At 39.7% G+C, this 72,089-nt stretch overlaps 1 protein-coding gene across 1 annotated transcript; it reads right to left on the bottom strand.

Annotated features, from left to right (window-relative positions):
- Window positions 1-34,269: 34,269 nt before the first annotated feature.
- On the bottom strand, window positions 34,270-69,666 carry LOC135475723 (cationic amino acid transporter 2-like). Its single transcript, XM_064755656.1, has 7 exons — window positions 69,549-69,666; window positions 51,814-51,933; window positions 49,457-49,652; window positions 43,447-43,583; window positions 41,048-41,169; window positions 37,295-38,612; window positions 34,270-34,581 (listed from the first exon to the last, which is right to left on the bottom strand). Exons 1-7 carry the CDS (start codon window positions 69,664-69,666, stop codon window positions 34,460-34,462), a joined length of 2,133 nt encoding a protein of 710 aa, XP_064611726.1. The 3' UTR covers window positions 34,270-34,459.
- Window positions 69,667-72,089: the final 2,423 nt, after the last annotated feature.

The raw sequence follows: 72,089 nt of genomic DNA, 5'->3' as shown, positions 1-72,089 counted from the left end.
GAAATTCATCTGTTTCATTCTTCTGTCCAGACTATTTGATCGGATCTATGGTTTTTTTAGTGACAGCGGTTGAAAAGCAGCATTCACTTTGGGTTGTGCATATCATCACCTCGCAAGGTATGTGCAAAATAATGTCTCAGTCTGTGTCAACGTAAGGACAGCCATATAATCTGATGTCTTTTTGATGTCTTTTTTACTAGATGTTTGAAAAAGTATTATTTGCATGACGTTTATGTGGTAACAAGTTGTACATGTTAATGGATGGATTTTTGTTCATGATCTCAGTGTAAGACTACGTCTGTTATTCTGTAGAATATCTGATGTATCGTTTCAGACGAAGTCTAAAATGATTTTTCTAACCTTTGTGACGATGGCTGCTTATGCTTTTTATAGCATAAAACCCGTCAAGGAAAAGACTAACTGTAAGTTTGGCTGGATTATGAAATAGCCTACTGTTTATTACATAACAACATACTTGAGTGGCCTGGGTTAAAACATATCTAATAAGTGTCTGTTTTCAAAACAATAAAGTGAAACATTACAATACCAGTTACATAAAGACAAACTGCATTTGCCTGAACTACCAGCACCTCACGTTTCACCGACAAACGCTTATTTCTTTGTCCGCTGTAACATTATCAGGATTACCTTCTTTGAGGGGAATCAGGCGCACTTCAAACATCTGCATTTAGTTTTATTAATTAGAAAAAAACAACAACCCAAAACAACAACAGCAGAAATTGGTGAAAGAATAACTAAATTGTTTACGAATGTGTTTGCTGTTCAGATTTTTTCATCATCTGAAAATAAAAGACTGGGTGGACTCTGAACGTTTAGGAACAGGTGAAATAAGATCAAATAGTATTGATGTCGACGGTGGGCATTGTAAGATCTACACACACGCCAACTACAGAGGTTTTTTGGAAATGATGAGCAAGACTCCAATAGGATGTCTGTAACTCTTTACCGTACGGGAGTTTTGGATATTTGTAAACGATCACACAGACCCAAAATCTGTTAATAGTAATCTGTCTCTCAATAGTAATCTGTTTTAAAACCGCTTGGTTTCGGTTTTACAGCTCAAGAGGCCCCCCAGAGCGTATCCGGAAACTCCAGGCCCTCTGGTGGAAGACATCAATCAGAATCCGGAAAAGGGGAGACAAACAAGAAAAAGCCGTATACATACTGCGGAATGAGGAGAGGCTTCCTCTTGGCATAAGTTACTTTCGAAAAAGGAACAAGTCAAATTTTTTGGGGAGGTTGGGGTGTTTTCTGGAGTGGGGGGGGGGAGTACTTGAGTATACATGTTTTTTTCACCGCCTTCAAAAGCTGACGAAATCAAATTTTTTATTTTTGTAAATATTAGTGTATGAATTATATTTTTTACCGGTGCCGCCTTCTGTACAGCCAAGGACATGTCTGTGCGGGTCAAATGACTTTTAAAAAACGGTATTTTTCTTATAGTTACCGTACTACATTAACACATTTTGTCGTATTTGCAAATTACGATGTGGTAATTCTGTCAGATAAAATTGAAATGTAATTCACAATATAATATTAAGGCTCTATCAGCTCATTAAGACATTTAAAGAAGACATTATCACCAAAATTTGAACGTAAAAGCTACTTTGTGTTTCTGCAGTTAAAATTCCTTACTATGTCGCTGTAGAAAATACATTTTATGATTGAAGTCATTTTCGTATCATACGGAATGTTTTCATGTTTATGACAGAGATGGCCGGATGTTGTCTTGGTTGTGAAATGTGGTGGGTGCAGTCAAGTATACATTGATATTTATATATATTTATACAGGGAAGAGATACGTTCAGGTAGTACTAATACTACAGAACCGTTATGTAAAGGCATGTTTTTTTTTCTGTAGGGTTGTGCAGTTTTAATTGTCTTATAAAACAACTCAGCTGAGTGGGTTAAATGCTGTTGATGATTATTACATGTGGAATCTCTACAAAACGTTATACTTCATTGGGATCTTGGACTATTTGATGAAACAGCTTTCGCTGCCTAAAGGAAAAACTTTGATCGCATGTGGAATACTGTAAATTTTCGTTTGTCGTCTGTAGAACATCTTATATCGCCTGTTGAATAATCTTTGTCGCCTGTGGAACAACCGAGCACCGCCTGTGGAGCAACCTAGCCTTGCTTGTTAACCTATGTCGTCTGTAGAACATCTTACATCGTCTGTTGAATAATCTTTGTCGCCCTTAGAACAACCTATTGCCGCTTGTGGAGCAACGTAGCATCGTTTGTTAACCTATGTCGTCTGTAGAACATCTTGCATCGTCTGTTGAATAATCTTCCTCGTCTGTGCAACAACCTAGCACCGCCTATGGAACAACGTAACCTCAGTTGATCATTATCGCCTGTGGAAGGGCATAACATCGCCAGGGGAATCATCTTCGTCGCCTAATGAACAAACTGACATCGCCTGTAGAATAATCTTCGTCTCCTGTGGAAGATCCTAACATTGCCTATGGAAGAACCTAACATCGCCTGTTGAATATGTTAGTCGCCTGTGGAAGAACCTAACGTCGCCTGTGGAAAAATGTAACATCGCCTGTGGAACAGCTGAATATCGCCTGGGTATCATCTTCATCGCCTATGGAACAACTTAACATCGCCTGTGGAATATCTTAGTCGCCTGTGGAACAACCCCAAACATTCATTGTTATGCTGCATTGCCTGTGGAACACCAAACGTCGCCTGTGTTGAAATCTACTTCAACACTGTCGTGTTAAAATCGCCTGTGGATTATGATGTTTTTGTCTGTGGAATACGTCAAAAGAACATCTTCGTCTGTCTTCTTCTGTTAGCGGAAGTCGGTCTTGGCGATGAAATATGTTACTTGTCCGGTTGATGACTTATGAGATTCTTTCAACACTCCAGTGGCAAAATCTCTGTGTTGTTTATTGATAAACACCAAAGACATGTTTCCATGAACAACTGTAAGCGCATTTACGGCTAAAAACGTCTCGCCTGGTTTGTCTAGGTCTGTTTATTTTCTGCCTCAGCCTCATCTTCTCCAACCTTATAGGTTCACGTGACACCTCTTCCCTACTCCACATCCTGCATATTTTTCACCAAGACAACATCCGGCCATTTTTGTGTAATCACGTTTGTACACTTCTGTAGATATTGGATTAGTCTTAGCTGCTGAAAATACTGTTACATAATACTATGTCTTCCTGCGTACCGATGTTAGGCAGTGATTTTTCTACGTAACAATGCTTAACAAGATATTTACGCCCTAAATTCCAAATTTTACCCAACTGTAGCTAATAATATAAAACCGTGAAAAAATTCTTATCCCTCATCACACTGTTGGTCCCTAAATTTGATGTCATTCCACAATGAAATGTTTTTTCTGCCTAATATTTCCATACAAATAAAGCATATGGCGGTTTTCTACATTGATATCCTCATGTTTTTGTTTCTCCTTTAAAGAAGATTTTGAGACACACCTGTTATTTTTGATTTGCACCAACAATCTCCAGTGTAGCCTTTTTAACTGTTAAAAGGACTTCACAGTTGCTTGTGAAGTGTTTATTTTTTTTATTGATATGAGATGTTTCATTGTTTGGACGCTGGTAAACGCATGGCAGAAATCACTCGATTGGTCGTTTTTCATCGAACAGTCCAAGGTATCTGAGTACTGATAGCTATATTTTACACTTCATGAACTGAATTTACTCTTGATATCTTTATTGGAAAGTAACATGCGTTTTTCTTGTCTAGTCAGCATTTGGTATTCGTTTGAGCAGTTCTCAATGTGGATGGTGGTTCAATATGGATCATGTCAATATTGCATTTCCCCGTTTTTTTTTAATACTGGTAGATTTAAATCCTTTGTGTATGGTAATATTGGTGAGTTGGACTGAAACACAGGTCTATTCATAATAACACCTTTTCTTTCTGTGTAAGAATTATATATATTTATTTATTTGTTTAATGTTTTACGCCGTACTCAAGAGTATTTCCCTTATACGACGGTGGCCAGCATTACGGTGGCAGGAAACGGGGCAGAGCCACTCACAGCGGCCGGATTGCCAAGAAGCTTGTGTGTCATTGCGCCGCCCTGGCACACTCACCACCTAGGCAATGAAAGCGTCAGTACGCACTATATACTCTACTAGCGTTATTCTTTTTGACTAACTTACACAGAAATCATTTCAAAACGAAAGCACAGGTTTTGTGTCTGTGTAATATTGGTGAAGTACGCACTGTATTTATTTATTTGTTTGGTGATTTATGTCGTACTCGACGGGGGGCGGCATTATGGTGGGTTGCTGGCAGACCTTCTCACGTACGACCGCATTGGCAAGAGGCTCCTAGGTCATTGCGCCGCGTTTGCAAGCTAGCCACGGAGGCCCCAGTACGCATGATGTATTCTACTACCGCACATTCTCTTACACTAAATTACACAAAAGTCATTTCATACCACATCGACTATCTTGAAGTAGGTTCGATCCAATTATCAATGGTAATTATATACAAGCTTACAATTCCTTAGTGAAATATTTTTTTCTTTTTTATATATTTGTCCATGTTGTGGTAATCTGCAAAAATCATGATAATTGCCTACGTGTAAATCTAAGCATAAATGTAGGTCCGTAGTGACAACCAAAACTCGACTTGAACAGAGATCTAGATTAACCTTTTGGGCTTATGCTGTTAATCCGGATCACTACCACAACGTAATAGATTGCTGCTTGTACCAAGATTAAACTGTGCACAAAATTTCATCCAAATATGTAGAAGTTGCTGCCAATCACACACAGAAAAACAAATGCCTGAAAGAAAATAACCTCCTTGGCGGGAGCAAAAATATTCCGAACAGAGCATGTGCAGCCTTTGCTTGAGTTATGTTACGCCACAAATGTTAACTTCATACATGCACAAAACATGAAAACCTAGAAACTGTTCCTCGCCTGGAATCATTCAAAGTGCTCTAGGAATGCTACAATCATTTTGGTTTCCATACAATATCTATTTCATGTTTTGTCAAGTAATGTAACGCTATTATTTTTCTATAGCGCAAAATTTACTGATTAGAAAGGTGAACCTTGATTCTCAGCACTGCCATGTCGTTTACTGTCAACAGATGACTGAACAGATGCTCTTGAGGTTCCCTTACACGGTATGATACTTCCAAACATCGTCCTATGCCGTGACAGGCGATTGTATTGACAAGATATGAATCTAAAGTAGTTACAACATACTGTTTGTAGAACCACACCATTAACATCACGTGTGCCATAGGGACAGAATAAACAAAACAGTTTTACACTTGACCCTGAACGGCGCATACGCCATTAAAGTATCGGATTACCTAAATTTCATTGAGTTGCAAGTGAGGTAAGGTCTATGACATCCATGGCACTTAAAATGTGCAGGTTTAACATTGGCAAAACATAAAAGTCGTTACACACGAGCAGTAGACCCTCTTTAATCTGTGCTTTAGGTAGATTGGAGATAATTCCCTTTAATCAGGCAGCTTTCTGTTTGCATGGCTGATCCTGGTGCTTTTCAGTCCAGAGGATTCTACATTAACAGTTAGCGAGTGACCACGAACTGTAAACTCAGTGAAATATTTATTTTAAGTATCAATCCTGTAAAAATCAAGATCAATCTTGAATTTTTTTATGCACAATGAAGTGTGTGAAGGACTGATTGTTGTATTTGACGAGTTTAATAGAAATGTCAGTTTTTCAGGTTGATCAGCCCTCAGAATTTATAGTGAAACAACAGCTTCATGCCGCACGCGAGGGGTGGAATAAGGAAACCTGCACATACAAAGTCTCAAACAATTAACCGAACTCGCAGAACGTCGATCAAAAAGAGCACGTAAACTAAGCAAACGGACGTTAAAAACTGCGAAGTGGTCATCTATAGCACCAGTATTGAGTTTAGAGAAGTTGGGTGAAAAGTGACAAAATGACAAAGTGGCCGACAGCATATCAGTGTCAGCCAGACCGGGTGACCCGCACCTTTGCCGGCTGGTAAGGCACGTGTAGCTTCTGTCGGTAACGTGCTCCTCAAGACCAACGGTGAGTGTCAAAGCTCCGTAGGTATAAGTTTTGCTCCTGATTTTGCCGCACTGTTATAGCCACTAGTTTTACTCTTACGCCAGTGATGTCTGTGTCTCACTTGTACAAACATTCCCCAAACTCCCCAAAGAGAAACTGGAAAGGGGAGTTTGTCGAGATGGATCTGATGTTAAAAGGGGAAAGAGGTTGTTCTCAACATTTTGGTGTGTTTGCAGTATTTTATGCAACTTCAGGCCTCTTAGAGATCAGGGCAAACTCTTCTGTTTGTGGACGATAAAATCAGGCCGACTCCAGATTTAAAGTCTTTTACAGCTTATTAGGTAGGACTGAGGCAGCAATTTACTGTCAGACACAAAGGTTTTCTTAAATAACAGCTAAAAGTGAAGCAGGTTGCTACAAAAACAACAACAACAAAACAGGTTCAAACGTACACATGTATTTATATTTATTTATTTGTTTGGTGTTTTACGCCGTACTCGAGAGTATTTCACTCATACGATGGCGGCAAGCATTATGGTGGGATGAAATCTGACAGAGCATGGGGGAAACTTATGACCATCCGCAGGCTGCTGTCAGACCATCCCACTTACGGCCAGAGAAGAAGCCAGCATAAGCTGGACTTGAACTCACAGCAACGGCTTCGGTGAAAGGCTTCTGGGTCATGTGTTTAAAGCATTCAAGAAAGATAAGGTTAAACCTTACCTTGAAGCTGTGTATTCAAGTAATAGCTATGTATGCATTACAACCAGCTGTAACTTGAACACGTTGTCTGCATTACAACAATACTCGTTCAAAAAATAAAACATGAAACTCTACTGTCTAACACCAAACTGACAAAACAGGAACATATCCAATTCTCAATTACAAAATTACTGGGTACTTACATGTACTTAACAATAACTGTAATATGGTAAATATTTCCATATTAAAGATACCTGTTAACCTGATACCTGATAAATTACACATATATACAATTCTGGCAAAAGCCGAGAACACGTACCCAAGTAAAGTCACACACTGATGTGACAAATGGCAGGTGATTATTCCTACCGCTTTCACGTTATCATGGCCACCTACTGTGAATGAATACAAATTTTATATATAAACATCATATATAAAGAATGCTTACAGCATTGTATACCCCCCCCCCTCCCTCCAAAAAACAAAAGTAAAATAGTTGTCATTCTAAATTACAGCTGAAAACTGACGATAGCATGTGTTCACCGTCAACATCAGAGAAAAAGAGCGTGTACACGTAACGAGTAAAGGTTAATTTAAGTGTTGTTAATTCCAATGTACAACAATGTAAGAGACATTCCTCACACTGACACTGAAGTTCAACATGTCGCGATTACATGTACTTGGGTATTAATTAAAAACTATAAATAAATGATTATTAATTAATGTGTTCTCGTTAGTACCCACAAAAATCGATAAAAACCGAGCACTGAAGATATGGACGTCACTGTACAACGTCACGTGACTTACATGGACAGCCTGGTCCGGAAAAGAACAGTTTGCTATTACAATTACAAGGCCTAACAACTTCGGGCAGTTACGCCTTACGATTACCAAACATCTTATCAGTCATGTTCTGGCAAACAAATCATATTAAAATTCACCCTAACTGGCGGAATATCTCCCTGCGCTTGTGTTTTCACGAGATGTTATGAATGGCTGATCAGTAGGCGGAAGTCAGCATGCGCACCATACCTGAGAAAGGGAGATCACTGTCACGTGATAATACAATATATAAGCCTATGCTGTGGAATCCAGTCACTCCCGTTACATTTCATCGAACTGAAAGTGGCATTGTCCCTATGTCATCTCACTTAGACGATAACCATTGCTTAGTTCCCTGGATCATATCCCAACCAGTTGTGGGCTCTTCTACAGTTATCTCAGCGCTAGATACGAAAGATAGTCTTAGGCTAAGTGACCTGTTCTGACGGAGTATCTGAACTGAGGAAGTTCACAGACTTCAAGCATTTCCGAGAGAAGCTGGTTTGGAGCACCTGTGGTCGATTCGCCTAAGGTTGGCACACAACACCTTACAACTGGTTTTTCAGGGTGGTCTTTGGTTTTCTGAACCCTAGGAGTCCCATTCCTTGGTTTCTGCATTGAAAAAGTACATATTTGGAGCTAGCTCCTGTGAACTACCTTGGTATCCTTGCCTCGTTCCTTGCGTATCTTACACACTGGAAGACCAATAACAAGATATGGATCTGATTCCTATAAGTCTTGGATTTTGTTCCTTGGTTTCGCGCAAGGACTGTTTTCAGTTTGACCAATGCACCAGGACAAGCACGGCCGTATATCCGCTTCCTTGGAACTCCTATTAGCTATACCACATGTTTCTAGTAGTCTGTCGTGGTGATTTTGCACTCACTCGTCCATGGAGCTACTCTCTTCTAGATCAATGGCTGTACCCATGGCTATGTCCATCGGTAAATGAACGTCTCTTCTCATCATTAGGTAGAACGGAGGGTATCCCGTTAAGGAAAGAACGAGACCATTGTAGGCAAGCGTCAACTCCGGTAGGTATTCCCTCCAATGCCTCTTGCATTCAGCAGGAAGAGCCCTCAACATGTTGTGCATAGTTCTGTTCCACCTTTCACATGTACCATTTCTCTGCGGATGGTAAGGTGATGTGCTACTCTTCACGATACCATAGCAAGGACAGAGGTCAGCAATGATAGCAGACTCAAAATTTCTCTCCTGATCAGCATGAATGCTGGCGAGACAACCGAAAGAGGCAAACCAGTATTTCACAAGGGCAGAAGCCACAGTGGTTGCAGTCTGGTCTTTTGTTGGGACTTACACAAAATGTGGTGAACATATCAGTTACCACAAGAACATTTTCAGATCCGTCACTTGACTTCTCCAACCAGGTAAAGTCTATGATTACAGCCTCGATGGGGGTTCTAATGTTCATACGCATGAACGACACATGGGGAGCCGGCAAGATGTCTCTCGCGAGGGCACATCTCTCGCATGAATGTGTCCATTCCTGAACATCATTGGTCATACGTGGTCAATAGTAACATCGACGCGTCACAGATAAAGTCCTTCTATCACTGAAATATCCTGCGTGGTCGTGTTTTGCCTGGAAAGCCTCTCTCTATAGAGGCCGAGGCAATATCAGCTGAAGGTGTACAGTACAATCCCTTACATCTTGGTAAGCCCTGAAAAGATGAAGGGGATCCGACTGGGACATTTTAACCCTAACAGTTCCAACTTGAAAGCACAGTAGTTTTTATCGTTTTACTCTGCAGGACGTAACCCACGACTGGGAAAGGCTAAGGGCTTTTCAGTGTCATCATGGATTTGTGAAAGAGCTGCTCCAAGATCAGTGTTACTGTTGTCCGTAATAACGATGAATGGCTGCGATAAGTCCGGATGATCTAACACTGGTGCTGAGGCAAGCGGTGAGCGGAGAATATCAAATGATGCTTGACAGTCAAAAGTCTACTGAAACGGTGGAGTAGTTTTACCCCTTTTCTTGGGCTTGCCAACCAACCTACTGAGAGGTGTTGCAATCTGTAAACAACTCAGGAACAAATCTCCTGTAAACCCCCATGAATCCCAATGCCTGTCGGACCTCTCGGCCACACACTGGAATAGGCCAGTTGTCGATAACTGCGTGTTTTCAGGGTCAGTCCTGATACCCTCGGAACAGGCAATGTGACCCAAAAATTTCACTTCACTCTGCAGGAGGTGACACTTGCTAGGCTTTAGCGTCCTAAAAGTTGTTGAAGTCGCTGAAGATGAAAATCAAAGTCGTGACTAAAAATGAGTATGTTGTCTAGGTATATCAACTGGGTTTCTCACTGCAAGTCTCCAAGGCAACACTCCATTAAGTGTTGAAATGTCGCCGGGGCATTACACAGTCCAAATGGCAAACGTGTCCATTCATACAACCCAAATGGAGTGGTAACCACAGTCTTGGCTTGATCTTCTTTGTTCATTGTTACCTGGAAATACCCCGATATAAGATCTAGTGATGAAAACAACATCTAATGACTCCTCTACTCGGTTAATTGGAAAAACATCCTTCCTGGTAACTCGACTGAGTTTTCTGTTCGTCACAACAGAGCCAAATAAAATTGTCAGGTTTGCGGACAATCACAGCAGGAAAGGTCCAATGACTACAGCTTTTCTCAAGTGCTCCCTGATAAACCAACTCGTTGATGTGCTTCTTAACTGCACTGAATATATGTCGTGGCACTCTATGATGCCTTTGCTTAATTGGCAGGTGTTATGCGGTGTCTATTTTGTGAGTAACTGTATAAGTGCAGCCTAAATCATTTGAATGCCGAAAAAACACCATTTCGTGTTTTTTTGAGTAAAGCAACCAGTCTCTGTCTTTGATGTTTAGTTTGTTCAACATTACCCAACTTTACAGGAATATCTTCATCATCATTAAAGCTCTTCTCCATACCTTCCCAGTTAACCTCGGCATATGAAGCTTTATCTGCTACACCTATACCTGGTCTTTCAACCTTATCCAATACCTGAAGTTTACCTACCCTAGCTCTAGGTCTTAACTTTTGGGGTGTTTCATTAACCTGAGAGGGACTGTTCCCTCGTTAACAGTGACACAAAGCCTGGCCTCCATCAGATTTGTACGTAAGTTGGGAGCCATCAGTGGCTTCAACAAGAGCATCAATTCACTCTTAACCTGACCAGCCTTACAATAACCTGTTGAACTTACCTCAGGCTTACGGGGAATAACAACAGTATTCTTAGTGGACAACTTTATTAAGCCCATCTGGCCATTAGGCCTAACATTACATTGTGCATGAGCTCTGACTACATTAGATGTAACATCTGGGGCGGTATCGGAATCACATGATGTTGCTACTGAAAACTCTCCACAATTCTTCAAAATATTCATGCCTAAAATACCAGAAAAAATCTTATCACATCCACTGTCCTTAACAACAAAGGCAGCCTGGTTTACTAAGGTCTTACCAAGTAATTCAGTGTTGGTCTCCATACCGCGTACCTATGGGAGGTCGTCCACAAAAATAAAAGGTTGACTAGACCGGTAGACTTTACAGTGAACTCGCATTACCCCTCTGATGATCACAAACTGTGAAAGGCCTGTTGGTGGAGTGGTTTAGACGGTTGACATGTATTGCTGGCGACTTGGTGCCTGACTCTGAGGTCGCTGGTTCGAAACCCGGAGTGGTGTCTGCCAAATTTCAGCACTAGAATCTGTGTTATATTAATAAAATGTAAGCCCTATTAACAATAATACTGTTACTTAATCCACTTTCTAAAATGACATCTGTACCTATCTGTTAACATCTACAGGAACAATACCTTCCGGTTTAAAGCAATAATTAATACCTGTGACCCTCTGTGCTACAGACACACCATGGATACTCCGATTATAGTCACTTCAACACGAGTGCATTCACCCACTGTTTTATTCAGAAAGTGGCTTGCCATCTGTTTGGAGCCTAAACACCCTTCTACCGATCGGCTCGCCACCGTAGAACTTTCTAAAAAGTCCTGGCTGTCACGAGATGGGCATTCCCGTTTAAGGTGAACAGGTTTCTTGTACAAGAAACAGAGTATAAACAGAGAAACAGAATCATAGCCATATTCCGCAACTGTTCCTCCAAGGCTACCACATTAGGTTCTGGTCGCTTCGTGCTGCCCTTTTAGTTTTATGCCTGCCCTATCCTGTCCACGACGCCAAGTGTAGACGATAAAATCAGGTTGATTCCAGATTTAATGTATTCCACAGTTTATTAGGTAGGGCTTGGGCAGCAATGTACTGCCAGACACAGAGATTTTCTTAAATAACAGCGAAAAGCGCAACAGATTGCTACAAAAACAACAACAAAAAAGAGTTAGTTTCGGTTGAAAAACATGTTCAAACGTACGTATGTGTTTATAGAAGTCAAGGGAGATAACTTTAAACTTGAAGTGGTGGCATATTTCCATGAGCACAATATTTACATAATAACTGTGTATGTGTTACAAGCAGGTGGAACTTGAACACTTTGTCTGCATTAAAACAATAATCGCTCAAAAAAAAAAAATAAAACATGGAACTGTATTGTCCATGAGTTGCTAAAATACATGCATTAGCCATACTATACATGATCGGCACATTGGTGGAAAGGCCCACTTTGTTGTACATTGTACATGTGCCACATACACCATTAGAGTGGGGTTAACTAAATTAGTTAACAAGTAGTTGTTTGTAGGTTATCTTCAGTTCCTGTTGTTTCTTTCACATTACGTGATAAGCTTTGTAATTAGTATTGTAGTAGTTTTAGTTCAGTCCGAATCGCGGTGCATGTAGTTTTGGAAACTGCATTGTTGCAGACTTACAGTGATATTTTTGTATATATTTCATTGCTGGAAGTTTACCGTAGTACGATAGTATGAATGGTTGTAAACAAGGGACACAACTCGTATTAGAATATTATACAACAAGGGTGACTACCTTTGCCGGAATACTAGATCCAAGGACCATAACTCTCATTGTTATGTTTTGTTTAATTCACAGTATTGTATGGTGTGATGTTAAGGATAACCCTCAAGGACAATTGCACAGATTGGATTCATTTTTTTTTATCATTTCTGTGTTTGTGAAACAAACTTAAATACATGTACTTGTCATCAACTTAATGAACTGAAGTAAATTCATGTAATTTAATTTACTGTACTTCTCATGTACATTAAACATGTTCTTTAGGGCATTGTGGGATCGCGCACTGACGATCGCTTTGCCGGTCACCATGCTGCAGTCAATTTGAGGATCACTTTTGTTCCTCTACAGGTCAATAAACATTGTACCCTGCCATTGTATCCTGACATCTGTGTCCGGCCTCCGTATTTATATATTCGTCAAGATACAGCGCGTAATAACTCTTGGGCAAGCTTTTTGGACAGTTATAATGCCTAAAATTCTTTTGCTTCAGTAAAATTCTTTTGCATCAGTATTCTTTTGCGTCAGGTATAAGCAACTATGTCAAACTTACGTCAGCTTTAAGTGGTGAAAACAATATTCCATGATAAGATTTTGCGTATCTGCGGGCTTCAGCCACATGTCTTTTTCTGTTGTGCTTCAATTAATTATTTCGACAAAATTACTTAAATACTTCCATTTATGTATTTATTTATTTATTTTATTGCGGATTTTTTACGCTGTACTCAAGAATATTCCACTCATACGACGGCGGCCATTACGCTGAGAGGAAACCGAACAGAGCCCACTGGAAACCCACGACCATTCGCAGGTTGGTGACATACCTTCACGTACGGCCGGAGATAAATACTTCTAATGTGATATTCAGCCCTTATCAGCTAATTTTTTGTGTAGTGCAAAATAAGCCTTCGTATCACGGATTTGTGTTTTGTTTGGTGTTTTACAATATTGATCTCTCTAAAATAAAAGAAAAATATCTGATTTATACCTGTAGCTTTCTTCGTGTCATCGTTAAATTTCAAAAAAGCGTTCGAAACAAAATGCTCTTTAAAAATTTATGCTATGACCAATGGCATCTGGTTTTTGATAGAAGCACATTTTCTAATAGGACATAGTCATACCAAAGAACATAAAAGTGGTACTTGTTGCCTCGCTTGACGCTCAGTACTGAAACGTTAGAGCAAGGAAATAAGATTGGTTGATGCCGTGTCAGTATAATATGACTGGAATCTTTGGCATGATACTTCAGTGGAGACAGCGCTTTGGCAGCATGGACTCGCCCTGCCACAAGAAGACAGAATATGTACAAACGTCTAATGACTCCTCGTCGTGATATGACCGAAAAATTGCTAAGTGCGACGTTAAACCCCAAGCATTCATACATACATACATTTTCTAACTGTATTGAGTACATGAATCAAGCAAGATGATCAGATGATACAATTTACAGTATACTGATACCATGTACAATGTACTGATACCATGTACAATGTACTGATACAAGGCACAGTATACTGATACCATGTACAATGTAATGCTACAGGGTACAGTATACTGATACAATGTACAATGTATTTTAAAAAGTTCCATATGTTTAAACGGTCATGGTTCACAAAACGTTTGTTACGTGAATAAAATACCCATTATTTTAAGCTCGTCTTAACTCCCTTTCTGTTACATGCTCACAACTTCGCGACAAAGCCCCTCAAAGAAACAAGAGAAACATGCTTAAAACATTCTCAATCTGGTAAATGGAACCCTTTCCAGCAGACGACACCGAGAGACGGAACCTTGTCACGTGACATGAATACCAATGAATTCATTTCCTAAGACGCCAAGTCGGCTCATGTCCCAGTGCTGCATGCCGGGAATTCAGGTTAGCAGATTGCAATCGTTAATTTTCTATAGTAGCTCAGAACGCATCTCACAAGCAGATTAAATGGTACAACAAATCTACATAGTAATAAATGTCCTATATCATTTATCTTACTAGATAGAAAAGCAGTGGATTGAGAAGAATGCAAAAATAAGATAGATTGGTGACAAGTGGGTATGGTAGTGTCTGCTTGAAAGTCCTGGTAATATGATGTATTACTGTTTGGTGTACTCTTTGGCTAGAGACCACACTTTTGTGCTCGTGCAATACTTGACACAGAATGTAGAAGACTACAGAAAAGAGAGTAAAGCCAGACCAGCCACGACAGTGTGATAATTTAGGGAAAGTATTCAATAAAACACCTTACAATGGACTTAATACAACGGAGCCGTAAAAGTGATATGGTGAAAGAAAATTTTGGAAAGAAAAAAAAAGTACATGCTAAAAAAACTTTTTGGGGGAGAAGAAAAGTTTTCTTTTAACCCGAGTTTTGAAGTCGGGGCCACAAGTTACAAGTCGGGCCCCTAGTTTACAAGTCGGGGCCCGGACATAATTGACCAATCATAAGGGTTACGCTATAATTTCATCTATATATAGGGGACTACTCCCTGATCGTCAGTGCCAGTATGCTTTTGCAAATTAACTTTTGTCGCTTGCAAATTACACTTTCTCTGTCGCAAAATGTTCTTAGGGGCCTCCGTGGCTCAGTCGGTTAGCGCGCTAGCGCAGCGTAATGACCCAGAAGCCTCTCACCAATGCGGTCGCTGTGAGTTCAAGACCAGCTCATGCTGCCTTCCTCTCCGGCCGTACGTGGGAAGGTCTATCAGCAACCTGCGGATGGTCGTGGGTTTCCCCCGGGCTCTGCCCGGTTTCCACCCACCATAATGCTGGCCGCCGTCGTATAAGTGAAATAATCTTGAGTACGGCGTAAAACACCAATCAAAAAAAAAAAAAAAAATCAAAATGTTCTTTTAGGCGACGATTCTTTTAGGCCAATACGATTTATGGTATAACCTCCAACAATCTGGAATTATTATTAACAAAGTAAATATTTAAGCAAAATAATACGATAAGAATAAAACTTATCACAGCCGTCCTTAGACATGTATTTGACATAAAGTTAAGGCCTTTGGTCCCAACGTATGTAGCTTGCCTTAATTCCACCCTGGCTGGATCAAGTAGGCCTTCATGTATTTGAACAGTGTCTCACACATAACTGGTCCAGTTGAGATTGAAAGAACTCTACTAGGCTATATAAGGGCGGGGCTGCACGCTGTATTTTATATTTAATTTTAATTTAGTTCATATATTGTCTCTTTTTATAATCTGTTTATAAATAAGCCGTCTCATTGATATAGGGAAATACATTGCCCGCCTAAAACAAGTCGGTCTAATGCGGTGTATTCTTTCAGTCTTTCAATATGTCCCTGTTTCTGCGTAGACCTTTTCAAGCAAAGTCGAACAGGTACATGAAGTTCATTTGTAAACACGGGTCCCTGACTTGTAAACTCGGGTAATTGACTTGTTAACTCGGGACCGTGACTTTTAAACTCGGGTGTTGACAAACATATTTTCTCTTCCTGGGCTGTAGCCTTCAAAGGGCATTTGTAAAATGCACTATTGTCTATGATTTGCTCTCAGCCTTGCTCTTTAATCCACGCAACAAAACTACTTAAAACGGTGACAACCAAATATATACATCTTCGAAACGCCGTTGAGGGTCGGTAGGATTTTCCATTTCTAACCTAGGAAAATTACTATGTAATTTTTTTAGGCATCTGTTAGTCTCTGAGTTCAATGTATAATTTCTCCAGAAAATGTTTTTTTACCAAAGAATAGGTATGCAAAGTATAACTCCATGTTGTTCCTGAAGTTTTCCACCTATAGGCATTCTCTTGACCCAGGGCTAAGTGGTTCTTCATTTATCCTAGCCTTTTTCACATCACATAGTATGGCGTAAATTACGCATGTTTACGTGTCGTTACAGATGGGCGGCTTTTGCAGGAATGGTCAGACTAGAAAACCCTTAATCTGCGGAGTCAGACAACCTCCAGAAAAACGGAAACAGGAATTATCCCTCGTAGCTGGGGGCGATCTGAAGTAGCTATCAGTTAACGTTAAATAACAGGGGTGCAAACTAAGGGGTTTTAAACATCCTGTCAACGAAGGGTAAGATTAATCAATTCCAGGTAATTTTGGTTCTAGTTTTTTTGGTTTTGGAGTAATGTCGCCTCCCGCATTCGTATATGACATGCCTGCATTCCCCAGGTCTTTTGATCCAACTGAACATGATTTGGTATGAAGAGTTTTATTATCAAAACACAACGGGGTTAACATTTGTTAATCCGGTATCAGTATCGTAAACAGTAGGTGGAAATAACAATCGGTAGATTCCTTGGGCGCGTGATTGTTGTACATCATGTTTTGCAGAACAGCATGTGACCGTCTTTCGACCAGAGGAAACGGAGAGTGACTCTATGAGATATAATCATTTTACATGTAGATCTAAACAACGTCAACCACAGAAGGTGATTTAAGGAGTCACCTTAAGTGTGAAAATGCTTAGAAAGACTCACAGCTCATCAGTCCCCGCATAATATGTCCGCAGCCTCCTGGCCCTCTGGTGGAAAACACCAAACACGATCCAGGAAAGAGGAGACAAGCCAGAAAAAGCTGTCTTTTCAAACAATTCTAAAAATATTGTGATTATTTCTTTCAGATCTTTTTTCAGATACACTTTAAATATAATTTCAGATATAATCTTTTCAGATATAATTTAAATATAATTCACCTCGGTATATTAAAGCTCACTCAGCTCAGTAAAACATATAATAAAGGCGTTGTCACCTAAATTTCAAGGTGAACACTACTTTTTTGTTTCCACAGTTAAATGACTTATTGGATATAATATGTAACCGTAGGAAATACATGCCAGAAATATTTATTTGTTAACACTAATGTCATGATACAGGTGAATTTGATACCATTCGGAATGTTTTCGTGTTCCCCCCAGAGATATCTGGATATTGTCTTAGTTGTAAAATGTGGCGGGTGCAGAATGGTGGATTCTTGCCCTTGAAATAAACGTGTGGTATTTATAAGCCAGAAGTCACACTTTCATCAAGTGTTAATACTACAGAGGCACGTTTTTGGTAAGATTGAGCAGTTTTGGCCCATAAAACAAACCAGCTGAGGAGAAGAGATAAATGCAGTTGATAACTAGTGCCTGTGAAATCTGATGAAACAGACTGAAGGAATAACTTTTATCGCCTATGGAACGGTAGATTTTCTGTGGTACAGCTTCTTTGGGGTCTTACATCATTTGTGGGATAACGTTGAGAAACAGTTTTTACACATGGCCTGTGAAACAGCTTCTGTGGAATATTTCATCGTCTTTGTTGTCGTAGAAAACGTTACGTCGTCTATGGAACAATCTTACATCGCCTGTGGAATAACCCTCGTCACCTATGGAACAACCTAATATCGCCCGTGGAATACTTTACATCGCCTCTGCAACACCTTACTTCGTCTACGGAACACTACCTTTCCTATATTGAAACTTCCCTTGTTGTGTTACAATCGCCTGCGGATTATCATGCGGTGTTGTCAATGGAAAAGGCCTAAAGAGCATCTCCTGCGTCACCCATCTTGTGCTGCCTGCAGTCAGTTTTGCCGATAAAATGTGTCACATCCCCGGTGGTTATCTGCCATGCCACTACACATATTTTTTTTGTCCGTAAAATACCTTTATCACAGTGTTGCTCTGGACCTATGTCGGTTGGGTTGTTTAAGTCTGTTTGAAGTTTCTGCGATCCCGTGACAACCCGTCCATGCTCCATGCTCTCAAACAAGGCAACAACCGGACTTTTTCTCTAATCAACGCTTATGTTGTAGACTTCTCTTGGTATGGAATCATTCTTAGTTTATGCGAAAAATGTAATTACTGTGATGTATTTTAATGTGTTCTTACATGTATGCAATGTTAGTGAGTGGAATGTGCGTGAAACGAACGGGGATGTTTTACGTAAGGTTGCTTTAACAGAAGTTTAAAATTGTAGCTTGGGATATATTACGATAAAAAATCTCAGCCCGTGTGACACAGCCCTAAGTGTGAGGTCATTATACTTATAACGTTATTCTCTAGCTAATATTTCCATACAAATAAAGCATATGGCAGTTTTCGTACATTTACATTCTCATGTCTTTGTTTCTTCTTTGAAATCGATTTCTGAGCCGCACTTGTTATTTTCACCTGTGCTTGTGGAACCCCTGCTCCCCAACACCCTCCTTTTTTTTTACTTCTCGTCGTGGAACCTCTTTACATGTATTTTATACTTCTCTTCGTGGAACCTCTGTACATGTATTTTATACTTCTCCTCCTGGAACCTCTGTACATGTATTTTATACTTCTCGTCCTGGAACCTCTGTACATTATTTTATACTTCTCGTCGTGGAAGCGCTGCACCTTTATTCTTTACTTCTCGTCGTGGAACCTCTACACATGTATTTTGTACTTCTCGCCGTGCACATGTATTGGTGTAATATGAATTCCATGAAATAATGGCCTACTGGGACACTAAATACATGTATAAATGACTTTTAATCACAAGAAGTTTTCTTGAATTCAAATCTGAAATCATCTTCTCGGGTGGTCACGCTGGAAACAGTTGTCTCTATTCATACGGTTACTTACTGGAATCCAGTTCTTGCTAAACTTCGGATTAAATTTTGTTTGGTTGTATTTAAGTGGAAGAATCGAGTAGTTATCAAAGAATACAATATGCCAAAATGTCTAAAGATACATATAGGAATACCGTCCTGAAAGTGAAATCATACTTTAATTTATTAAGATCACTGTTGAGTATACTGAGGTATGGTTACACTGCTAAAATCGTATTGTCGCTCGTACATGATAGTCTAGTACAGGACATAAACAGGCTCATACATAAATCTTTGGTGGTCACACAGTTATCTTATTACCTCCCCTTGTTCTTCCTCGACAGTGACAAGTAATGGTTCCCAGGGCTTCATAATCCAAAAAATAAAAAATAAAACACCACATTACTTCCGGTGTGTGGCGTAAGCAATCACCATATTTTAAGATAATGTGACATCAAAAACACAGATAGAATTTACGAACAAGGATCTTATTTACTTGCGATGGGCATGTGATGTGATACATTCTCATAGGAATGATAAATTATAGACTCAATAGATCGCATGATTTGGTTTCCAATTTGGTAGTATTTTTGTCGTATTGGTAGTGATCTGAGATTGACAAAAGTAACTATGAACGTATTTTGTGCCAGAGTGATTAGCCTGGGAATTGCACTTAAAGCAGAATTATTACATTGGAACTATTTCCTTGATTTTCAGATGTCACTTTTCTCTTATATCTATACTTTGACCTTTTTGAAGTTTTTCAGATTCGCATTGAAGAATAAAAGGTGAAAACATTATTCAGACTTATTTGTTATTATTGCTGGTTTTGTCACTGAAGGCGTTACAGCTTATTGTATGTGAAAGTTAAGATCTCACAGCACCATGTCTACTTTCACAATGAGAAACTCTTCCTTGTGAATGCCATCGAATTTCTTTCAGTGCAGTAGAATTCCTTTCACACTTGACTACACGTTGTTGTCAGAGTACAACTGCATCGGCATTTGTAACATTCTGTGTGGCTGGCTGCCATGCACTGATAGCGTATGGATTTGATCAGACGGCTTATAGTTCAAAGACCAAAAACCAACTAGGATGGAGTTGTGGTTGTAACACATGTAGTTAAAGGGCAGTGGTGACACTGAAATCAAATCGAAGAGAGCGGATATTGCAGTTATATTTTTAAGACAGAAAGATCGGCAAAGATCAATCCGACAAGGCTGGTATTATCTGTGAGGTTTGAGCTCGGGAACGCAAAATAGCCAGATCTGTCATGTTCTTTTTTATGATTAAAATTACGGCTGTGTAATCGATAGAATGAAACATTAATACAGACAAGAAAAAAATTCATGTCATCTATGATGAAATTATGTGGCCCTCTTTCCGCACATCACTCATTTGGCAAAGAATTGAGCTAAAGAATGTTAAATGTGAAAAACTGCAGGGGCCGGGTAATCGGCCGAATATATATATATATATATATATATATATATATATATATATATATATATATATATATATATATATATATATATATATATATATATATTCGGCCGATTACCCGGCCCCTTGTGTAGCCTACATCACAAGATATTTTTTTCTTCCACTTGGACAAAAGTGTTCTGGTTGAAACTTTAAACACCAGTATTAGCAAAATTAGAGCAAAGCTAAGTTTAGCTCTACATTTTCTAATATAAATTATGGTATTTAAATTATTCATTTGTGCAAAAAAGCTGGATATCTGAACAACTATGAAACATAAAAAAGGTATCTAGGTTAAAATACGGAACGTTTTCCAAGAAAAATGAAAAAAGAAAATGAATTTTTGAAAACTTACAATGGTCACTCAGTTAATATGTACCAACTCCTTTTCATACTTTTAACATTATATCTGGATAATAATGTATTTATTTAAAATAAGTAGGAAGATGTTTTTTTCTTGTTTAAGCTACAATGTATTTCGTAGATTAACTTCTTGCGCTTTTGACAACAAGACGATAAAGGGGCAATGTGACAGAAACTCTTACTCACATATTCCCATGGTAAGGCTAATAACCCTGCACGTTTTGTTAACCATTGTTGTATACATGTACACAAGACTGTATAGGGTCTTAATAAACTTTTTTAAACGGTCAACCAAGAACGCGCAGTTAACCAATCATAAGCAGTATTGTTCCAAATAGGTCAACCGGATTTCCCACACATTGGTTACAAAGTTTTAATCTTTTTGTGACGTCATGACGTCACAATTACTTTCACCTGGAATAGAATGAAAAATAGCGTTGTCACGAGAAGGCGTGGTTGGGCATAGGATGTGTTGAATCCATCCATTACTTCACATTATAAGAGTTACTGGAAATTATACATATTTTTTGAGCTCCATGGATAGACTGACCTGACCGAGTTCTGACAGGTAACTCATGTCAACCAAACGACCAACAGAAAACACATTGCTTTATTTTACCCAAAACCAGCTTCAATATCATGCTCAGCAGTTTCGTAGATTGCAATGCAAAATATTTATTGAAAGTCAGGCGAGGACATACAATGGTGGTAGTAGTAAGAGAATGAATGACGTTTTCAGATCAATGTGGATCTGATTTAGGCTAAATCGAGATGTAAGTAAATTATACAGATGATGAAAAAGGCATTATAAAAAAGGAGCTGCTTAATACATTTATGCATTTACCACATACATTTAAACACAAGAGCCTTTTGCTAGGAAAAAAATGGATGTATGGGGGTAAACAATCTGGTGTATTGCGGCACAAAATGCTCATTAGATTCTTGTGTTAGGCAGGTGTCACACAGAAAAATGGTGAATAATTTTGGACATAGGCGAAGAATTAATGGCAAAAATACCTGATAACAATCTGAACAAGATGGTATCAGCAGTCTGAAAGGGGTGACAGAATCTATTTTCTGGAGTGGCAGTCCCGTCTGCCTGGCAAGATGACACAAAGTATGATTTACAACAGGATAACTGCTGGCTGTATTGAAGAAAAAAGAAAAAAATAAAAAACTTCCTTTGCCAGCTTAGGCACACATTGGTTTCCTGTAATCCCAGCCTGCGCTGAATGTAAAATTTCATGTACATTTGGATCGAATCACGTCATGAAAATTCTTGATGTACTAGAAAGCGCACAGTGAATGGTGAATACAGCAGTTTTAATTGAACAGCAAGCGATAATTGCTACAGGCAGATTGTTAGACATTCTGCTGCAATACTCCAATACTAAAGTAAACCCTAAATATTCCCATATATTTCGAAGCATCAGAATAAACGTGGGGATAAGCCCCACGGCTTGTGCTAATGTAATCATCTAACCTGAGTCGAGTCATGTGACAACTGCTGACGCATATGCGCTTTTGTATATGCATGTGAGGCCTGGAGATGCCGTGTGGACAATGGTGAAACGACACAACTGGGCAAGAGGGACAGGTCTTCAAGGGCAGAAGCCGGGAAATAAAATACGCAGCACTAAGCTATAAAATGCCAGATTTTGTGTTCGTCAACAAAGGAAGCTCATCAAAAACAATCAGTATTACAGTAATACTTCCTTACAACACCATTTTAATGCCTGGTGGAAACAAGCATTTTTCTTGACAGGCACGCTGGAAGACTCGATTACTTCGCAAAGTAGTCTTACTAGGTTTGATCTTATCAAAGAACAGTAGGTCCTACAACAAAAATAATTTCTTATCCGAACCCAAGCTACTGCGGATGGATAATAAACATTGCCTTTGATATCTCAGTTTAAAATCTGAAAACCCATTGTGCATTTTCGTCAAATTACCTCAGTTTTCACTGGATGGATTTATCCATGGATTTGTAAAATATGTCTGCCGGAGATGTGGAGTTTATTTTATCTGCATTTTGCAAAAGTAAAGATAATGAAAGTTAAAGACCCCCGCCCCCCTCACCTCATCCTTCCTTGCCGCCAGGTTTAATATTATGAGATTATCGGGCTTAAATAATTTTTACTTTTGTGTTCTTTACCCAGCTTCGATCGATCAATAGTTGCCTGGCAAGGCATAAAGAGATGAAAGAAAGAGTTATAAAAGGTAGAAAAAAAATGAAGTTAATAATTATCTAATGCAGTTGGGAAATACTTTGTGCCATATATGCTGTACATGTCGTCTAACGTTGCCTAGGAAAAGGACCACGTGGTTAATCTCGCCAGGGCGAGCAAACAGACGTTGTCAGTTACACCGACAGATTCGAGTTGGAGGTCATGACCCAAAGACAATGTAATCTACTCTGTTTCCATCCACTTCAATTACTTCTGAATAATATATCCCATGTCCCTTAGGACTACCTATGTATTTGTTTGGCACTCAAGTCGCTCACAATTGTTCTATTTGGATACACCACTTTTCCCCAATGGCAGGAAGAGCCAGTAAACGCATTAGGCTTATTAAATCCTACTATAAAAGGATCACTCCCGACTTGGCATTGGAACAGCCATACATTTAGAGGAATTTGTGTCATGACCTCGAGACGATTCGGGTTGGCGAACCCAGCCTATATAGACACAAAAGAATCCGTTGTTTGATAGCAAACCAGATGTAGCCTCTGCGTTACCGGTGAAACCTACAAAAGTTCTAACGTTAACCTTCTGCTGTGAGCATTGTGATACCCACCGCTGAAGTTATATCGGTTAGCTTCTTTTATCCCTCCATTCTCTTAGCGAGACGCTCAGGAAGTCTGATCTGGAATGCAGATATAACAGTGAAATGGTGAAGTAAAATAAATTAGAGTAATTTTAATCATGGTCCGATGATTTTCAATGATTTGGAAAGCTAGAGCATTAAAATGTACTGTCCATCTGCTCTGATACTGGGGAGTGTGCAATTACTGACACTTCCAAGGGAACAGTAACAGAGAAAAGTATAATTTGCCACAAAAATATTATAAATCAGCTGTACTTTTGTTCCAGCAGAGGAGGGCAACATACATGTATCCATACAGGACTACCAGAGACCAAACTGATCTTCACCGCTAACTGGTTTAAAGTGTTTACTCCACAAGGTACCATAGTTATTTGTATTTATTTCATAGTTGATTGAATGAATATATATGTTGTGGCTTTGTGGTACAGTACCCACTGCTGTAGGCTTTATGACCCCATGTCAACACTACGAGGGCGTCATGAAATGGGGCCACGGCTCACCGGAATCAACGCTCTGAAGCCCCATCATTATGTGAATCTTTTGCAGCTATAGTCTATATAGTCGCTTATATTCAGCTGTCTATAAAATCAGTCATACTCGCTACGAAAATTGCCTTTAGTCAGGGACACGTAACAACTCATCTATATATTGGAGGTTCATATATAGAAGTTAGAACGTTTTTTTTTCTAATTTATAATGTTAAACTACGTAAACCTTATTTCGGCACCAAGAACTCATTGCCTCGGGTGACGCTATAATTATTCAGAAACAAGAGTCATGCTGGACAATAGGAGAGTTATTTGTTTAACATTAGGTGCACCAGCATGCGGTTAGGACAAACTGCATCCAGTAACACAGCCTTCACTACTGTCTCCGCGAATCGACTACATTCTTTTTTATTACAAAATTCCCCGACATGAAACCTAAAAACTATTCTGCCGTTAGATCATATACTACAAGATATAAAATATAATTCCTAAAGCCTGTAAATAGTTTCAAATATGGCAGTGTCAGAAACAGGGTTTAGAGTGAAGTCATTATTTATTTATTTATTTGTTTGATTGGTGTTTTATGACATACTCAAGAATTTTTCACCTATACGACGGTGGCCAGCATTATGGTGGGTGGAAACTGGGCAGAGCCCGGGGGAAACCCACGACTATCCGCAGGTTGCTGATAGACCTTCCCACGTACGGCCGGAGAGGAAGCCAGTATGAGCTGGACTTGAACTCACAACGACCGCATTGGTGAGAGGCTTCTGGGTCACTACGCTGCGCTAGCGGGCTAACCGACTGATCCACGGAGGCCCCCATTGGTGAGAGACTCCTGGGTCATTACGCTGCGCCAGCGCGCTAACCAACGGAGCCACGGAGGCCACAGCGAAGTCAGTAAGAGCTTAGGTAAGCGCTCAAAACATACTGGCCTCCTCCCATTCCCTAGCATGCCACTTGTTTTGGAAAAATTATGACCTCACCCGTTTAAATGAGTTCTTGCGGTCGAAGCTGTGCTTGTGTAGTTTAACATTATGGATTAGAAAAAGTGTTCTAATTTCATTTTCTCTGCAAGGAGTTACGTGTCATTGGCTAAAAGCAATTTTTGTAGCGGATATGACTGACTTTTCAGAGAGCTAAATATAGGTTAAAAGAAAAAGACAATAGTCATGTCATTTCGCTGTACAATAGGAACGAATGAACCCTATTGTCAGTCGATGGAAGCTGTGGAAAAGAAACAACTTCATGAGTAGGTTAGGCGAGGGGGTTTGTTCTGAAACTGGTAGACGTGGATGTGTATGGACCACGTGGTGCTTTGGCTCAAGTCTGTCCTTTGGTGTCGAGTCTGTCCTACATGAAAGCAAAGAGGGTAGGTTATTCTCGTTATTAATATTAACACTATTTTTCTGCATGGTCACTGAAATGTATCGCCATGACAAATAAAGGTTTGAAATCTGGATTTCATTTGTCATACTTACAGATTACAGTTTGTCCCAGCTTTGATCTGTGATATCAAAACTGATACATTACCATATATTACGTGTATTTCTATTACACACCTTCTGTTAACATGCGAAATAAGGCTCCATTTACTTTCTGTTGATCGATTCTCAATTACATTGTCCTCGCTGGGGTAGCGTTCGGTGTCTGCTCTGTCACGATACCCTGATCACTTAATTTACGCGATGGATGTCAGTTTCGCCACAGTCAGCTTTACGCACTCAGTCTGCTCGCAGGGGTTCTATAATAGCGGCTGTTTATATCAACCTTTCGTTATGTAGATGACTCAAATCCTATAATGTTACATATATACCAGTCCTATATTACCACGTTTCGTAGTGTAAACACATGTTGTATAAACCATATTCCTTTGTTTCCAAAAGGTGCACAATGGCACTGGCATTACCTACCAAGTCTTCCCAGCAAAGTTCATGAACCGCAGCCTAATTATAAGCCACAGCCTAATTGTTAAGCAAATTGACTTAGGTTTTCATTTTCATAATACATGTTTGTTTCTCCATGCAAAGCACTAATGCTCAAACTTCAAGTACATTTCGAAAAAGTAATTTTCGAAAATTAACTTTAGTTTTTAAATGACCGCCTGAAAAATTAACAGGAGGTTGTTTTGAAAGACTTTAAAGTGCTTTAACAGATTAGGATCCTGCTGCATGTTTAATTAAATTGCGTTCTTAATGGGAATGGGTAGGCAGCTCAATTGATATATGGTAATGGATTGGCAGCTACACTGCACTTAAGAATTTAGCGCGATGAGGATAGAAAAGTAAGCCCTCAGTTCGTTACTCGCAGACTAATTGGGCTTTCTCAGTTAAGCACAACTTGTGCAAAATGCAAATGTTTAGAAGAAACTTAATTCAAACAAAGCCAGAACGGGTGGTTTATCATGTTTAAGTGGGTGACATGCAACGAATGGTCAAAAGTTGCTCTACGTGTTATTTTAACTTGATGATGAAAGGACAGATCAGTATTAACTTTAATCATCATATCGCTTTCATTGTGTTGCCTTACTTTACCTTTCCACACAGTTGTAATGCACTCACAGAAGTTAATCAGTCATTATAATGTTCACAGTACACGTATGACCTCAAAACTAACCAAGTTTGGAATTGAACCCACTATTTGTGCTCCACCAGATTAGATCTTTATGCAAGCCGTGCGTAGAATACATTTGTGAACGCAGAGAAACCAGCGACTATAATATCCTTCGGTATTAGGTCATTAGGAAAACAAAGGAAATCTATAGAATCCGTCTGGCCAAAGACATACAGCCGTTGTCTGATTTGCCACCTCACTGGCGTGTCTATGCCCACTGATTCACATCGGCAATTTCCCGTCGCTCTTCATACCAAAGCCTCTTGAAAAGATTAAAATATTCATCAAATCCTTCTATATGCTAATCCATTTCGTGTATCACTGGCTTCGTTCGTCTCAAAACTTCAATGATTATCTGACGGAATTCCATTTTAAAAATGCCATTTTGAAGAGCCGTCGACATTTCGGCGTCTTGGGAAACCTGTCTGACTTGATCGATCCTTGTTTGATCAATCCAGGCTTGGCTGGCTTCCAGCTCTTCAACTGGAATCCAATTTTTGGCACCGTCAGGAATCATGTATCATCTTGGATTATGGCAAACTCGTTGTTAGCTTTGGGGGTTTGTGCAGTGCCACGCGGACTCGTCAGACTGTTTTTTTATGTGGTGTACGTATAGATTAAAACAGAACAGCTGGCACCGGGAACAAACTCTGGACGATCTTAGAATACGCTTTGATACCTAACTTCTGTTTTCCCCGAAAAGGCGTATTAAACTTGACAGCTGACGTTTACAGGGTTTTGGCTGGGGTATGGCTTTTCTCCACATACATTGCTGCTGGGTTCTTTCTTTAAAGGCAGCGCAAGTTGATGATCTCCTGCTTTGGATTTAGTTCCGCTTCGAATGCATTGGTATTCGAATACCAATAGGCCTATGTTAGAGCGTGCTGTATAAGCAAGCGGTTATGGTTAAGGTTTTAACACGAGCGTATTTCTTCGTACGTACCAGCTTTAGAGAAGGGGTCAAGCACTGAGGGACCTAAAAGTAGTGGGAGTACACTGTGACTTGATGGGATTGCAGGTGTCTTCAGGCATGTTGTTCCCATCAGATAGCAAGCACACAGATAGACGAATCCAATGAATTAGTAACATCACAAAAGGACATTTATTTGTCGGAGCAGAAAAGCAAGAATTCGAAAAGTAGCACTGTCTTATTTACAATGTACATGCTTACTATATTGTTAATGCTTTATTAAAATTTTTCTTGATATGATATTTTTGATTTGAGCAATCTGTCGTACTTTGGCATTTGTCATTTGGCAACCGTGTCTGCGAGACACTATTGATTTGGTCAGATGATGGTGGCGACAGCTGCTTAAGTTTGTGTCTCTCTGCTATACAAGATGCTCTACTCCTATCACCAAAGCAGAGATACGTAACCATGACTGGGTGTTTGTCTAGATGGTGGCCATGACAACACTCACGGTAAACACAAGCTTCTTATTCCTCTCTCTAGGACCACGCGGGATTGACAATTGAGTTATGTAAGTGGTCTCAGGTATATCCATGGAACTTGATGGTTTCCTGTGTCAAATTAAGGTTGACGGAGGAAAGTGATAATTATGTGTCCTTCTCTCACCGAATGTGTTAATCTGGCTTATGTTCAGTATGCTGTTAAACAGAAAACACCCCCACGTTATAACTGAAGCCCGGCAGAGAAACAAGCATCTATTGCCGTAATTTATGTTTCAAAACGAGCGAAGTGTTAATTTATTTATTTGACTGGTGTTTTAAGCCGTACTGAAGAATATTTCACTTATACGCCGACAGCCAGCATTATAGTGGAAGGAAACCACAGCCCTAGGAAACCCACGGCATCCAGTGTAATATACATACCATGGATCGATATTATTGTTACCATCATCTACACGGTTGCATCTTAGACCTCCGTGATTACAAGATTGCTACTCTATAATACCCATGACGCACAAAGCGTATAAAGGCTATAATAATCAGTGTCTCAATGTTGTAAACCTGTACTCGACTCTAACCCAGACACGGTGTTCAGGTGAATTAGCTCAGGATCGGAGCCATGCACTTTAGTGAGATCTCTGCTGACCACAAACCGAGAGTTGTTGAACATGATTTTGCATACTCTTAGTTTGGACAGTCATAAAAGTTTCAGAATCAGACAGCACCCAATTCCCATACCCCGCCTGTTTTATAGTTTGTCACTTGTCTTTGTTCAATTATAATGTGCATAATAAACTTTTAATTTGTATTCTCCTCAAAAACAAAGAAAACCTTCTCAGTTTTTGTTGATCTTTTCAGAAAGTTGTGGTCGGAATGCCAGTTCAATAAATAAATCCGCCATGTACCCAGGAGAAGTAGCAATGACTTCACTAGAACAACAACGATTTTTACCCTTGTTTTAAAATAAATTCCCCCTATGATTTGCTAATATGACAAAACTTTCCAGAAATTTATAGATAATAGATGTTATGTGTGTGCCTCAGTATATATTATATTGTTAGACTAGTGAAACGTCAAGTAATGGTCTCAGTCAACTCCAGACATTACTGACCGCTTTGGCGGCCTGATGGTTAGAGCGTCCGCCTCGAAGTCGAGAGACCAGGGATCAAACCTTTGTCGGATCATACCAAAGATGTTGCTGCCTCAGCACTGAGAAGTTAAAGATTGGTTGGCCAGTATAATGTGACTGGATGAGGTGCCTGGTGTCATGTCGACAAGATACCTCAGAGGCAAAGCCCTATTCGGCATGGGCTCGCCTTGCCACAAGAAGAGCTCAGTAGAGCACAGAACCGTTTGAGTATGAAGCAGAGTTTAATGCCGCATTTTTTGCACAAAATCGTGTTCTGAAAAGTTTTATACCAATCGTCGTGAGGCCTATAGGCATCGGGTAAGTTTACTTCATTTACCTGTCATTTTCGTGAGGCACGGTAAATATGGCCGCCGGTTTTTATAATGGCTGATTTATGATTCTAAAATTTATCTGGACTGAACGCTTTTGATTTTCACTGCCTTATGATGCTCAATCAGCAGTAATCAACATCGATCATGCTCTCGCAACATCAGTCGTATCACTATCAGGTAGAAAAAGGTACAGAAACAGAACTTTTACTACATAGTGTTTTCATTAACCTAGCTTATATTCCATTAGTAAATTCTTTAAATTATTCTTTAATTACATCAGACTCGATTAAAATTGCAAATGAAGAGATGCACCACATGCAACAATAGGCCTACAAATGTATTCTTTGTTTACTCTTTCAGCTTCTGTATAATTGGCTTTAATATAGATGGTAGATAGTATATTACATGTTAATAATTTGCCCAGTAGATGTACAATGTATATCTAAGCGTACACCCTACGTTTGGTCTAAGGCTTTGCCCATTTCATATTAACCTTTGATCCTGATTTAGACGTAAGACATGATCAGATTTAAAGTTTTGTTGTCCTGGCTGTATTAGAGTGCAGTGTTGCACTAGACAAACCGTATCTAATAAGCTTAAGAATGTCTAAACATAAAAGGTGCTGAATGGTCAGTGGTCTGTCCAACTGATGTAAAACTTTGCAAGCTTTTTGTGGTGCTAAGAACTTCGATAACGCAATGCACACCACTGGCCTTTACTGCATATATCTGTATTTTCATCGTGCTGAATAAAATTGCTATGTTGTGTATACTTGAACATATATAAAATTTATAAGTTATAATTTATGTATCATAAATATATAATTTATTTGGAAATTTATAACCAACCGGTTACGTGAATTACGTGGAAATTGAACTCAATGGCTTGCACTCTAGTTAACACTTAACTCTACCTAGGTTAAATTCGCAAGAGACAGGCTTTCACCAGTTACGTATGACCATTTGTCGTTGCTGCTCTGGTTTTACGCACAGTGCTATCTTTTTGTAAAAGTGCAGTCAATTTATTTGGTTATTGTCAGTGACTGACATGTTCGTGCATCTCCGGAGATCTCCGTGACTGTTCAGGGCCGACCAGTTTACAAAAGTTTCTTCGCTATCATTTTTTTTTGTATATGTAATTAAGAAGTATACAACATATGACCGAAGTAAGTAGGAATGCATATTTGTTGTAGAGAAGTTACAATTTGAATTCTATCATGATAGAACATTGTCTTGTCTGATGACGTTGCGTAAATGAGAAGACTGAATTCTGAAAACAAAGTGAGATTATGTAATTGTAAACATGACCTTACCGTAAACTCTCAAAAAGCCTGTAGCGACCTGAGAACGCTTTATTTCGTGCAAAATTAAAATAAATTCTGAGTATCTCTGTAATCCTTACAGAAAATGCCACGACCTATAACCAGGGAGTGTATTAGGTGAAATCATAATGTGAATACAAGTAGGGAAGTTGGAATATTAGATGAATGAAGACTTTTCTGGTCTTTAGTAATAATTGTCAGTTGTGACAAAACTACCAGTTGTCGAAGATTTTGCCATTCAGATAATTAGCAGGTTAAATTTAGTTTTACTTATATAAGCCTGTATTGAAATGTTTTAGGATGTTAAATGAATGGTCGATGCTAGTGATGTCTTCAATGATTAAGCATGCTTTGTGTAAATGTATAAAGAGGTGATATGAGAACAGAAGTTGTAATTCAAATATAGGTATTCTGGGGATTGTCTTGTGTCGGATAATGTTCCATACATTGGATAGTAGTATACGTTGTGACTTTTGGTTCTCACTGAGGGATACAAGTCTGAATTGTGTCTATATATATGAAATGCGTTTTTATGGCAGAACATTAACTGGCTTTGAGTACATCTGATGTATTTTTGTACATTGCACTATTTGTTGTTGTTGTTGTTTCTCCCTCACTTCTGTGTAACACCTCCGTCCACCAACCATAAATCGTAATAAACCATAACTGCCGTATCAGATGGATTACATGTGTTAGTTTATTCCCACACCGTTACATTTTGTATCTGTACCGGTACTATAACATTTTTATGTAAACCAAAGGGAGCAGTTTTTGACCTGGAGGAAATCGGACTAAAACCCAAGTTAAGCCACCCCCCCCCCCACCAAAAAAAACAAAAAAACACACCCACTCACCCCCAACCCCAGGACCAGTGCATTTTACCTACAAACAGACCTGCTTATTTAGCCACATGCATCTGGATTCTATCAAAAGCCTCCTCGCCTCGCCAGGCTATCTACCCATCAGATCTGATCATTTAGCCACACACATCCGAATTCCGCCATGAAACCTGAATTATTCAGGCCCGATTCGATTTCATTTGTTAAATTCGGAATTCCATCATGCGACATCATTGCTTACTGTCTTGTTTTGAACACGACATTGGCAGAATCTTGGCGAATGCTAGTCTTAAGTACAACACCCTTTAGATCCGCTTGGCAACATTTGAGCAGGGATGTTTCCAATACTAAACAACACAGTATCGACATCCAGAACAAGGAGAGCAATTGAGCTAAGCGGAACACCTGTTTGAAACTATAAATACTCTGTATCGAGCAAGGATGATTAAGAATAGCTGTAATAGATTCCAATGCTTGACTTTATTTAAGCACTGACGCTATGGTCATACAACTATTCCATGGAGTGGGCCCTACGTCAGCAGATTGTCTAATTGATTATAAGCAGATGTGTGTATTTGCCCAACACGCGGGTCTGGCGCTGGACAAAACGTTAATCAAGCGCAAATCAAACGAAAGTCGTGGTTAGAGTCGACTGTGCTGGCAGGTAAGGCGTAGCGTCTGGCACACAGTTAATCCATCTTGTATGAGCCGTTAGCAATGAGCCTGACAAGGGATTATTTGTGTCGAGGGGCAGACTTATGGGAATCTGTCTTGCTGCCTGCCATTCCAGTCACTGGCACGCAAATTACACACATTTTACGCTAATTGGTTTACCTAAAAAAGAAAAACGTCTTTAGGGATTTTGAATGTCTGTAAATCAGTCGGTTTCCGCTTGATTCCAAAGAAGAAAGGCGATTTGTGTTCCCTGAGCTCGGAGTAGTCGACTAGCCAAACTAACGACCCGTTTAGTGACCGGTATCAGATGACCAACTCAATGGGGCAATCAAGCCAAGATTTGTTCCATATATTCGAACACATCCTCTGTTATTTTGTCTGAGCCCGGTGTATTGATCTAACATATGACACGACGGCTCTGCGTTTGGGGCTTTACTCAGCCAAATGACTCCCAGATACCTCAATTAGATTAACTGGCAAGCCAAAGATACCAATAAATATCATGAAAGGAAAAAAGGAGGCTTGATGTTAGTAGTGTATGGCAATTACAACTCAAATAAACAAGAGAAAAAAAATCATTAAAACACAACCACAGGAAAACCAAAAGATTACGTTTTCCTGAAATAAATCCTTGCTTAACAATGCGTAATTACGCCCGCACTTCATAGAAAGTGCAGAATTGCCAATTTCCCCTCTGAACACGGGATGTCTTCTCTTATGTTTCAACTGTAAAAAGAAAGTAAAACTAGCTCAGGTCACCAGGGAATAACCGGTGTCTTTTTTGTGTCAGTTGTCGGTTTAACGATAAAAGCTAAATAGAGCAGATAAAATACACAAGGCTTGATGGATTGATGTTCAAATCTCAATACACAGTTGCTCAAGAGTTCTTTTTAAAAGTTACCTGAAATGTAAACAGGACTTCGGATGTTTTCTTTCATGTTAAAAACGAATAATGTCCGCTGAGGTGAATTCTCAAGCAAAGCAAATTTGAACATTGGTTAATCCATCTTTGATATTTTTGTTAAACTGAATGTAATTTATCCAACTTCTTCAAGACTTACATATCCCTTTTTATTATGGTCTCCTTCCTTTCCAAGTAACCCGGATGACTAAAGCTTTGGAAACTTGTTTTTGACGGATACTAAGTCTAAACTTTCTCACTTCACGTTTCTTTGATTTACGAAGGGAATTAGGGAATTTCAAAAATCAGCGGAATTTAACACCATTCAGTAAATTGATAAATCAATCAAAAATTTCAGTTGCATGTAACAAACCTAATCAGCGGCTTTTATATTCTTTTTACTCACACTGATCAATTTTCTAATCTTTTCTACAAAGGCTGTGTAAGAACGAAAGTCTAAACAGCAGTAAATAGGAACAATGAGCGGAAGTTTTTAAAATGACACTGCCCACAAGCAAAATTGATCGGTAACCTTTTCGTGCGGGCTTGTATGGTACTATTTGTGGAAATCTGACACAGCCAGGACTTAAGCGCTTCCTGTATGTTGTATGGAAGATATAACCACACACCGTCATCACGATTGAGGCGATAGTCATTTCTCTGCAACATTTCCATACATAGATCTATGCCACGTGATTCAGACTAGCTTTTTCTGACTTTTTCTCACACAACTGAGCTTGAACTAGGCAGTTTTATGGATCAGACGACTTTATTGTAGATAATTATATGATACAATAGAAATGATTTCATACTGGTCAGCTTGACCAGGTGTGACCTTCGCTGAAAGCCAATTTATCAATACCAATTATGTATTGAATAAAGAGAAAAACAAAAATCCCCATGCGTTCAATTACACAATCATTGAGCATTCATTTTCCAGTCATATCTGTGAAGCATCTTCTCTTTAGCAGTAAAGTGTCACACGGTAAAAGTTGTGTTTGCGGAAAAATATGTAGCGAATATTCACTACGTCATCGCCGGATCTGACGACAATCTTCTCTCCGTGACGTCATACAGCACCACGTCTTCTTCATCAGCGGCCTGCTCTTTGCTATGTCGGATTCCGTAGCCAAAGTATATGATAACACCTACAAAGAAATGGAAATCAGGCTTCATGTTGTGTAAAAGAATACAGCGTCTACACGTACAAGCAGAAAGCTCATTTCACAGATATTTTATAATGAAACCTCTGAATGTCACCAAGTAAATGATTGGCCAATTCCCCTGCACATATAACCAGCTGAGATTGGGAAAAGTTTATTCAAACATCTGCCACCGCACTGTAGAGTAACCGTCAGGGTTTCCGGTCTATCTCTCCTCAGTGTTAATGTGGTATGAGTACGACTGTTCTTTGCGATGAAGTTTGTGTAACATAAGCGATATGAGATCAAATCATTAGATAATTTGAAAAATGTACTTCTTGGAAGAAGCATTTACTGACAGACTAATGGGAAACATTTGTTGTTTCATAGGCGTTCGGAAATTTAAGGATGGGTGAATCATGATCGGTCTGTTTCATCTAAAAAAATTCACTTGAAAATAGTTTCGCTTGATGTCTAGTTTTAATCTACTGGTGCATCCAGACGCAAAGACCATTGACACTGTACAATGATTGATAATGAAAAATTTTGCTAACGCAAAACATTCAAGTCTAAAGCTTGTCATGAATTATAAGTGTAAGCTTTAGTAAGCATTATTATGGAATTTGACCGATTGATACCTTGATCGAATGTCAGACTGGCCAAATATGTGTTGACTTGTTTATTTGTCCAGCTGTTTGAGAAGTTAAGAAGTTGAGAAGACGAATCATACTTTGATGGAAATCGCTTTGGTGAAAGTTTGTATGATTTCATATAAAATAAATATGGTGAACAATTAACTATGTTCAAAAATAAAACAAAAATATGGATGTTTATGGCTGTAAGTAGCTCCGTAGCAGATAAATTCTATAAAGCCTTTTCAGAAGAAATAAATATGTATAATTATTTAAATGTCATAAATCAGTTAAAAATCATCGGATGGAGATCTGTCTAACCTATAATTATTTTATTATTCCTTGAACAATACTAACTCTTGACCTGCATGGTTGCGAGTTGAAATCCATGTGGGATAGTTTATGGCTGGAGTCAGAACATAAGTGGATTACCTGGATACAGACGATGGGTTTATCCACTTTTAAACTGCCATCATAGAAAGCAGGGAAGTTTTTAAACATCAATCGAATAGGTCAATACAAGGAAAGACAATGTTCATTAATTATACGTAGTATAGTTCAATCTATTTAGCATAATCGCGAAGTATTTGGCTTTCCTCGTCAAATTTTAAGCGTAGTGCTCTTGTTATTTTTAATGGTCCCTGTCGAAGAGCAAACAGTGACTTCCAGGAAATCCTTACTAGTGTACTTCTGCTCCATTTATTAAGTCAGATATTTGCAAATTATCGAGTACATAACGTTTATGACCCTAGGCTCATGACCTCATTTAATCCTATTGGCGAGTTGTTTGGCCAATTTACCACCAGTGTGTCACTCCTGCCTGGTGCTCGCAGCTTAATGAAGCTAATCAACTGGCAGCAAAGTCACTTGTGCTTTACAGCAATAACCATTTTGTGTTCAAATCAAGTAAATTGTTGTTTCTTTGGCCCAGAGCCATGAAATAAAGACACTCGTTTTGTGCTAGTGAAGGCTTGCTTCTCAGCACTCAACGGTTGTAATACGTAGGCTCAGCCAGCACACAGCTTAAGCGGTTTAATCAGGGATATTTTCATCAATAATTCCCATCAGTTGGATAAAGGCACAAGGGATAATATATTGCACTGTTTTTGCCGTGCTTCCCCTCTTTGCATGGATTTCAGTGTCCCATGGTTTTTATTCAGGAAATTAAGACTTAGCTGTGGCAAAGTGAACTTTGTATCAGATTCAGATAGTGTACTTAAGTGTCGACAAAACATTTTGGGAGACCAAAAATCCTGGTAAGAAAGTATATATGTAATTGATAGGCCATGCAATGTCTTTGGGCTTCGGTACGCAAAAACAAAGCTTGGCACAATGTAGATGGATGAAAGTCGTTGTCCTCTCCCTTTTAACCCTGTTCATTGGGCGAAGGAAACGCTGTCTTAAAATCGATATTATGATGTAGACGTAGAACGGCTGGGGGGACCGGGGGACTAGCCACAGGTTGCTGGCAAACTTTCCCACGTAAGAGAAATAGTGTGAAAATTAATACCTTGAGAGAAACATCTTTTATCATTAACTAAACACAGCGTTGTGAGCGCTAACTGAAAAAATAGCTTTGCTTTTTCCTTTAGAATGTAAATGCACCTGTATTGCTCGTACACAGCGGTGTAACTTGTAACCAGCAACCTGTGGATGGTCGTGGGGTTTTCCCCGGGCTATGTCCGGTTTTCTCCCACTATAATTTTGGCTGCCGTCCTATAAGTGAAATATTCTTCAGTACGGCGTAAAACACCAATCAAATAAATAAATAAATAAATATAACCGTTTTTTTTTAATCTTTAAAATTTTATAGTGACTGATTGTTCTTCATTCATGTCCGTTTGCTGTTACCAATCGATCCCAGTTGCATAGGACTGCGTACTTTCATTTTCGTATGAACTTTTACCATAAGAGTCATCTTCCGCATACTGGGGAATGGGTGATTTCGTTATTCAATACGAAAATATATAGTATTGACTATTTCACTGGACTTTTGTTTGTATAAAAGATGTTTGATGTCCTCGATGAATATGCCTACTCAAAATGTCTCTGTGGGATAAATAGATTTTGTGGTTATGAAGACTTACCAATGCCAATCCATATAACAAAGCGAATCCATGCCAAAGGCGGCAAGGCTACAGCCAGTGTGACTGTTAGGAACAGTCCAGCCACAGGGGCAAATGGCACATAGGGTGTTGTGTACAGAAGCTTTGTGTGGTTCCTCGGCTGTCTGGCTATGCAGTATATTGCCCCCGATATGGAAACGATGAAAACAGACAAGAAAAATATCGCCCACCAGTCAGCCTTGGCGATATACGTATTCCCACAAATTGTTAAAATTGCCATTGACAAGGAGGCAAACACAAGCACCAGAGTCGCGGTTTTGACGACACGCAATGAGTCCACCGAAGGAGAAATTGTATATTCACTGACAGCTGTAACGATGCTGGACAAGCTTGAACTCTGAACCATGACGTACATTTTACGTTTGGTTCTTGTGTCCTTTAATATTGGCCTCGCTGAATCGTTAGTCATATCCTTGTCTGGCAGAATGTCAATCTGATTTATTTGCATGTCAAGATGCGAGCCCGGAGTGCAAACATAACTGGTGGAATCTAGGCGGGAAGACACAGTGTCAGCAGATGCCGACTTCCGAATTGGCCAGCGCGTTGCGGACGTTTGTTCTGAGCTTAAATCTACCGTGTCCTCGCCGTCGGGCGGGCGAGGCCGAATTGTGGAGGGCATTTGTAATTGGCCTCGCTTAACCCCAGCTTGAGGTACTTCAGGGTTGTCAGTTCCAGCCAAAGTGGTCGATTGGAGAATGTCGTACAAATCTTCGTACTCTTTATGTAAACCTACAATTTGTTGGTCGTATCGAAGGAAAAGGGTACAGGCAGCTGTCAAACCGAAGGCAAATAACGTCCCAATGGAAAGCATATGTATTAAGGTTTCCAAGCAGACGAGGGTTGCGAAGAGAGCGGTGATGGTGCCGCCAATACAGGAGGCAACTATAGGTGCCTGAGTAACCTCGCTTACAAATGACAAGAACTTCACCAAAAGACGGTCGTTGGCCATTGCGTAGATTGCCCTGGGAAGACAGAACATTGAACAGAGCAGGGAAGCCAAAAGAGCTAGCAAACCGCCAACTCCGATAACGTAGTTTGAGCCTGTGATTCCTCGAGCAGAATACGACCTGGCGATGGCCACAGTCGATGGCAGATTTTTCCAGCAGTAGACCAGGGTTAAGGCCAGGGACAATCCAAAGAAGACCACGAAGAGACAGAGGAACGCTGTGGAGACCGCCTTCGGGATCATTTTACACGGCACTCTAGTGTCCTCTGCCAGATTAGCGATAGCATCAATTCCAATAAAAGACACGAGACAGGCAGCCGACCCCTGGAGTACCTGGTTAAATGAAATGAAAAACACAGACATAAGGAACGGTGGTAGTTTGTTGTAAAACCCTATCTTACTGAAAAAGCAATAAAAATGCTGCTCTTAAGAAATAATGTTGTACCGCTGGACAAGGCTTTTCCAAATTTTCAGTTATGTCCTGTGGAATAACCATGAGATATGACTGAAAGGTGTGCAAATTTTAGAAACCAGTTTTGAGATTATTTGTATGTCTAGACGAAAACTTACTCTACAGCAGCATTCTTAAAGCTCAAATTTTATTCTGCTAAAATCGCTTTCATTGGCCCAGCGGGAAGTCACATACTGCAGAAACCCTCAGATATTATTAGAAGTTACGTAAATGTAAAACAAGTTTTAAGAATATTTTTGTGTAAATTACGGGTGTTTTTGCGCCGTACTCAACCCACGACCATCCGCATGTTGCTGCAAGGCCTTCCCACGTACGGCCAGAGAGGAAGCCAGTATGAGCTGTCTATAAGACAGTGTTGCCTTAAAGTCATATATAACTTGCACGTATATCTAATACGATCAGATTCAAATAAGACACTCTTTCATTAAACGTGGAGCAAATGTTTAACAAATCTGTACTAACCCTTTAATTCACCTGATCCCAGGAATAACTAAGGGGTATATATCACGATTTTGTCATATATACAGATTTGATATTGCTAATACTTTACGTAGCAGCTGTGCACGTATCTATTTGAAAATTGTCAGTTGTTTAATTGAACCCATGTGGTGATTCCTTGTAGGCCTACATGTATCTCAGTTTGTTCAACGCTACTATATCAAGATTTTCATGTTCATACATGTAGTAAATTATACATGTAGTACACTGGCCTTTCTCAGTTTGTTCACCGCAATTATATCAAGGTTTTCATGTTTATACTTGTAGTAAACAGGCCTACATCCGTTTGTTCACCGCAATTAATTCCAAGGTCTTCATGTTGATGCATGCCTACATCCGTTTGTTCACCGCAATTACATCAAGGTTTTCATGTTTATATATGTAGTAAACATGCCTACATCCGTTTGTTCACCGCAATTACATCGAGGTCTTCATGTTTATAAATGTAGTAAACAGGCCTACATCTGTTTGTTCACCGCAATTACATCGAGGTCTTCATGTTTATACATGTAGTAAACAGGCCTACATCCGTTTGTTCACCGCCATTACATCAAGGTCTTCATGTTTATACATATAGCAAATAGGCCTACATCCGTTTGTTCACCGCCATTACATCGAGGTCTTAATATTTATACATGTAGCAAATAGGCCTACATCCGTTTGTTCACCGCAATTACATCGAGGTCCTCATGTTTATACATGTAGCAAATAGGCCTACATCCGCTTGTTCACCGCAATTACATCAAGGTTTTCATGTTTACATATGTAGTAAACAGGCCTACATCCGTTTGTTCACCGCAATTACATCGAGGTTTTCATGTTTACATATGTAGTAAACAGGTCTACATCCGTTTGTTCACCGCAATTACATCGAGGTCTTCATGTTTATAAATGTAGTAAACAGGCCTACATCCGTTTGTTCACCGCAATGACATCGAGGTCTTCATGTTTACATATGTAGTAAACAGGCCTACATCCGTTTGTTCACCGCAATTACATCGAGGTTTTCATGTTTACATATGTAGTAAACAGGCCTACATCCGTTTGTTCACCGCAATTACATCGAGGTCTTCATGTTTATAAATGTAGTAAACAGGCCTACATCCGTTTGTTCACCGCAATGACATCGAGGTCTTCATGTTTATACATATAGCAAATAGGCCTACATCCGTTTGTTCACCTCAATAGGCCTACATCCGTTGTTCACCGCAATTATATCAAGACGTTCAGGTTTATAGTTAATTGACGATTGACACTTACAATCACTGAATTTCAATTTGTATAAGACATGGGTCAGTTACGATTTATTTGTCTATTCGATAGGCGTTTCATGTCGTACTGAAGAATATTTCACTTATACGACGCCGAACAGCATTATGATAAGACGAATCCGGGCAGAGCCTAGGGGAAAGCCACGACCATCCGCAGGTTGTTGGCAGACCTTCCTACGTACAGCGGAAGGTACAGAGGAAGCCTGCATGAGCTGGACTCGGGTTCATAGCGACTACATTGGTAAAAGGCTCCTAGGTCATTGCAATGCGCTGTAAAGCAACCACCTTGGTCACGGAAACCCCGATCAGTTAAGAAAGTAAATTAATTTCAAACCTTAACCGGTGTTTCCTATCAATTCATTTTCATGAACTACACCCCATATGTCAAAAGGGTGATTCTGTAGTAACAATCCTTGGCAATCCAGGTAGCAGATATTACACCGGGGTTCATGTTTCTGTATATTACAAAGGTTGTCGAACACTGTTAGTCGGGTAACAGTGCAATGTATGGATGAAAACACACTTACACCAAGCATTCCGTTGGCGAAGAATCCCGGTGGCTCCTTCCAGTTCTGGCTGTCCACATGGTAGAAGCCAACGCAGACAATCGCGGTGATGATCAATACACTTACTATTGTCAGGATGAACACTAGTATCGCCAGGGACTGGAAAGAAAAAGGTATGATTTTCATATTAAACTGAACATAACCCAAGACAAAATAAACCATGTGAAAATTAGAACAAGTGAACATTAGTACTTGTATTAGGGACTGAAAAATACAATTTTGATTAAAAAAAAAACACAACAAAATAGTTAAAAAATATTAATATCTTGTATCGGATAGATCGAAAAGTTCTCAAACAAAGTAAACAACATGTTAAAAAATAAACTGTTTCCAGAAACCTTATGCATTAATTTTTTATTCTTTTTTGAATGGCACAAAATGCATTTGCAAGTTATGTAATGGTCATAATCTAACATAATACCCCTTATGATCGTGGCAAACTGTTCTGAAACATTCAATTTCACCATAACATGTTTAATTTGTCACGTTGTTTGCTTAATTTTCCACCAAGCAAAGTTTTTTGGCATCTATTGATAACATCTGTCATGTGTTAAGTTAATAAGTTTTAAATCTGGTGTTACTTGTACTCTAAGAAACAGCCATCCACGAAGGTAGGATTTGCTGACGCATGGTTTCCAACGGTGGAAGAAAGACACGATTTCATAAGTAGAATGGGCATGACTTCAGAACGACGAAAGCATGCAAAATTTTCATGTTCAAGCTTTTATTCCCCGTCTTATAAATGAACATCGCTTTTTTCTAAAAGGGGAATCATGAGATCAAACTGTTGTGTCGCTAAAGGTAAAAATAATCCTACTGTATCATGTGAGTTGGCAAAATGTTTGGCAACTTTGGTATCACCTTCTATAAGGCTACCAACCAGTGACACATGAGGCCCGGGTTCAATCCAGGGGCGGGACAGACAATTTCTCGATTTATTGCACTTTGCGCTTTGATGAAGTAGTCGGTGCATGAGGTATCTGGTACGATGAGATAGTTTAATACCTTAGCAAGGTCTGCTGTCCTTTTTTAAAATACTCGCGTCCTCAGCAACGTGAATTATTTCAGGGCATGGTGTGAAAGGGAAATTGAAAGCGTTCTTCCCCTTAATCTATTTTATAACCTCAGGCCTATAGTTTCCGTTTTAAAAATATACTATTTTTGTACAAGGTAAACATGTGTATACACAGGGATGATAAAAGTTCCTAGAAGTGAACTTCAGTTCTACATACAGTGTTGAGAATCACTTGTGATCATTGTAAGGATTGTAAGAGTATCTTTATTGTTGTTAATTAGACCTCGAGAGCTTATGTGTATCAACAGGTTGACACATATAATTTCACTGTTGGTTAACAAGCTAATGTTACTTTTGTCTGGGTACGGATGCTATTCGCGTCCTTTTCTTCGTATCTTCTATTCCGCTAATTAGTATGACCCCTCCGGCCCCATGCCGTTTGTCGCCGTCCGTGTGGAATACATATGACCTCAAGGCATGGTTACGAACTTCCGGTCCGACAATTAGCAGGACCGTGTACATAGGATCTGCAGAGCGCTTGGCTTGACTTCGGGGATCACCTCTAATTGCATCCTTCCAGAAAGGTTCATCACATGCCTAGATGGAACACCGGAACCCAAAGAAGGCGGACGGAAAATTTGTCTCCCATCGGGTTGTCAGAATGCATAAACCTTCCCAGAGGCTCCGTGGACATAGCTCGAACCGACGAGGGGCAAAAGCTAGACAGCTGCTCAACACGTCGGAAATGCCCAGGGATTATCTCAGCTGTCAGACGTACGTATTATTCTAATACGTCCAGACTGTCAGGAAAAGCATCAGCTAGTCCATAGAGCTTTCAATCTGCCTTCACAAAGAGTAACGAAGCGAAAATCCAAGCTTCGTTACATTTCCCCTTGGTGGTAAGTGACGTGTTACCATACTATGCTCCACGACCTTTCGTCCCTTTTGGGATTGTCTTGATTATGATAAGGGAAGATGGTATAATTATATATTTCATGAAACAAAAATCAAGATCTATTGATTAATTGAACACCATGACACCAATGATAACAACACGTGTAAAAGCTTAATCTAATTCTAAAAATTCTAAAGGCTCTAGACTTCGCCCTACATGTCCTATAGTGTTACAGACAACATATTTTTGGCTAAATCAACGTTTGAAGAATCGGGAATTTCTAAAGCGAATAATACCTATTCATTATGAATGAAAATGGCGAGGTCCCACAGGAGACATACTCTTGGTAAATTATTTTCCTGCGACGCTCAAGATAAATGGTTTTGACAAATTTCTCCGTATAAGGGGATATGGCGGGCGTTTTTTATGATGCTTGAGCGCTATGATAGCCACAGCTGAGTAAGTAACTCACCTTTGCTAACAGAGCCGAGATGAACACTACGGCTATTATAACAGAGAAGGCGGGTAAATCCAAGTGGTCCTCTAAATGCGGTCCCAACTGTAGGAAGAGCTTCTTGGACAATGCTCTGAAAAAAGACAATGCTACTAGTGAGACCAAGGGATTGATTGGTTGTTTAAATTATTATTGATTCAGAAGATGAATGACTGACTGAGTGTTTAACTGGTTGATTATTTCATGATTGATTCATCAATTGAACTGATTAATCCAGCGAGCAATTTATGATCATTGACTGAATGGTTATCTGGTTCACGCGCACAGTGATTGTTATCTGAAATAGAACTAATTGCATATTAAGAAATCAAAAGTGTAATGTCTAGTTTAATTAGTTAACTTTCGTATATTCTTTCATTGGATGAGAATTGTATAGATTTGAGTAATCGTATGATTGATTGATTTTTTATGCTTGTTAGGTATCCTTTCACCATGACCCTTCCCGCCGTAGTATAAGTGAAATATTCTCGAGAACGGCGTAAAAGGCCAATCAGTTAAATAAATAAATAAATAAATACTTGCTAGATAATTAACTTGAACAGGCACACATTGGGATATGGGTTGGATAAAAATAAACAGTAGTGGCTGCTTAGTTAATGTATCGATTTGGTATCTGTTATCACAACTAGTACAAACAGAAACTTTGAAAGGAGCATGACGCTCTTCTGTCAGATGTCTTTTCATTTCACTATCGGTAGGCAAGGGAATAACTTCCAGGCATCGTCAACATAACTTAGTTAATATTAGTTAGGTGATAAGATGTCTCCATATCTCTCATTTATATCGCTGCCTTTCTGAAGCATCTGGTTGCGAAACACGTCATGCTTTCATTAAACACCGGCATACAGCGAAGAGCCACCTTACAAGCAACGGATGGACACGTGAACAGTCAACTCCTTGTATAGGCCAACAAGCCAAAAATACTTAAGTTCTCAAGCATAATTGCGAGTGTGATATACACCTTCACTCTTAATTAGTCAGTGGCATAACTTTAGGCTAGGTAAACGATAGCTTTGAGATGCAATTTCCTCTACCGATTTCGTTTATACTCAAAAGAAATGACGAAAGGAGAGAACCAACCAATCCCTTGGTTAAACGATAAATATACGATACGCTAATTTTGTTATTTGATTGTTATAATGCATTTCCGATATTTGTCTCGACGAATTCTTCTATCTCGCCAGCGCAACGTTCGAGCCCAGTGTGTAATATTTCAACATTATTTTACACTCTAGGCGTAGTATCCAGAAACGGCTGCGGCAATCCTTTGTCTGTAAACAACCAGAGAATAACACTATTTCCATGACAATAAATGACGTCACGCGTTTCCAATTGTGGGAATTTCGGTTTGATCACGATCAGTGCTTTTGTCGATAAAACACCGACGGCTTTTATTCAATCTTTTTTTTTCTTGCATGGAGATGGAATCTTAAGTAGGTACAATTCGCTCGTATTTTTTTCTCATTTTTTTTTTTCAGACAAAATCACTTTACTCTATTATTATGATATAACCACTTCACCTGTCTCGCCTGACAGGTATATTCGACAGCCTTCTTAATAATGCGTTTTACAGCCTGGCTGGTCTCGTTCCCGGATAAACTCAAGTACTGGCCCGGGAGCCGTCAAGGGATAGATATATTATGTTGTATAATAGGCTCGTGTCGACAGCCGGCGAAGCGCTAAACCTGTCACTGTATATAAGTGACGTTAGCCTTTAACGCAGCCTCCAGCGCTTCATCCACTTTACTATCACATTCAGCTCAACAAGTTATTAAATGCAACGCCTGAGAGGCGGCCAGGTTTGAGACGTCTGTTCAGATCCCACGGGTTTAAAACCATGGTCCTCGAATCTCGCTCTGGTAAGTGCAGGGCCGATGTGACAGGCCCTTGGAGGGATTAACCAACTTCGTGCTGTCTATCGTTTTTAGGCAGTAATATGAATTCTGAAGACACAGGTCAAAGTATCAGAGCACAATCAGCCAAAGTTCATCAGTGTTTGGCTGTTTTTCCTTTGAAAATCTTGTCAAATACACTATACAAAAAGATGCATTGATTTCAGCCGTGAACATCAGCTGTAAGCTTTCGTACTTGCGCTTCAGGATATTCTATTCTCTGGTGCTGTTGGCGGTAAATATTAAAAAACAAAACAAGAAATAATGAAACAAAAGCGTCAGATGATTCACCAACCATCAGGAGAATATAGATTAATAACCTGTATTTTTTTTATCTCACATTCATATGCCACAATGCACGGGCAGAGCCAGTCACACTGCTCATGACAAATTTCTTAATTAGTCTGCAGCAGGTGGCTGGAGAGAATGTGCCTCATAGAAGGTACAGATGTTAACACAAAATAAATTAACATAATTAAATTAATTAAATCATTAGTGTTGACATTTGCTTGTGACGTCAACTCATGAGAACCGGCTTTTCCTGAAAGGAGCATTCTTGGAAAAGCGCCATGTTGTATCAGCTGTCTTCGAGTGACAAACGTTTCATTGTTTTTCAGATAATGGATTGCGACCAACTAAATTGAAACTCGTGAGTTAAATGCCCAGTGTAAAGCCACGCTTGGTGACATCCCTACAACTGTGTGATACATGTACACCATGTACGGTCATTCCTGAGGTTTTAAAACCCATTTTCTAGATAGCAGATAGCGTATGTTCTAATCATTAACACAATAAACTTATTTTGAATCGCGTCTCTCACTTATCGGCTGTCATCACCATTTGGCTGCATATTTCCCCTATCATCATTACGTTCTCATAGTAACGAACACTGATTACATTCATTACTAATGTACAAAGAAAAATGTTTATAGAAAGGTTTTGACCTCAAGACACTTCACCAAACAGCATAAATAAAGAATAACCCGTAACCCATAACCCAGAAAGATTAATGATGGAGCTGATTTGCGTTTTTGTGCAGTGTTGTTTGACTTATCCAAGACAGTTGTGCTTAAACCACGCATTTCTCTCGAATCACTTGTTTATAGGAGCGATGGTTAACGGGAGATGGATTCGACCACAGAACCTCAGGGAGATTTATTCACATGGCACCCAAGGACAGGAGTGTAGACTATTCAGAATAGCCTAGAGAATATCCAATACGTCAATTAATATTTTAGCACTGGTAGCCTTGGCAACAAATCTGTACCACCATAAAATTGGAAAACAGATAGCCACTATCTTGAGTGTGATAGAGATTTATTCTCATTTACCATTATGGGCAATAAAGCACCTGAAAATCTGATACTTAAATACATCACCATAAAACAGATTTGAAAGTAAACCGTTGAAGCCTAATGCTATATTCGTGTTGATGCCAGGAGAATATGATTTGAAATGTGAGATTTTTTTCAGTTAAAACACAAATGACTGATAATATCTCCTCCTAGTACATAAAGACACATGTTTTCTTTTTCACGTCACCAACATGTACCCATGTACGGGGAGCGGCGTGATTATACCATCTGCCTCTATTTTCGGGAAGAAAACGCTCGATCCCGACTGGACAAATAACAAAGCTGGTTTCTTTGCATTTCTTTTCTTGATGACTACGAGTTAGAAGTATTTATTATCACAGCTGATTTTTCGAGATTAAAATCAGCCAATCGGATGTTTAAAGCAGAAACTTTTGAGTTATTTTTACTCATTTTTTGTGTCACAACATTACCCGTTGAGAAGTTTTTAAGTTTCTGTACACTGTATAAATTTTACAGCTTTTTGTTAATTGTTATATTCTCCTCTTTGAGGTTACCCGAGTACTTTACATCGTTCTTAATAATTTTTCAGTCATATGACGACCAGCAGTCATTCGGTGATACATAAGATATATTAGCTTGTATATTTTTATTTTGGTGTTCATGCATTCTGGCATGACGTCGCAATACCAAATAACATATGGCAAAAAAAAGGAGGAAAGCACAACAGCTCGATGCAGAATTGATGATTCAACCTTAAAAAAACAGATAGACATTGGAGTGGATTTCATGGTGTTAACAAAGCTCATTCCCGATTCTTGTCTGCTAGCTGTATCATGATGTTTGGTCACATTAAGATAACTCATTCCCTCTTCTGCTCTGCTTGTTCATCACGATATTTGGTCACGTTAACATAACATATTCCCGCTTCGGGTCTTCTAGTTCTATGACGATATCACGATATTTATTCACGTTAACATAACACATGTACATTCTACATTATTTTCGGCTAGCTGTATCCCGTATTTGGTCACGTTAGCACAGCTCAATCCCGCTTCTGTCCTCTCACGACGATTGGTCACGTTTACGTCACACATTTCACATTCGCGTCTTCTATCTCTACCATGATGTTTAATCACGTTAACATAGCATATTCCCACTTCTTTTCTGCTTGCTCTATCACAATATTTCGCCTCCTACGTCGCCACGATGAATACAAGTTTTAACTTAAAGGTCAACTAGTTATAATGATGCACAAGGTTTGGAAACTACACGTAACATGGCACGCTGACATCTGGAGCTGGCTTTGACTTTACAAGACGTGTGGCTAATTGCCTACTTCAGGTAGTCCATCATTCCATACCGGTGTGTCATTACATGTCCTATGTTTTCTTCTGAGCTGGCATGATAGGCTGACGTTTCCGCAAAATCATGAGAAATTCTAGAAGAAATTCTAGCAGAAATCTTATAAAAAGCCTGGTGGGTAAACCAGGTAACGATGAAACTCCCAGGTGCGATCAGAAAAGGCTTTGGACATCTCTAATGATGAAAACATTTGAGAACCGAACACACTGTTGGATATTAACTGGCTCCTTTTCTTTGTTCAAGAATGAGGCAGGTGTTAGTTCAGATGTAGTTTTGTCAGGAATTTCGTTAATAACTATATATCAAACTTCTGTTTCTTTATTAACTGAGAGCAAATGACCACAAATCTATATTGTCCACAAGTCGACTCCTCCCCATTCCCCCACCAACCCCTGGGAAAAAATCTGGCATGCAATGCAAGGGGCGGTATGTGGTTCAGTGGAATAGTGCGCCCCTACAAAACCGCTGGCACACAAAATACCGGATGTGGTTCAGTGGGAAGGTGAGCCGCTACAAAACCTCTGGCACACAAAGTGATGTAAGTTGCTCGGTGGTACGTTGCGCCGCTACAAAAGTTCTTTAGAGCGTCCGCTTCGGGAGCGGTAGATCCAGGATCAATCCTGAGTCGAGTCACACCTAAGACCTTAACAGAGGAAATTGTAACTTCCTCGAATGGCGTTCAGCATGAAGAGGATGGGGCAACGACTGTTTGACCCATATCAGTATAATGGCTTGGGCGGGGCGCCTTACTTGTCTTCCATAAGCCGTCTCAGTGAAGCAGCACTAGATAAAAGAGCAGTGGAAATCTGTCCTGCGACAAGGAGGCACATAACATGTACTCTATTCCTTCTTCGTCATATGACTGAAAAATTGTTAAGTATGACGTTAAACCCCCAAGCACTCACTCACTCCAAAACATCTTGTACGCAACATGAAAATCACGTCACAAGAGGGAAAGTTTGTCACTAACTTGCCAAAGGTTGGCGGTTTACCACCTGCATTCAAGGTTTCCTCCGCACATAAAACTGTCCTATGAATGGGAAGCACCCTTGAGTTTGGCAATACATAACAATGGCATCTAGCACTGCGGCTCTGCCAACATCTACCTTGGGGTCTTCATACATTCATGGGGTTTCTACCGGGCTCTGCCCGGTTTCCTCTTACCCTAACGATGACTGCCGTCGTATAAGTGAAATACTGGTGAGCTGGGCGTAAAACAGGAATCAAATAAATAAATAAATAAATCATACATTCCTTTTGTTGACATGGTGCGTGCGTACTACTGTTTTGTTTTCTTTCGCCAACCCAGAATACAAAACAGGGCATGAGGCCGATTTTAAGGGCCAAATCAAACAACAAAAGACACGTGTACTTACTTTCCAATTTGGCCATCAAATAGGTAATCCAAATACTGTCCCCACGCCTTCCCGGAAACTGCTCCAACTAGTATGTATTCCAGCACCATTGTCCACCCAGCCACAAACGCGGCCAATTCGCCGAATACCGTGTAGGTGTAGACGTAAACGGAACCGGCCCGTGGGATGCGAGTAGCACACTCAGCATAGCACAAACCTATAAGGATACATAAACATCATTAAAATGCCAGTTGATCTGTATGCATGTTTGTGTTTTAGCTCCGGTAACAAACTCCACACGTCGCCCTGCCTGTCCATCGGTCAGTCAAGCAAACCTCTGACATTTCCGCATATGCCATTCAACTAACGAGAAGCACATGTGTAACACGACATAGACTTTTTGCGAGACATCACAGCTATTGCAAATTTACGCTTACTATTTAAAGGCGACGTGGTATACTTTCAAGAATAAAATTATTTTATGGCCCAATGCCGTTTGGATATTTGAAAAAATACTGACACTTTAGAATCACAACGCGTTTAGCTTTGCAATATAAAATGACCTGGAAAGGAAATGATGTGTGGTAAATGTAATAAACCGTTTTGTGACAGTGGAGGAGACCAGACAAATAGCCTAGTACAAACTATTACATATATCATCGCTTTTCTAATAAACTTTCAATTCGAGACACCGTCGCAGTCGCCAACTACAGAATCACGCGTCCTCACGCGTGTCTCTAGAGGGGCATTCTCAAACAGGGCGATCACCAGGGCAATCAGGGCGTCAGCTAGCAGAATTCCTTCTGGTGTAAATTAGCTTGGATTCGTCACACTGCACGTGTTTTTTTTATGCACTGCTATCCAGTGTGATTGTGCAGCCATCCATGCGGAACAGTTCATTGTTTATTGATGCAGTTCACGTACTCAACCTTTATGGAATTATCGACCACGGACCATAGAAAATCGATGAGTAACTCACGGTAATGATCTTTACCATAGTAGTAACAAAGCCATATATAGGTCTTCCATTATAAACAAACATTATTCCACACCAAAGTATTCTATACCTTCAGCTTACAATAAAATGAATGAATGAATGATTACGGCTTAACGCCTCACCGGCAATTCTGCAGCCTTATCGTAGCGAGAACAAGTTTAGAACAGGAACTGTTACAATAAAAGTACACATGAGCTACAAGTAAATGGCAGAAGAAACAAAGTCGGTTCAAATTTCTTCAAAGTTGGTGGAGATTGGATATTACAGCAATCTGCGGTTCCGATATGGTACACTAATGATGATGTTCACATAGTATTAGTAGTACTATGTATTAATGGCGACAACAATTATTATTAATGGTGTACTGGGTGCATTCTTATCTTGCCAAACATTTCCATACCGTTTATCAACGTCTAGAGCACGGAGTCATGTCTATGCATTAAGTATGATTTACAGATACTTGTTTATTTCGTAGCATGTGTTATTTGTAATGGCGCGGTTAGTATGTTTAATTAGTTATGAAATCAATGACGGAGATTAAGCCATGTACGGTTGTAAACCGTTACTCAACCTAGTCTCTGAGGGCAGATGTATGGACAGCACAAAAGATGAGGGAACAACGATGAAATACAGATGTACATGTTCTAGGGGATAGAGTCAGCCGCAAGGCTAGCTAGAGTTATGTTCAGGGTTAGCAAAATGAAAGATATGCCATACACTTTGGAATCAAAGGTTGAAAAAAAAACCCAACGATAATTTACTTTGAGTTTCTCCGAATTCAGAATACCTCGCTTTCAAAACAGCGGACCATGACTGAGGGTTTCTGTAAACAGACTGAACATTCTTGACCACTGTTATTATACTACCTCAGTGATTTGAGTCTTGGTCAATGTGCAAACTATGTTGCGTGTAGATGACTAATTTAAAAAACTGTGACAAGAGAAATAACCACTAACCCACAACGAAATGGATGATGCGCTTGCCACGTGTCTACTTGTTCTAGCCTCCTGTATAACTAGCTTGAAACATTTTGGCTACTTTTCACTTTGTGGACTTTTGCATGGATCATGTCGACGAAGGTGGTAAATCAAAAGAAGCATAAATTATCAGAAAAGAACGCTGCAATTTAACAGCTTGTAAGTGATTGTTTTCTTGAACAGACTGACCTAACCTCGGATTTGAACATGGGTCCACAACTAAAAACAGTTGTGGGGGAGCATAATGTTGTACCTAGATGTTTACTGCTAATTGAGTTTTCCTACCTATCATTATATATTTTCCTTAAAAAAATTAAAGGTTTGAATTGTTGTTTTACCACACAAACCGAAAAGGAACTGCTGGTCTTGCTATGTCGAAAAGGGAGGATAGCGATTGCTCTTACCACAAAGCAAGGCTGTCACTCCAGCAATGATGAAGGACAGGGCCGTGGCGGGTCCGGCATCATCCCGTGCTATGTGAGGCACCACGACGTACACACCCAACCCTGCGCCGAAACTCACACCTAAAACAGAGACAGAGAAAGATGAGGGCTACTGCAATGAGGAAGAAGCACTGAGAAAGCAGAGATAGAGAAAAAATGACTCATGAAACTTATCAGGGCGGATAAACAAAATGTGTTATCTTCTGCGAAGAAAAGGTTTGTTTTTTTTTATCGTCTGGAATTTTGACCGAAGGAAATTTTTCACACTGGTTAAATAAAGCTCTCACATCAATAAGAGCTTTCAAAATTCGATATCAAATTTGTCGGTTTTGCACAGCAAAATTAAATACTCGTTACACGCAAAATTATTCTTTTTCAGTTGTATAAACCAAAACAGGTTTCACAAGCCATATTTTGCAAGTTCCAATTATTTTTGACATTTTACGGTTCCATTACTTTTTCCAAACAAATGTTCGTATCGTCGGGGTTATAGATGTATCTTGGCGAAGGTGAAATGGGACGTGCATACTATGCATTTAATGTAAATGTATTCCGAATTTCGAATACAAGAAGTAATAAGCCTGTACGCCTATGTAATAGTACATACCAGCACCTCATTCAATTTCAGTATGTGACATATAATTAACCAGAGCAGTGACGACTGTGTGATAGTTGGCAAATGGTCACACATAACCGATGACATACCTCCTCTTGTCAGTTGACCTCATTTAGGGTTTTATTCTAACTATTCACATAAATGCTTAAATAGCAGCAAATCACACGACCTCTCGCACCATGGGTTAAGCAGAATAAGCTAAAAAAAAAGGAGTGATGTTACTTGCAAGTTAATAGACTTCACTGGTTTGGAATTATATATTATAAACATCATAATTTACGACCTGAAATAGTTATGCCGAGGAAATATCGACATATCCGTTGAATTGCTACACCGAATCCTTGTTAGATAAAAAATCTCTCTGTTAAATCACCCAATAACCTCAGTGTTAGTTGAAATCTGTCTATTGAATCAACCAGACACAAAAAGCTTTTTCTGTAGATTGTGTTGACAATACGTTATCCACATTTTGCGAAGTGTAAACGTACAGAACTGTTCAACAACCATAAACAATGCAATTACACATTGTTATATGGCCAAGGTAACAAAATCAGAATACTAAAAACTAAGTACTGAAACCATTAATTGATAGTTCAACTGCCATTTTATATATTTATTGTCTTTACAGTGATCATCTTTATGAATACTGGTATTGAGTTATTTCATCTCAAACCCAAACACACTTCAACGGAAATTTTTTTTATGTAGCTCCAGAATATTTGTGTTAAAATAGCGTGTAAATATGCTCAGTTGAGAGGGTTGAGGTACTAATAAGCTATTATTTTGTAAATAACGTGTTAAACAGGTTTGGATGTGCGTGAGGGCGCTCTCGCGCGCGATTATGTGCAACAAAACCACGCTCCATCCTGTCAGTTAATGTGACAACAGCATATTTTATACGACACATTTTAAATACCAAGCTAATGCAGTTTATTGCTTCATTAAAGTGGAATCAAGAATGGAAGCTTTTAGCACTTGGTCTATGCATTAAGACTGGCGTTTTAATGCTTGAAGAGATGTGTTTTATGCAGGCGATGCCAGTTATGAGGTATGGCTACCTGATGGAATTTGGTTGAAGCGTATTGTTGAGTTAAGTGGTTTCCAGTCAGAACTATTTAATTTTGTCAACCTCGATCATTCAGAACAGCATCGCTTTGGAGATTGTCTTTTATGTAAATGGGCCTTCAGTAATTAAAGTTGGCTTCGCACAGAGGTATAATTATAGCTTGTACAAACAAGCAGATAACTGCCAAACCGTCGCTTTGTAGGGAGGTGAATTAATTCCATATCTCGGCCTGTGACACGTTTTAGCCCCAGAAAAGAATGTGTTCTGTATTAACTCAAACTAGCCATTCCTTTCCTGGAACACAATCAAAAACGAAAGCAGAAATACGCAAACACTTTAGCGGTTGGAGGTAATATATCAGTTGTAAGGTATAAGGGGTATATTATTTGTCGACTTTATTCCAGCCGAACGCGAGGTTGTGAAAACTGTCCTCTATAAATATGATGAAAACCTAGAGACCCATTTTGCCTGATACTGTATCAGATGTATTATCATCATAAAAAAGATATAGATTTTATTTCTCAGAGACTATATGGCATGCTATGGTGAACCAGTATGGAATTAAAGTACTCAAAGAAATATGCAGCTTTTTCGATCTCCCTATACAGTCTGGTATTGTGTGATTTGCCTGAACTGTAATAAATGCCCAATAATGTCTTTGCCTTGTCGCATGCACATATAGTAAATATCCATATACATGGCGAATTTTGGTTGTTTCTGTTTATTTATTTTCTTGATTGGCGCTTTTTGTCGTATTTATGAACATTTCTGAATGGAGATTTACATGGCACTGGAGAATATTTCACTTATACGGTGGCGACCAGCATTATGGTGGAAGGATGCCAGGCGGAGCCCAGGAGGAACCCACCCATCAGCAGATTGATGACAGACCTTCCCACGTACGACCGAAGAGGCAACCAGCATGGCCTGGAGTTGAGCTTACGGTGATCCTGTTGATGAGAGGCCTCTGTGCCATTCTTGTGCGCGATCACGCAAACCATTAGGCCACCATGCCCCCTTATGAACATTTCATTCATATGCTAGCTGTCAGGTTTATGATGTTGAAGGACTAAGGTATCATCTTCTCCCAGCCGGCTTACACCATTGTTGCGCGGATGACCAAACGCTTTAGACGCAGTCCCAAAAATGTATGTTATTTGCCAAGTGAGGCGGATATGTCATGTTTATTTAGACTTACGGATCTTACTCTTCTAAAAGGCAATCCACAGGTATGCATTTGTGGACTGTATAGGTGGCCGGCATTCCTACAGCAGTAATTGGCACCATCCAATAAACATGCCAGAAGCACATCCATTATGAGAACAGACAATTAAGGCAGACACTGATACATGTTGGGTCTATTTTTGTTCAACAGATATGCACCAAATGGCCAACATATATATATATATATTCATAATTGATTTTATATATATATATATATATATATATATATATATATATATATATATATATATATATATATATATATATATATATATAAAATCAATTATGAATTTCACTGTATTCCCGGGCTATCTGTCTCCGCCGTCTTACTCCGCCGGGTCATCGCCTCATAGACTAAGTACATAGAAACATTTCGGGAGGCTGCTATGGCACGGTATTTGGGAACCGTTGGTTTACCCATCGATCCGAACAGTCACCTCGCTGCCAACGAAAACCAACGGCCAGTGTGGAAGCAATATTTATTTAATACAGACAGTTGATGACGAAAGTTGATCCGTCTGACATCGATGAGATGAAGTGGGATTCGCTGGGTTGGCCTCTACAGGGATCATTTTCCTGTCAATTCGAGGAGCTACGTCGACGACAACGTGATAAAACATAGCGCGAAAATAAAAAGCTTATTCCCTGGAGTGTTACAAAGAGAAATTTCATACGTGGTTTTCACACAGTACCACTATGCAATGATCCATTTACTTCAAAAATCCAAAACAATACCCTTAAAGAGAAATCATCGACTTTGCAATGTGATTTACTTATGGACAGATTCTGGCTAAGCAGTGTGTGTAATGTTGCAAGCGGTTTATAATGAACAAATCATAAAAAAAACACCTATGCATCACCAAAAAACAAGACCTTTTCAATACTGCTGAGTCGATTACTGATTATTGATAGGTTCCGAAAGATGGCAGGAGGTTTTGTGCAAGATGACGTGCTGTTAGACATATTCAGCAGCGAACTTTTAACAAAAACGAAGAAAAGAAGAGATAAAAGCATCCATGCCAAAACTAACGTAAGACCAGAACACGAAGACGTCAACAAACAAAAGAGGTGTTTTAACAACTTTGATGCTATGAACATACACAGAAAAATATGAGCTTAAGTCAGAAGTAATCTGACTTTTAGCCTATCTAACCAGCAGACCACACATTACACTATGTGGAGACTTCCCAACATAGAATAAAATCGTTCGTTGGTCAAGAGTTATGCCGCTCTATAAAACCCGAACAGGTGTCAGTAAATAAGAACTCAGAAGCCTTATATACTTTAGCGCATGCTTAGGCTGAGGTCGCTCTACTCTCCATCTCGATTCCATCAAACATGTTGAAATCAGCCAGGTTAAAAATAACTTCCAAATTTAGATCAGATCAAGTGAGGCAACGATTTTAATCCGATCTTGTCTATTGAGACCGCGTGCGTATTCGAAACTAGATCAGATTTAAGCTGAACACGAAGTTTTATCTGGGCTTTTGTCTTAACTTCAGATCCTCCAGCGATGATGACGCTAGCTCAGAAATAATGGGCTTCACACTCCCTAGCGTATACACCCGTGTTGTCCTACTGACTTTTTTGTTACTGGTAGGCCTACATTGTAAAAATAAGCAGGAATCAGGCTAAACTTTAACACAAAAAACACTGTGTCCCGTTGAGAGTCCAGTTGGCAGAAGTGTTGTCACGGCCTAATGTTAAAAGGGCCATTTCAGCCAAGATTCTTCTATTGATGAATGGAAGAAGAAAGGTATCCTGTCAAACACAACGCGTGTTCATTCATATACCTTGCATGAGTTTTCTTAGATCTTCAAATAATCCTACTCATACCGAGTGCTCACAGAAACAAAATTTTCGGTCATTTTCAAATTCCTGGAGTGACGTCATTTTCCTGGAATGACGTCATTTTTCTTGGAGTGACATAATCTGCAGCATCTTCAATCGCACTGAAGCTCATTCACGGATGATGTGGTCTTTTGAGCAGGAGACATCAAGCGGAGTTTTTTGAAGTCATAGTAGTGTCAAATGGGGTAAAATGACTTCACACCAGGAATTTGTACGGAAATGACCGAACATTTTGTTTTCTTGCACTGAATTGTACTGCATGGCTTTTGAATTGCCAAAGAAGCTTAACATATCTTTATGTAATAACCGTTTGTACATACTATGTACACATGTCGCATACTAGCAATTTTGAGTCCTGGTTTGACTCACAGCGAGGTATATATGTTGTTTTGCCAGAAACGCCAGGGCGTGAAATTACGACTGGTTTGAGTCCTCGACCAGGGAAATGGAAGAGGGAGGTTTCTCTATGTTTATTATCCAACCGGCCTTGGATTTGGAATATCTGCACATATTAGAGAATGAAGATAAATTTTCAGTTGATCTCACGTGGAAACGTCGGAAGTAATAAGAAGATATAATAGCCATGTGCGTATCGATGTCGACTACAGTCCTTGAACATACGCTATCTAATGAATGTCGAATAAAATTGTCCCCCATTGTGGGCCGCTAACGTGCTTTTAGTGGAGGTCAAACATAGGCTGATGAAATCATACGAACGGTAGCGGCGAAGAGAACTTCAATTATACTCCCTTTTCCTGGGACATAATGGAAAGGGTATACATATCGACCGAGAGGTCCCCAAACACACTGAAATCGCCCTGAGCATTTATTGTATTCGGGATAGGCGTAAGTGATGTTATTATGTGGCTGTCTACTGAAGTGATTGTGTGCACTGGCAAGAAGGTATCGAACATGTCCGTCTAAAGCATCTTGGGAACAGCTTTTATTGTTCAGGAAAATCGGAAGAGGCTGGGAAAGCTGTCTCTGTTACAGTTGTGGACACCTTTGTGTTATGTTCCTAGTTCATTAAACGAGGAATCCCTTCCACTCCCCGTGAGATCGGATCCAACTGCAGCTATTTTTAATCTCTCTGGTTTAAGGAAATCTTTTGTATCATTGCTTGGGCAAGGCACATTGGTGTGTGACCGCATAGCAGTGTATTCTATCACGAAAGATGTTTTCAGAGTAATTAAATCATTTGAATAGCTGGTTAGTAATATTGTATCAAATAAAGAGGCCGGTTTAGCAGCCACGCAAATTCATTCAACGACATTATTATTGACCTCAATAGTTTAAAACATAATGAATCAAGATTGTCACTTTTGATTAAAGTACCTACATCATAAAATGCATTGGAGCCTGGACTCTTTAATCAAGTGCCACATAACACTATCTCATCATTAGACCATTGGAACTTGGTTCGTGTTCTATCACCATGTGCTACAAACCACAGAACACTATCTCATCATTAGACCACCGGAACTTAGTTCGTGTTCAGTCACCGTGTGCTACAAACCACTGAACACTATCTCATCATTAGACCATCGGAACTTGGTTCGTGTTCTGTCACCGTGTGCTACAAACCACTGAACACTATCTCATCATTAGACCATCGGAACTTGGTTCGTGTTCTGTCACCGTGTGCTACAAACCCCTGAACACTATCTCATCATTAGACCATTGGAACTTGGTCCGTGTTCTATCACCATGTGCTACAAACCACTGGACACTATCTCATCATTAGACCATTGGAACTTGGTTCGTGTTCTGTCACCGTGTGCTACAAACCACAGAACACCATCTCATCATTAGACCATTGGAACTTGGTTCGTGTTCTATCACCATGTGCTACAAACCACAGAACACTATCTCATCATTAGACCACCGGAACTTAGTTCGTGTTCAGTCACCGTGTGCTACAAACCACTGAACACTATCTCATCATTAGACCATCGGAACTTGGTTCGTGTTCTGTCACCGTGTGCTACAAACCCCTGAACACTATCTCATCATTAGACCATTGGAACTTGGTTCGTGTTCTATCACCATGTGCTACAAACCACTGGACACTATCTCATCATTAGACCATTGGAACTTGGTCCGTGTTCTGTCACCGTGTGCTACAAATCACTGAACACTATCTCATCATAAAACCATTGGAACTCGGTTCGTGTTCAAACCACAGAATGCTAAGGCCTTGACTCATGCCCTAATCATTAGAACATTAGGGATCATCAAGTGACAAGGCTGTCTTAGCAACGGAGGTTTTAATCTAGCCATGTTATAACTAGATCCTTAGACCATGGATTACAGTACAATTCAAATCACTTCAGATCATATGAATTTTTTACCCAAATTCTTTACTTCACAGTTTTGGCGGTAAAAACGACCAGGTATTTTCTACGTATGTACTTCCTTCTTTTAACATTGATGCTTTTGTGTTGACATGTTAAATAGAAACGCCCAATTGACCCTCAGATCCGAGGCATCACACCCATCAGACAGAAACTGACCGGAAATCTTGGCACCAGGCGCTTCTAAGCCTAACTTATACGTAATGTTAGCTTTGGTATAAAACTTTAGTGTAAAGTAAGTGGAATTGCAGTTGTCATATTTCCTATTTTATTTTGTATGTCGACAACCTTATGGTTTGCTGCTTGGTGTCATGGATGGATCCACATTTCACAACTTCGAATAGATTTATGTCGGTTGGTATCAGGCCGTTCTCCAGTGGTTCAACGCACTTGCGTTTCAATCGCGGGTTCAAAGCGGACTGTGGACAGGGAATTCTCTCCCATCTTACTGTTTGTTGGGCGACGCTAGTGTGGATATTTACGCATCCTAAAACTGGTTCGTCAGTAGCTTGCCGAAGTGCCGGTGGTTTACGCCGGAAACTCTGGTTAGCACCACCCATGATGTCATCGTAGAAGTGAACTTTTTTGAGTATAGTCTTAAATAACAGTCAAATAAAAATATAAATGATTATAAGAGGTCGTAGTTACTGAAAGTTTTTATGATTACGATTATTACGTGTAATTTTCTTCATATTCCTTCATACATTCGTGTCAAACAACAGAACTGGCCAAAATCTACTTGGAATACCATTTTACGCTTGACCTAAATATTAATGATCAAACACATCTTTTTGACTTGTATTAAGCAGCATTTTTTTTTTCGGTTTTGTGACCAGAGACTAATCGTGTGACTGCTTCTTGACAGAATGGTCCACGGCAGCTGCTCAAGCGGTACAGAACCCCGTCAGCTTCGGAAACAACAAAGTCTCTGATGAATACAGTTATGTATAACCAATCTTTCCTTGTCGGGGGCTACGGCTTGCTATTATGGATGACTGTTAGGTTTATTGGTGTTAGCGTATTGGTGTGGTAGGGGATGGGTACTGATCATACAGATTGGCCTGTTCGTCAGCGAGTAAACATGAGCTTATCTCAATGCCAATCAGTCATTTACCTATAGTCTACGATGTAACGCTAGCGGCTTAACCACGGGGCCAGGATGCATCCAATACGCACAAGAGAAAGGGTTTTTGTATTTTCCGCTTGCAGAGTGAGCATTCAGCTAATAGGATAAGTGTAGGAATGTACGCATATTAGCTTATACATCATTTATCCCTATAATTGTACAAGCAATATCCATTGAAACGAAGTTGCAGAAGGACGGATATTCGGAGGATGTGCGACAGCGATATCATAACGTATGTGTGATATACATTAGTGTGGCAAACCCGTCTACTGGGAAATATGTTAGAAAGGTATATGCTAATTTTCATCTAGAAACTTTGTCCTTCTCGCCGTTTAGTAGGTTTGATATCACAGTGTTTAATACAGGCAAGTATTAAGCGGGCTATAGACTACAGAGCACTGTACCCCGGGGGAGGGGAAGAGGCCAGCGATTGAGGTTACATGCCACACTGGTATCAGCACTTTTAACATGGCTGTACCGAAGTCAGTGGCTGAACGGAGTGACGGTTTGGCTCTATCAATAACACTCTATAGGGCTGCCCAGATCTTACAACGCATGTTCAAGTGCATCATTGTGCGGGCTTTGCTTATCTGCCTTATTTAAGATGGTTAACGCAATTTGATCACCACAAGGGTGGAGACGTTAATTACGAAGGGAAACTCTTCTGTCAACACCCCAGATCCTACCGCGTGTCAATACCTTGATCACTCATTGCCCCGAATATGTCAATCATGCGCGAGGTCAAACATTAGAACTTGATCATATTATAACCGGAAATCAAACAAATCAGAGGACACAGGCGACCATTTTCCTATATTTATCACTTTTGTTACACATACAATGTTTTGTTTGTTTCTGAGGTACACGAATACCTTGTAATCAAGTGTTTGCTTCACAGTTTAGTGTATTTCTTTTTGCTCTGCGCGGGTGTACGTGCGAAGGTCTGCCAGCAGCCTGCCTGTGGTTGTGGGTTTCCCTTAACCACCATGCTGGTTGCTGTCGTATTAGTGAGATATTCTTGAGTGCGGCTTAAACACCAATCAAATAAATAAATAAATTGTTTTGCTTTACAAGAGTTAATATAATTCCAAAGAATCAGAGTACTCATGCTCGTGCTAAATGTCACCGTTACAATAAATAATACATTAAATCCACGATAAATCTACGAACATGGCAAAAATGACAAGCACAGAAACTGCATGATTTAGCTGCTTTGATGTACGGTTTACCGTGACACAGCGACGTCCACAACTTGTGGCCTTGGCCACACTAAGAGTCCAAAAAGAAAGTTTAGCATGGTTAGCAAAGCAGCAGCAGCGACGACAGTGTGACAGTTGGCAATTGATCACACGTAGCCCGTGAAATCCGGCCTCTTGTCAATTTACCTCGGGGTTTTCATGAAAATTGCTCATGTAAATGCAGAAGAGGTCGCAACTCATACTCTCTCTAGCAGACCACTTGTTTTTAACCATTATGGTGTGCATATATCTGCATGTCACGTGTCGGTAAGTTCGGCAGTAACGTGCCAACGGTCGGGGTTTTTCCCCGGGTCACCCCCGCTTTTCCTCCACCCATAAAACTGACTGCCTTGGTATACGGTTAAAATTCATGGGCATGGTGCTAAAGAATAAATAAATTAAGATGTCGTCCGTACCATGCTTCCGTGATACATCACGACGAATATTACGCCCTTTGTAAAGTGCTGTGACCGTCATGACGTAACCGAACGACTAACGACAGAGATATTAAACCCAGAGCAATCAAGACAAACACTTCAAACAGTGTACTGATTCAAATTTACTGCAGTTTCTATCTCACTGCGCAATAACTGTGCAAAGGAAAACATATGGCCACCAGATAACGATAAAATGCTTGCTTCTACAACACGTAACAGCACTTGCTGACATGAGCGCTAATGTAGTGTGAGAATTTCATTACATTTTGTAGTCGTAAAATGCATTAAAATTCTCCAATCGTCAACGGTAGATTGGATACTACAGGCCAATAAGCCTGGTACCAGTTGCATAGAATATAAATCCCAAATGGATTTGAAAGCGTATTAAACTGGTATCACGCATGGAGAGGCAGCTACAACTTTTAAATGATAGCATGAAGACATCACCTGTTCCATCCATTTCCCGAACATAAACCACGATGTTCATATTACATCGAAATCTAAAAATGAATATTAGTGGGAATTGAATTCAAACTATCCATAAACACACCGTGGGAATGCATTTCTGCATGATGTGTGAGAAAGTAGACAAAAACGATGACTCGGTGTAACTGCCAAATTTGAGAAACGTGAAATGAGCCTCATCTTTGATGGCGTACCCAGGACACATCGCTTTTTAATCAATAAGCACAAGTTCATGTAAGACGAATCAACTGGAATGTCATGTGGTTCTTGTCAAACCATACAGTGGGGAATGGTACACTTCTTCCAATGCTTCAATAATATGTTGGCTTGTTACGTCTTGTATGTTATCCATACTATCACACAACCCTACATTCTGAATGGCTGCACGGATTTGAGCTGTGGGGAAAGGTCGTGAGAAGCTGTCTCAGAAGTAACCTTCCGAGGAACAAGATAAATAAAAATGACTTAAACGACTTAAATGACTTAAGATTCTATGTACGCAGTGTCAACGTACGAGCTTTTCATGAAGATTACATCTATTTATGCACTTGCTGTATTGTATTTGAGATGATCCATGCCAACAGTTCGACGCACAGCGGTTTTCTTTTCAAAACACCGAAATTTTCTCTAAAAGGAAATTCTTCCCTGACATCGCAGAGAATTGCAATTTTAAGAAGCAAGATTAACAAACAAAAACACGAGAGATATTTGCAACAGATGGGCTTTTGGCGACTGTTGTACACACCCCTCTCCACCTGTAGGTTTTAAATATTAAATTAAATGTCTCTTCCGCAAAATTGGCTGCCACGTCGGTTGACGACCTATCCAGTGGTGTTTGGTATGCTCGAATCTAACATTCACGTGTATGCCTGATTTAAGCTGAGGCAAACAGCAGACATATTGTGGACATTATCAGGCAAAGCTACATGTGAGCCAAGAATGAGGCCCCTGGCTGTGGAATTGATCGCTGACTCCCGTAAGGATGGACATGTACAGCTATAGCGGAAGTCATCAATACATGTTTAAGTGTTTCTGGAAACCCGTGACAAATGACAAGGGTGAGTTGCACAAAAAAGCAAAATTGCAATTTTTGTGTTCAGTGGCAATACATCTTAGCCATCTAGTGGGTTCAATGGGGCTACAGATTGTTCTGCTCCCCTCTTTCCGTCCTCCCAATAGAAAAGCAGATGATCTCGGCGATTTTGCGAGAGAATTCTTTTACATGATATATCGGCTTGAAGTCATACGACCTCATCAGTTCGGTTGGACAGTTACATAACATTGTCTTTTGTGGAGCGGTTACCTCTGAGCGTTTGCGTGCTATTCGTAATTATATCCTCGATGAAGCATGGTTTAAGCAAAAACAGATCAATCGAAAACCATCAGGCTTATCGGTATACGGACGAGATGTTGCGCCGGCAAGCGAATCAAGCCTCTCGAATATCCCACTCTAATAATGCAATAACGATGGTCAACTGTTTCCAAGGCTTTCCACGGTTCTGAGTTGTTTAATTTTGTTTGTTTGTTTTGCCTCCAGTTCCCGTCATTGTTTTACCCCTCTCACCACCTCCCCTCCTTTCACAGAAGCTCTACATATCATTAATGTTTGCGTTTGCTTCACTACACAAGCTGTAAAAGCAAAACAGCAAAAAGTGAGTAATCTACTGCATAACGGATGGTTAACTAAAATGCATGTGTGCTCTGTTAATGCACTCATGCAAACTTTTAAGTACTTTTGGCAATCACTGTTTAAATATTAGTAACAATCTGTGCATTAATTTTGAGGTCTAATATATTTCATATTTTCTGACAGTAGGTCTTTCTGCTGATAATTGAATTATACCGGGGAATACCTGTTCAGCAAGTTGGGTTTATTAAGTCGCAGTGTTTTAGAATAAATAAATAGTTCTTTCAATATTCTGTGATGAGTGTTAAAAATAGGTAGTAAGTAATTCATTATTGCCTTGGACATAATGTACCGCTGTATGTATTCGTGTACCTGTACATTTTCGGTTTTTTTGATCATCGGTTATAACAACCATGGTCGATTTATGGAATATTTTTGACATTTTTATTTTAAACGATGAAACAAAAAGGAACTCCAAAACGAAAGTTATGGTTATTAGGAAAATGAAGAAAGTTATGCCAAAAATGATTTTTTTTTTAAATTTTGAGACATATTTCTCATGATTTCCGTCCATGATCGAACATTTTCAGAATGACGTCGTTGAACAATTTAGTGGGAACGCAAGAGCCGCTTAGCAACTCCCGTTTGGGTTCTTTCCGACGTGCATTTGTTTTGATAGCAGTCATCGTTGACGTCACCACTACAGGCTTCCGGTACTTAGTTTCGGACTGACCGCTGGGCTCTTAAGGAACTTTATTTTAAAGCCATTTTTACGCCCTAAGATGAAAGCTGAGAAGTTTTATTGTACATTTATATGTCAGGTAACATCTTGACCTGCTTATTAAAAAATAAAAACCATCAGTTTCATATGTCACTTAACGTCTGTCGAAAAATGCATATGTAAAAAGTATCTTCGTAAAACTTTTCTTCCGTTTCAACTGTTTTTTTTATTGAAGAACACGTTCAGCAGACAGCCACCAACGACACGAGGCTTATGTCAGCTCTGAGCAGCAAGTGAAGCTATTAGTGAAGCCTTGTTTTGCCTAAGCCGTCTAGTTCGGCTAGGCTTCCTATCCTGACGCTTAGAGTGAAATGCTCAAGTCCCCAGCCAGTATGCAAGCATTGTCGCCTGCCTCCTTTCAAGGGAGCAGGTATATGTGGCATTGATTCGGGTCTGTTATATGCACGCTTTGTCACACAATAGCGACATGCTTGTCATTGTTCTGGTTTGTCTTCGAAGGCCGCTGTCACTCCTGATTGCGTTACCCAAGCTTTGCTTCCATTATGATCACCAAAGCGGATTTTAACACAAAGATCGCCATGACGACATATCAAGGACATGAAAAACGCCGATGCAGGGTCTGATGTGGCGTCTGGAGAATATTTTCGTATACCGGATCAAACTGGACGGAACGTGCTCCGAGATTTTCCTGGATTTCCCGTGAGCTTAACTTTACCACCGAAAGGCAGCCTGCAGCCATCAAACCAAACATTCAGCAGGCACTAAGGCAACAAAGCAATTAGTATACCGCAAAAGTACTAAAACCATTTCCCAAATTTCCTTCGGGTCAACGGAAGGTTGTAACGTATGATATAACACGTGCTTTAACCTTCCTACTGATAATGTATACACTTGACTTTTAAACAATTAGCGTTTTTAAAAAGTTGGCGTTTTTTGAAGACGTGTTTGAAGGGCGGTTTATAGTTAAAAGCAGATGGTCAAGTCCGGATTGAATGGGTTAGCTTTTCTCGCGCAGTGGTGACTCGAGCCCAAGAAGGACTGACCGTTGTTCGGTTGTAATACAAAAGTACTACCTTACTAATTTAAACATAAAACGTTATCTCAAATACAAGAATAAACAACACATTACGCAGATTTGGTCCAAATTATTTTAGTCAGGAAAGCTTTCACATTCAAAGAGCATGTACATAAAGAATCAACTTATTTTTGTCATTAAATAAGAAGCCGTACAATATGAGGAAATCAACGAAGCAATCCGAGGCAGATATCGAATTGAGAGTGAATGTAATTGAATAAATATAATGCAACCATTCGAACACCCTTGTATCAGACTAGCGCTACCTTCTGTGCAAAACTTTAGCAAACACCTCCCTTCATTTAGTTCCATATCAGAATAGTTCTGGAAAAAGTCTGATCGACAGGATCGCATACGCCCACTAAAATACCAGCTCTCCTCAGAGCAGCATCGGCAAACCTGGTCTGAAACTCACACTCTGTGAATTCCTTACATGTGCATGGTATAAATTAGTTCTCAGTTCTACAATAAAGACGCCTCCATCCCATAATACTCGGTGCTGGGCATGTCTTTAGTTTTAATAAGACTGAAAACAGCCGTGCAGAACAATTTATGGAGCGGACACCATAGTGTTCCATAAAACAAACTGTACCTGGGTCTTGTATCAACATCAACCAGAATACGTCGGTTCGTTACAGTAACGTATGCATTTACGTTATACCTGTTCAATATGGACAAAGGCGTAAGCGTTTGTATGGAACATCAATTATCAAACGGGTTTTCTCCATTAACTGGATTCACACAGTGTCTAAAACTGTTGAACAAAATCAATGTATGCTTAACTGGATTAATCCTTCCCAACTTATGTAAATATTAGTTGAATTATAATTTACGTTTTGATATTACATGACACCTTTCATAGAATTCAATTTACAAGAGAGGTCATTAAAAGTGGTGTCAGTGCAGTTGTATGCATTTGTTTTACCTGTGTAAACAGTTTAAATGCATCCATTACCTTGGCAATGCGTTACAGTTGTAAATAGTTTGTACACGATCTAGTCAGTATTGACACACAGAGACTATGTAAATACAACCACCACTGGCTAGGGTATTTCCAACAAATCCGAAAAATTCATCCAGTATAACCGCTACGATAAAGGTTAACATAAGTCAGACAAATACTCGAGCGAATTGTTTGAGACGTGGAATGATTTTAATGTGTATTTGGCGGTATTTGGAAAAATCTTACATACTTGATATCGTAGGGACAAAAATGCACACGCCTATATACAAATGTGTGAAATGTTATATGACATCAAGAGCAAACAGACAAATATGTTGACGAGTTGCAGAAACAAATGCACAGCATACTTTTGTGAAAGCAAGTTCGCTTGCCGATAGGAAGACCCATTACGATGTGACGGGGCTCAAAATGTTAGATTTTAGGCAATGTTGTTTCTAGCAAATCGTATGCTGGTCCCGAAAACGTGTAAGCTAAACTGATTTCGAATAGCTTCTGTTTGAAATTGACAATTATAGCGTATTACAGCAAAGTACAGCTATTATAGAAATATCATACAGCCATAATTCTGAACGCCCGTGGTTAATCACTTACTATTATGTAATATTATTATTCTTGGATAGAAGTAATCATATTAATAAATATTAATTCGGATAAGTTATGCTTCGGGCAAAATGTAAATATTTGTTGTAACGCTGGCATCAAATGTTTCTAAAACCATTATTCCAGGTACTCTGCAGACGAAGGTCCGCCAAGAGAAACCTGTCGTATATATTAACAAATGGAGAAAGAAATTGGCTTGGAAGCATCAACAACCATTAACGTATAATGAACGCTATTGAATGTGAGACTCTTTGGCCGTGATATTTTCCTTGACACCGAGACAAAGCCGCTTCGTCTGTCTGTGGGTAAATGGATCTCAACTCTTCGTTGAATCCACGGTACGCTGATTTACTTCTTCGATAATTTCATCAGTCCTTCAAATATTCTCAACAGGCTAGCTTTACGCCCTAGGGACATTCAGGCTTACAATAAAATGAGACATTATGTCCGATTTTGCCCCTAGTTCGCCGAATACAGCCTGGCGGCCAACCGCAAATTTGCTTTATTAAGCCATTTACTTTGCGTTTGGTTATCGGAGTGGACTTCTTACGCCTGGATCCACAGGCGTAACTTTGCTGCAGCTTATGCACCTACCAGCCGTATACAACCGGGAAACCTAACTGCTTTCATAGCACAGTAATAAACTCCTCTTTAGTGGCTGTCCATCGATTTGTGCACAAATACTGCATCATATATACTTTCTAGGCCAAAGTCGGTGTCTTTGGATTGGTTTATGGGAATATAAAGAGTTTTATCTCCCCCCCCCCCCCCACACTTCCTCAACTACCCACAACAAACGCGGTCGCCCACATAAAAGGGTAAGCATTGGAAACTGTTATCTCCTTAGCTTAATAACTGTAGGTTCTTTTCAACCGTCAAGCACTGTAGCCTAGAATCAAAACAACGGCAGTATTAGCCTCTGTCGTTATAAAATCTGATAGGCTATCACAAAGATAGTTCAAAGGAAGTCTAACCTTTCATCTTTCTTCAAAGTATATGTAGCTTTAGAATGTTTTAGTTTCTCTCAAATACATTATTTCAAGTAGTAACAATATGTATGTAGGCTTACTCTGTGGAAGACTCTGGGCAGGTCAGCTAAGTTTTATTCTGGGGGAATTGTCATTAACATCATGTTACTCCACATAAGAGAACGTTTCTATTGTTTAACGAGACGAATTATTCTGCTTTTAACAGGACACGGAAGAGAAGAAATGCAACTCGGTGATCAGATTCAACAAGTGTGAAATTGGAGCGCAACATTTTGAGATTGTAACAAAATATTTCCTCAATGAAAATTTGTTTCGCACAATAATGGGTAGAAAAGAGGACTCCCAGTAATTATTTTAGCTTCCAATTACCCGTTAAGCTGTTGCAATATAACGTTAGCTGTTTGATGTCACAATGTATTTGATGGACAGAATTTCACGTAATTTCAATATAATTCGAGCTAGCGACTAAGTTGAATGACAACTTTCAACATAATATCTTAATGTTTTAAATACAGGCCACACTTTCTTTATGGTTGGAAATCTTTGTTCACTTTACGCCAATCGCTAACTGGAAGCTTTAACTGGTGAACCACTAACTGGAAGCAGTTAAGAGTTTATTTCGCTGTATTAAAATTGGAAAAATAATAGAGAATAGAAAGAAAGTATGACTGTTCTAAAATAAAAATTTGTACTAAGTAAAAGAATGTAAATTTAACGGGATTAATTTCAAGTTAACTTAAGGGGTGTTTTTTCACAAAAATTATTCCTTATCACAGACGCCGGTAGTCGCTGTAGACAACGAAAATGCTCTTCCCAAACCGACTGAACATTAATGGGTCATTAGTGAAAAAGATTTTTTCAAAAAATATTCCTTACAACAGATGAGACTTCACGTGTGTCTTTTGGATTATTTTACATTTACGCATCTCAAACTGTGCCTTTTATGTGGAGGAAATGTTGAAAAGTTATTTGGTTAACACAACTTATCTTAATTGTTAACGTAAAATGTCTTCAGTCTTCCTGTTGCAAACAGCTACTGGAAGTAGGAGCCTCTGAAGACACGTGGTGATGAATAACTGCATCACTTTGGCTCTATACCAGCATGGAACGATTAAGTGCATGCCAAACCAATAACAGATCATGCCCTCAAGCAAAGATGTATCATCTCAACGCAACCCGCCGAAATCCTCTCCCGAAATAAAACAAGACTTAAAAATATCCCCGGATATGCTGAAGTGAGCCTACAACATGGGAGATTGTCTGTACAATTCTACCGCAAACTGTTAACAGCGGCAACATAATGACAACATAATGCTGCTTACCTATTCCCGATAGGTCCAAGGCGTTCAGACATCGCTTAAATGACGTTTGGTGCAAGGAATCTGGACAGATAGTTTTGCGACGGCTTATCCCGTTCAGTAAGTATCTTAGTATCCTCATATCTATCCTCAGAAGACGGTCCCGGGCCAAACTCAGGAGAACACGTTTTCACGACTTAAACACACGAGGTCTTCTCGCTGACGTCTCTCGAGAGCGATCTGTTCTGTCTGGCAACGGTCCTGTAGGGGTCGCATGCTCTTGGCTAGATGGCGTTTGCTTAAAAAAAACTTGATCTCCTTTTGCCGTAGAGTTAGGTAACTACATATAACAGGTCACCGATGTTCGGTAATCATCTGCCCACAGCGCTTCTCTTGGGCTTTTTTTCCTCGTGATTTGGGTTCCCTCAACGTGGATGTCTTGAGAGAGCAGGCATATTGTGTTATTAGCCTACAGTGGTCCGATCTGCCCAAGGGCCGCTATTCCAATTAAGTGAGAAAACAAGTCTTATTACAAAATTGAATGCTCTAAGGAAAGAGGCCAGAGAGCCACATTGCTTCAAGTTGGTCGCCTTAGGCTGCGGTACACCGACGAGAAACCAGTCTTGCCTCTTCGGTGTTCGGAATCTGCTATGATTCTGTCGTGTCGCCTGCCTGACTATCAATATCCATACCCAGGGAGCTGCTACCACACAGGACTAGCAGGAAACCAATCGGATATCAGGCATCGATAAGAGACAGCCAGGAGCTTACGGGCCTTGCTACACTGCCGTACCCATAAGTCTTGCGCCTGTATTCCTCGGGAACTCGGACCGACTAGTTGGCCGATCTTTAGCTCCTACTACTCTGTCTTCTCACAGGCGTTATCGTGGATCGTGGAAGGGATTTTATCACGCACAAGTAGATCCGTGTGCTGCTGTCAGACAAACTTACCATTATTGACTAAACCTGCATGCAGAATAGCGAACATGAGCAATATAACGACCTACGTGTAGGCACAGCTTGTTGTGGCATAAATACTAGGCATTAATAAGTAACGACAGAAAATTATAATTTATGAGAAACAAGCTCCTACATTGCATGACGAGAATTTTTTTCTGAACCAAACTGAAGATGGCGTCGATGGAGCTGTGGGTATACGGTTGAGCAGAAATGTCTGCTAAACAAAGCCAAAATATGAGTATTTACATGAGCTTCTGTAACAGCAGATACATTTGTCTAGTGTCCACATGACATTTTAGCCTGTCATGACGGTATGTGAACTGCTGTGAGAATAGTTATTTGAGATAAAGAGACCAGGAATCTCGTAAAACGATGCCTTGAACGAAGAAAGTATTAGCAACTCATCCAAAGGCTATGGCTTATTGCGTCTTTGATTGATGTTCATGTCATTCTCAAAATTGCTCGTACGAGTTCAAGGATAGTGAAAATCGAGATATCAAATCACAAGATCTAGTCCAGGTAATGGACTTGATTCGAACTTGTGATATGACCTGTGTTAGTGCACCACACATAACGAACGGACACACATGTCCGTGTCAGCTTCTTCAGCCACGCCGCCAAAAAGCATTTAACTCTAGGAGGGATGTCACAAGAACCGTCTTAACTTGACAGAGGGTTTAAAAAGTCGGTAATAAATATAAGTGAGAGAATATTTTCTGTACAGGAAATAAAGTATCTAAAAAAATCGCTTTTTAGATTTTGAAAAGTCACTTTCAAATGCTGGGCATTAAAGCCTCCAAAAGTAACACAAAATAAATACTATTACAGGACACATGATACATCCTGCTGTTAAGGAATGACCTGAAATGCCGTGAAATCCATCTTACGGGAACTCAAACGACTATCTCCGTGTTGAGGCTGAGTTCCATTCCCGCTGTAAGTGAATCCGTGGATGTGGAAAGCTTAGTTAATATTTGAACAGACGCATTGTCTCTTGGCGCTGAAATCATTCAATACATCGGCGAACCAATCAACTTACCATCCACCGAACTGATCAATCAACTATTAAAGCCACCAGTCAATCATTCAGTTAACCAGTCTTTAAATTGATCCAGATTTGCACTCTACAGGACATTCAGTTGCTATGTTGGCCGTGTTTATATGATTAAGGACGCGCGTGGGTATCCCAGCAAGTTTGTCGGAATAAACTTATCACCCATTATCGTCGTCAAAGGCCTGAAAAATTGTTAAGTACGACGTTAAACACTAAGCACTCACTCACTTCTTAAACATTATCCCGAGTGTGTACTAAACAAGTCAGTTGTATAGGATTAATGCAGGAGCCATTTGCTACTAATTGATATCTACAAAGGCTCAACCACGGACCGCATAATGTTTACCTGTCGGTTATAATAGTCTTCTGGAAACAGTATCCCGGTGTACGCAACCCTCGCCACCGTGACAGTGTGTATGAGAAAGCACGCCATGCGTCGTGTTTGCCTATGCTAGCGATACTCCATTAATACCACAAGTGTTTATCCTGAATAATGTCATGCAGATCGTTCTACTTCATCAAAGCAAGCGTTCTAATCGGACAGCGAATAT

This window comes from Liolophura sinensis, chromosome 9 (genome assembly GCF_032854445.1).
Source record: "Liolophura sinensis isolate JHLJ2023 chromosome 9, CUHK_Ljap_v2, whole genome shotgun sequence".
Lineage (NCBI taxonomy): Eukaryota > Metazoa > Mollusca > Polyplacophora > Chitonida > Chitonidae > Liolophura > Liolophura sinensis.
This window is presented reverse-complemented; position numbering and strand designations above follow the sequence as displayed.

Excerpts from the sequence above, each read along its gene's own strand:
- LOC135475723 (XM_064755656.1), bottom strand. The coding sequence starts at position 69,666 with ATGAGGATACTAAGATACTTACTGAACGGGATAAGCCGTCGCAAAACT. Across the intron at positions 51,934-69,548 it reads CTTGGACCTATCGGGAATAG|GTGTGAGTTTCGGCGCAGGG; the intron begins GTAAGCAGCATT and ends TCTCTGTTTTAG. Across the intron at positions 38,613-41,047 it reads TCGCCAACGGAATGCTTGGT|GTACTCCAGGGGTCGGCTGC; the intron begins GTAAGTGTGTTT and ends TCATTTAACCAG.